The sequence below is a fragment of the Cibotium barometz genome, chromosome 18, assembly GCF_041138505.1.
Source record: "Cibotium barometz isolate CiBa-2024 chromosome 18, ASM4113850v1, whole genome shotgun sequence".
Classification (NCBI taxonomy): domain Eukaryota; kingdom Viridiplantae; phylum Streptophyta; class Polypodiopsida; order Cyatheales; family Cibotiaceae; genus Cibotium; species Cibotium barometz.
Window position 1 is genome coordinate 6,779,077 of NC_141063.1, and position 72,089 is coordinate 6,851,165.

General features: G+C 38.6%; 1 protein-coding gene across 2 annotated transcripts; it reads right to left on the minus strand.

The window, feature by feature from the left end:
* Positions 1–7,426: 7,426 nt before the first annotated feature.
* Positions 7,427–15,533, minus strand: LOC147628859 (kinesin-like protein KIN-14N). Of its 2 annotated transcripts, XM_086812019.1 has the most exons (17): positions 15,109–15,533; positions 14,504–14,788; positions 13,710–13,854; positions 13,488–13,597; positions 13,179–13,298; positions 12,889–13,092; positions 12,592–12,801; positions 12,430–12,504; positions 11,821–11,967; positions 11,550–11,697; positions 11,320–11,429; positions 11,020–11,181; positions 10,752–10,945; positions 10,560–10,641; positions 8,388–8,492; positions 8,148–8,252; positions 7,427–8,054 (listed from the first exon to the last, which is right to left on the minus strand). In XM_086812019.1, the coding sequence occupies exons 1-17, from the start codon at positions 15,154–15,156 to the stop codon at positions 7,890–7,892; spliced, it is 2,415 nt and encodes an 804-aa protein (XP_086668145.1). In that variant the 5' UTR covers positions 15,157–15,533; the 3' UTR covers positions 7,427–7,889. The 2 variants fall into 2 exon arrangements, with proteins under 2 accessions (XP_086668145.1, XP_086668146.1); XM_086812020.1 differs by lacking the exons at positions 7,427–8,054; positions 8,148–8,252; positions 10,560–10,641 and having other exon boundaries at positions 15,109–15,531.
* Positions 15,534–72,089: the final 56,556 nt, after the last annotated feature.

The window sequence follows — 72,089 nt, forward strand, 5'->3', positions numbered from 1 at the left end:
AAAAAGCAAAAAGACCCCAAAATATCATTAATCTTGATGTGTAACACACAATGTAAAATAACCCCCATAATCTGCAGTGTTGTGGGTTTTTCGAAATCAAAGGGCTACCAATCCGTATTCAGAATAGCACAACATCAAAATAATTTGTCGGGGACGAATAATCTGCAGTGTTGTGGGTTTTTCGAAATCAGAGGGCTACCAATCCGTATTCAGAATAGCACAACATCAAAATAGTTTATCGACGAATATTCATAAGCATTTATAGAGGCAAAAATGAAATAGCTTCTGTCAAAATGCATCATATGCAATTTTCAGGGTCAGATAATCGCAAAAATTAGAGAGATATGCATGTAAGTTTTTTAAAATAAATATTCGATTAGGGAAAAGCCCAAGCGTCTTCGAGTTAAAATGACTCAAGTATCTATAGCATGCAAATGCCATAATGGAGTTATAATCAAAACAAATTCCATCATAATAGATAATTAGATAATGTCATAACGGAGTAACACCATATTAGATAATTTTGAAAAAAAATCACATTCCCATTTGCAAAATGGGATCATGGTGAACTTGTCCAAAAAAAATTTAAAACCCCCTCATATGATATATCATTGGAAAGATCTTGAAGAGTAGAATCTAAATCTATGACCTCCGACAAATTGGAGTTGGTATGTTTAAAATATGTCCAAAACTATATGGAGTAATTGATTCCCAAAATATGAGATTTTTTCCAAATTACCTAATATTGACTGGGATTTGGAAAGATCACTATCCCAAAGAGTGCAAAGACTACCATAGGTAGTGTAAGGTCCCTCCCAAGCCATGTATGTATGTGTCTCTTTTAATATAGATTTCAATAAGGAAAGAGAGTGTAATTAGAGAAGAGTGAGACAACAAGGCTAGAAACATTAGGAAAGTGTTAGAATAAAAATATTAGCTCCAAAAATCCTAAAAAAAAATAAGAACATAAGAATAGTTCTATTAAGAGATAAGTATCCCCAAAAATAGAATTTCGAGTTTAGGTGATAAGAGGTCATATTTAGAGTATTTTTACACATTTAGAGTCCATGCATACTAAAAATGTGAAAAAACAATGCTTTCTAAAGATGGCGTGTTTGTGGCTATATACAGACGTTTTTGCCTATTCTGCCCATGCTAACTCACAGACCAGATGCCTTTCCGTTCTTTTGATTGGTTATACAACCATATTCTGAGTTTTTTTCAGAGAGTTATGGCCGAAACAATTTGCTGTTTCTGTCAGGGTCTCTACACAGAAAAAACTGTGAGAAGGCAGCAAGTAGCCTCAAGGTAATCCTAGAGTTTGATATGTATATATCCCTTCATTCTTATCTAATATCTTAGAAAGGAAGCTTAGATTGCTATGGTCTTGTGAAGGAAGAGACCCAAAACTCTATAGCTTTTCTTCTAGAGAAAGAATAGTATGTCGTAGTCCTATAAGAGAAGGCTATTTTGCCATAGACCTTAGAAATTGAGAAGAGTCACAGTACGAGCAAGAAGAGATAAAACTTGGGGATGATTGGATGATTTCAATCGTGAGACAAAGTATTAGAAGACTCTATTCTCATATGTCAAGTTCTAAAGCTCTTGTTAAATGAGCAAAGGCAACGATAAACGATAAATTTCTATAAGGTATATACATATTTTGTTTTTCAATTATATATCATTCTTAAGGGGTTGAGGTATGGCCCCGGCTTCTCTATTAATTGTTCATAGTGATCTATTTGATTGATTTACTATTTAAAGTTTGTATTCTTTTAAACAACAGCATATGCCTTAATAAAGAATGTCTTATCGCAATCTCAAGTTGAAATGCTAAAATCTGTGTGAGAAAAGGATTGTTTTCTTAAGAAGATAACATGCATTGGATTCTAGTCTTATGGTTTAGTGAGTAAATGGATTGTTATCTTGGTTAAATTAAGGTACAGGTACAACTCTCCCTGCCTTGACGCTGCCCCGTTCTTGTGCTTGTATAGCCGGATGGCGGAGACGTTAGTAAGGCTCGGAGTTGGCCCATGGTATCCCTTATACCATTGGGAGAATGAGGTTTGCCGATTGAGGCGAGTGATTGTAATGCTGCCTAGTTCTGAGGGCCCAGGCTAGTGCGGTGAATTAGCCCACCCTAGTGCGCAGACATCCCTCTGAGGGGCGGGAGGATCGAGTGATGGAGCCTGAGAGGGCGACAGGCCGGTTTGAGTCCTCGCCCCAACGGCCGACGATGAGGTGTATGGTCCCGTAGGGTTTTGCCCAGCATGTGGAGACTGGAAGGCCGAATTCTAGATCATCGGCGGTATAAAGGAAAAGAATAAGAGAGCCGGTTTGGCTTGTATGAAATTGATTCCTGTTTAAATTTTGTTTTTATAAATCTTGTCTTTGGCATGATTGTATTGTGTAAAAAGGCTGTCTTAACAAACCTTGTGAAAAGGGCTTTAATTAAGGAACATGTTTATTTATGTCAAACAGTGTGGTAGGATTAATTAGAAAACAAATTGATGCGTGAGTAGGGTGGAAAGTGGGAGGATGGAATGCCCCAATGGCACCATCCTACGGACGGGTGGACCCGATTAGTCGGGTAGCTTTCCAACAGATTAAGTGAAAGCCCTACACTAGATAAATAGGTTCTTAGGCAACTCTATTCTAGAAGACTAGGCCAGCAGGCTGTGCCTTGCATGGATGAGAAAAAAAAAGCGTTGCCTCTAGAAATCAAGTCTTGTACTTGCTCAAATTTATGATAAATTACCCTATGGGGGATTTGACTTTTAGAAGATCACGCTTCCCCTCTGGGATAGGACTAGGTCTTACCTATGAATCGTATCCTTGAATCTCTACATAGTCAAGGTGTCGATAAATAGAAAATTTTCTCCAAGCTAAGACTTAGTGGACTATCTTAAGTGTTTCCCCTATTTATAGAAGGTGGAACCTTACAGGTAGTAACGAAAGCAAGACTCAAACCCAAAGCACCAAGTTACCTGAGAAGAGGAACTCCAAGCAGAAGCCAACACTATTGACATGTTTTGAAAAACCAATAATACATAGTAGGCTAAGTAAGTATGTGAACTCACATGCAAGGTGGCAATTTTATACCCGTCGTGGAGCCAAGGAAGCCAGCTAATATTGTCGTACGCGTTCAAGGAGGATCCTTTTGGCGATTTCTGTGCAAAGCTCCGCCATCAAATCTTGCCAGGCAATACCCAGAGTGGTAATGGCCATAACATGGGTACCGCCAAAAGAGGTCAAATAATAAGTTGTTTACATGTTAAAGCCCTAAGGAATGTGTGTGTGTGTGTGTGTGCGCGCGCGCGCGCACATGCATGCTTACATTTATGTGTGTGTATTTGAAGTGAATCAAATGTATCCCATGCATTTTCATATGACCCACATCTCACAACATTAACTGGATATATGTAGTGTACCAACATCTCACATCATCCATTGAATATACTCTCTTCATTATATAAAGGCATTGAGACATATTTGCTTTTGCAATATCACATTAAGTAGTGAAAATCCAAATATATTCAATAAAGTAGTAAAAATTCAAATACATAGGCGTTTAACTCTATCAAATTAACTAAGTTGGTTAAGATAAGAACTACTTAGAATGTGTGTGTGTGTGTGTGTGTGTGTGTGTGTGTGTGTGTGTGTAATATATATCTATCGATACTTTCTATTATACACAAGTTTTTGGGAGCGGAGGGGAAACGTGATGGATGGGAGAGGGCCAAGTGATGGGGTACAGAAAAGAGAGAAGAGGGTGTGATGGGAGAGGGGAGGAGCAATGTGTTGGGGCAGGGAGGGGAGTTAATATAATATAGAAATAAACATAATAATATAATATAAATATATAATTAAGAATAAAATTATATATATAGTAAATATATGACTATATAATATAATAATGATATATAAATCAATATACATATAGTAAATATATAATAATATTATATTAATACTATTATATATATAAACACATTTGCACACACATACGGATGTATACATGTAATCACACACATGCATGTGGAGAGAGAGAGTGTGTCTTAGAGAGAGAGAGAGAGGCTGAGTTTCTATGTGAGAGTATGTATGCGAGAAGGGTGTGAGAAGACAGAGAGTGCATATGCATGTGTATGTGTGTGAGAGAGGGTTGTGTCTATGCACATGATAAAGACAAAGAGATAATGGGCATGAGAGAGACACACACATAGGTGTATCTATGTGAGAGAGTAGCACATAGACACATGCACACACACGTACATATACTCATAGGTATACACGCGTGCACACAAATGTATACAAACAGACACACACACATACACACCCACTCACACACGCTTGCACACACATACACGTGCATATATATGAATGCACATATGCATACAAGCAAAAACTTCATTTCGCGGAAACAAGTGGGTCACCTACTGTTATCCTCAATAATGTCATCTAATCAAGCCGTGTTAGCCATGATATAAAAAAGTGCAGATATTATCCTAAAAATGTCACCTTACCTTCTTTGAAGCCGTGTTGTTTGACGTTACCCTTAGCGTAGCGGCAAGATTTATAGGTGCACTTGTCTCCTTATAGAATAGGGATCACAAGCCACGTGTGCGGGCACCAAAATGCATTTTGGATTTATTAGTTTTTTTTTTCAGAAGCTGCACTAATGTTCCAACTTCCACTCCATTCTACATATCTTTTTGCATGCTTTCTTCGTCGCTTTTGTCGTATGTGGCTTGTCATTGCTGGTGCATGGTCAAAGGCAGGCCTTAAATTTGACGCCCATTTGGGCGTCCAAGGCCATTTGAAGCGTCATATGAAGCCTCAAAAAGAGCAGTCAGACTTCACGAGGAAGCCCAAATATATGTATAAGGCTTCAAAGGACACCCATATAAATGACGTAGGCTTCACAGGGTATATATATATATATATATATATATATATATATATATATATATATATATGATGGTTTCTTTTCTTCCCCGTTTTTTTGTGCTCTCAGTGGCTTCTCGCAGGCAGGAGGCTTCGCTTCTACGTGCATGCATCGTCTGTCTGGCATGTGGGTTGTGTGTGCCTTCTTTTTTCGGCTCTCAAAAGCGGTAGCTCATTTATAAATATACTAGTCCACTCATCGTTCGTATGCATGGTGCCCAAAAGGTCTGCTCTCCGCCCGCAATATCACCTCGTGTATCCGCTTCCCTTTTCTGTCACGAAGAAGAACCCACAGCTACTACTAATAAAGCTGCGAATTCTATGCTGGGAAGAATACTCACACCTCCGTAAGGCCCTACATGCGTCTATGGGTGGTGAAAAGGATGGCAGGTTATACTTCTTTTTCTTCCCACCTCCTGAAGGCCCTGGGTGGTGAAAAGGATGGCAGGTTATACTTCTTTTTAACTGGGCTTCTTGCTTTCTCTGTATCAAATACTCGGCCGCTTTTTTTGTTAATCTGTATGTCCTGGTGGTGAAAAGGATGGCAAGATCACAAGGTTATATTTCTTTTTTAACTGGGCTTCTTGTTTTCTCTGTATCAAATACTCGGCTTCTTGTTTTCTCTGTATCAAATACTCGGCCGCTTTTTTCGTTAATATGTTTTTCCTTATTTTCCCTTGTAACTGGCAGTGAACTTTGCGGCACTCGACTTTTATAAAAGCTCTGCAGATTTATTTACTGATTATATCAAATCGCTGATATAATCACTTGTCTATTTATTAATGTTTATGCTCTATAGATATATTTATTTACAAAATTAAAGTTGAGTTTCTGAAACTATGAACTTCTTATGTCTATTTATTTATGCGCTGAGTTTCTGAGACTCTGAACGCGAAAGCTAAGAAACAACGATTAGATCCCTCTTTGAGCAATTGCCCCAAATTCGCAAAAAAAAACAAGCTTATTGAGGCCTTGATCACGATAGGCATCGAGAATGGCGACATCGATGTTTCGAACTAGGATCCTCTTGAATGCATGGAGTGCGCCAAAGGAACCAAAGGAATGTTCAAACCACCTTCACTTCCAAATGGTGGCTTCAGCGGTGGCACCATCTTTGATAAGTATCGGTAAGCCCATAAAAAAATATATCCAATGGTATTTCTTGGAGGATTAGTCATGTGTAGAGGACTGCGTCAAGTGCATATGCACACTTTTGAAGGCATGCTAGGGTACTCCATTAAAGATCTTTACAAAAGTCATTTCAAATTCTTCTCTCACATTATATGCTTTGTATTGCCAATCAATCTGTTCGAAAGAGCCTATATTTTCTGGAAAATTACATTCCAAACAAACTGGGTGCAACGCCGAATGTTATAAAGTGGAAAATACTATCAGGCTGCATCACGGATAACACCCAAAACAGGGAATGCCATGGACAAGAAAAGAGCTTCAGCCATTTGGAAGGTTATGAAAATTCCGCACTTAATGCATTGATATAGAGACAATCGTCTACATGGACATAGCAGGAAGGAGATACTTTTATGGAGACTACAGAGAAGATAACAATCCAATAAATAATCATGAAAATTGAAGAACATGAGGTAGGAAGCAGTCATCAAAATCCAATTGTAGTGGATGTAGAGGAACGTAACGAAAAAGAATTCATAATACTTGCATAAATACGTGGGCCTCCCAAGAGAAGATGCTTGTTTTGTCTAGATTGATAGTTTGTTGTGTGGCTTTTCATGTACAAATGACACTGTGTTTGTGTACCGTCCACCACTGGCTTCTCACTATAAATCCAAGTCGGGATGTATATATTTATGGATATACATATATATAAATATACTTGCTCTTGTAAATAAAGTACCCGATTTCTCCTTATTCACACTCATGTTTCCTCATTGTGAGAAGAAAATCGCGTTTGTTCTTTCTAAACTATATTGCATTTGCTAATCCTAAACCTTTAATGTATAACTCCACATCCAAAAATATACACACCAAAGAAAAATATGCACACCAAACAAAATTGTGAAGATGATTATAATGCTTGGTGATGTCCCTCGAGCAGCAAAATGCGTACCCTTCCCTTTGTGGGCAATTGATTTCTCATTTTTTTTAAAAGAAAGAACAAAAATAGGCGATAAGATGCGAAGATATCACAAGCAAATTAATTAAAAGGATCATCCCCTAAATGATGAGAAAGAACCTCTAAATTTGAAGGCAAGTCATGAAGGAATGAATAGCAAGAGAGAGGAGAGAACATTTACAGCTGGTGATACCATGTGCTAGTCTTTGGTGGACAACTGTGTTCTGGGATGCATGAAATCAAACCTTCCTTTTGTTTAGGACCATACAGTTGAAGTAGTTGCCTAACTAGATCAATGAGAGTCATCTCAAGATGTATTATCCACGGGAATAGCACTAATGCAAGAGACTATGGGTGGTTCAAAACCAAAAAGATCATGGTCGAGTAACACGGCAATGATTTCAAAATATGCGATTAGGCCAACTTGAGGCACTAAGGAAGATGTTGGAAGATTTATGATGCTTACAAATGGTTACAACGCAAGCTCAACAAACACCAGAAAGGTTAAAATCAAGGATGCAGGAACTCAATCAAATCCTGGCTTTAGGTGGGTGATTAAGGAGATAATTAACACAGGTTTATAAAAGCATGCATTATTCAGAATCTATGTGCATAACCAATGACAACCTTGATGTTTGACCACCAGCTCCCAATGAGATCTAGGATGCTAATCTGTGGCCTTCGCATTTTAAGAGTTGTTTGTTTGTATAGATGCGTCTACAGCATGCAGCAACCCGGGGTCCTTGTAAAGGACTGATCATGGTTTGCAGGACATCTCTCTAGAACAGTTCATATGTCTGAACCGTTCAAATAGTCAATATTGTTCTCTTATCAGTAGATCAAATGGGTAAAATTGTTCTCAACAGTAGCTCAAATGGGTGTGCGTATTGCGCCGCGGCACTCCGATCTCACAGGCGTTCACCTTGGCTGCAAATCTTAGCGAGCACAGAGACTCACTTGCAGACTTGGCATCCGGGGATATATTAACAAACATAAGGGTCTTCGAGTCCCCACCAAGACATGGCTGCAAAAAACCATATTCAGAAAACAAAAGCATGTGAGCCAGCAACGCTTTCTTTGACCCAATTGTTGAGCAGTAAGTTGAGCAGACACATACTTGCAGAAGGTATGTCAGTTTCGAATTGCGGTAGGGGATGTGTTGCTCCCTGTTTGCAATGGCTAAGATGACATCCCCCAAGCTTGCAAGGCTCTTATTGATGGCCTGTGAAACGAAAAGGGTAGCGTTTCAGGTACACGTCTTGGAACATCCAACTTATCTGGCTATCCCAGCAGAGATGGTGCAGCTTTTCCGCCAGGCAGATGTTGTGAGTATAATTATATCCAAGTATAACTATACCTGGGTTTCTTTAAGACGATCCCCACTCGATCCACTGCGGGAGAGCCTCTCACTTCCGGCTAAGTCAATCAGATTGAGAACCCCATGCACCTGTTGGTCTATGCTCTGCAATGCAATCACATCAAACCACGGAATGTCTCACAGGGCGCTTATAACCCCTCAATTGACCAAACCAAAAGGGTTGTAAAACGGAAAGGGCATTGGAATCACCAAAAAAACAAAAAAAAGCATATATCATAGAACACGTCCACAGGCCATACCAGCAACATGCTTTGCAAACGTACATTACATAATTACATACATATAAATGTACATATATGCGTATATATATGTATGTGTGTGTATATGTATATATACACACACATATATATATATACATATATGTATGTATATGTAATATACACATATACACACACATACATATATATGTGTGGATAGTATTCTATCATCTTTCGTTCTTATCTATTTAAACTTACACATTTTCACTTTATTACTATTTTTGACCCATCAAATTGGGAGTTAAAAAAATGTCTCCAACCTCTAACCAAATTGAGCTTTACTTCTATAAAAGTACATATACTTGTCTATAATAGTTGTTTGTATGAAAAACATAATAAAGATGCAGAACTGTTTTGCTATATGGAAGCCCCAAAACAATTATTTTTGATGGAGCAGAAAAAACAAAATCTATGGGTAGACAAGGTAGACAACCTCCAATTCTAACATGTTCCTCACAAACGAGGATTATTGCATAACTCCAGATAATAAGTACTATGTACAAAGTACAGGCTGAGGGCTCTCTTCCAAGGTTAATTTTATTGATTAATCTAATCCATCAATTAGGCTTCGTAATAAAGATTTTTATCACATGCTTGAAGAATCCAAGAGTTTTTTGACACGACTCCTCTTTTTTTTCTTCAAGTTTAAGATATAAACATGGTTATAAAAGCTTAATCAACAAAAAGGTTTTGATGAGTGGAAACCCAAAGAGGAGAAGTGGTCGCATTAGGAACAAGAAAGGTCTCTCCAACTTTTGACAAAAACTGAACGGAATATCATTTTTGTGAAGATGTGGATAATGTAATAGGGAAGGAAGAGAGACCTCAGGAAAGGCAAGTTGAAGCTTGAGTAATGAACAACTATTCCTTTCTCGCGCCCCAAAAACATCATATCATAGTGTTGGAACTTGATATAGTTATTTGACCCGGATGAGAGGAAACACTCGTGTCCAATTCTATTGGGCGGGGAGGTATTCATTGAGCTATCCCAATGTTTTTCTTGGGGGATGTGTGTGTGTATATTATATATATATATTCATATGTTTACATACATACATATACGCGCGCGCACACACATATATATATATATTCATATGTTTACATACATACATATACACACACATATATATATATATTGCGTAACTCAAGATAATAATTACTGTGTATATAGACATATAAATGGATATACATATGAATATACATATAGATATAAATATATACATAGATACATATAGATATACGTACATACATAGGTATAAATATATACATAGATACATATAGATATACATACATACATACGAACACACACACATATATATATATATATTCATACATACATACACCACTATGTATATGTATATATGTATACATAGTGGTGTATGTATGTATGAATATATATATATATACATAGTGGTGTATGTATATGCATATATATACACGTATACACACACACCACTATGTACATGTACATATATATGTATACACACACCCCTATGTACATGTATATGTGTGTGTGTGTGTTTGTATACACACACATATATATATGATATGATATGTATGTATGTATGAGAGTTATAGTATTCTCGGGTCATAGACACACACGACTATGTACATGTATACATGTACATTTTATACGTATTCACACCCTTATGTATATATATATGTGTGTGTGTGTAAACGTATACACACATATGTGTATATCCATATGTGTGTGTGTTTGTATACACACATGTATATGATATGACATGTATGTATGTATGTATGAGAGTTTTAGTGTTCTTCCGGCATACAGGTCGAGATTTGATGATATGTATGTATGAGAGTTGTAGCGTTCTCTCTGGGGGCATACAGGTCGAGATAGCTTAAAATCTTGTAAGTTCCAGATTTCACGAACCTCATTTAAACCCGAAATGCGCAGAGTGAATACACAGTGACTGCGAGACGAGTGCTCGTTCATGGCGGTTTTGCCTACTGCCCTGCCATGGCCGCAGCTCTTCTAGATCAGAATTACATGCTAACACAAGAAGCTAATGAGCCCATGAGAGGGAAGCTTCTCAAACAGGTGAGTGATATGAAATTATGTTACCTGCTTTGTGAAGCTCGATGCAACAGAGAAGAAACCTCTTTCCATTTTGTTACTTCCACCAAAGTGAGATCAGACACACTGGTGTTCCCATTCTGATCATGCTTCACGGCATACTGTTTCGCAGGCATGTCAATCTTGTTGTTGGGGGCCAAAAGATCCCGAATGGTTTCGTTGTATATCTCTAGCATGGATGCCTGCATTGCTTTCGTCTGTGTTAATGCCTGGAGCTTGAGATGCAATAGTAGTGTTACAAAACATGCCAACAAACCTGCATTTGAAAGCTCCACCCTTGAGAGTTTAGTGTTTGACTGGCTTTAAAGATCTGTTCCAAGGACCTTGGAATCACTCCTTTCTGGTCCAGGTCATCAGGATTACCCAGCATGGTATGTGTTTTGCCAGATCCCGTCTGCCCGTATGCAAAAATGCAGACCTGCACACAACTGCTATGATTTTAATAGCCTCCCTCTCTCTCTCTCTCGCCTCACCACATTTCCCTCCCCCGATTCCTCCATATCAATGAGCTCCTGTTCCACTACATGGTACACAGCTTTGAGATCAAAACACAAACCTTGTATCCATCAAGGGCACTTTGAATGAGTTGAGAAATCTCCACAAAGATATCCTCCTGCCCAGCTTCCGGCCCAAAGACTTTATCAAAGGTGAATGCATGTTTCTGACCTGGGAAGCCAATAAAATAATGTGAGGATGTCAATACAGCCACTGGGTACGATTCCTCACTCTCAGCATTACTTTTGTCAAAACTTCAATCAGAATAGAGGATTGGAAACAGTTGTGCACCTTGAGCCTGAACAAGTTCAATACCACGTCCGAGGAGCTCGGTCGAGGTCGGGTATTGCAGAACAAGAGGCTCTTCTGCAGTATAGCTCTCATCATCTGGCAGCAAAGGACGCACTCTGCAAAAGACTCTAATATTGCCTTTCAACTCCTGCGATTCCCATAGAATGAAGCGACTTACAGAGTATTCCTTACATAAGAAAACTGTGAAATGAATTAAAACCGAACCCAACATATATCTCACATAGCAAAGAGCTAGGAATGTATTCCAGACCAGAATCGTGTTGTGCAGTTTCCTCCTAAGCAGTTCACCCTCGCGGACTCTGAGCTCAGCCTCAGAGAGTCTTCGCTGCAACTCTTCAATTGCAATCTTCTTCTCTACTCCCTCACTTCTATGTTGCACCACTGTATTTTCTGCCATCTGTGTTTACAAATCATCAAAAACATGTGGAGAAGTGTGCATCTGCATATGCCTGTGTGTGCGCGCATGCAAGAGCTGCAAAGCGCACCCACAGCATGCAAGAATGCCTGCTTGGCTGTAGGTGTGTGTGCATGCACATATGTTCTTGCATGTGCGCCTGCTTGTGAGCATGTGTCTATGCCTGTTTGCACATGCATGAGCATGTGCGCCTGTGCACTATAACGATGAGCTACTACTGAGGAAACCACAAAGCTAGCATGCGGTTACACTGTCAACCAAATAGTACCCTACCTGCAGTTTGTGATTAGCTTACTCCAGGTGAGCGTGCATTCAGGCTCGTGTGTATGCCTGCCTGTTTGGATGTGCATGAGCGCGTGTGCACACGTGCTATGACGATGAGCTACTGTTGAGGAAACCGCAAAGCTAGCATGTGGTTACACTGTCAACCAAATAGTATCCTACCTGCAACTTGTGATTAGCTACCTCCAGCTGACAATGAAGGCTCATGATCTCCTCCGCTTGAGAAGCGAAATTCTCCTGCAGGCAACATCAAAATCTGATAAGGAAGTGTGATTGGATTGCCAATACAGCAAACCATAAGCATACTGTCTGAAGAATGGGAACCTCCAAAGTTGTAGCTTTTCTGCTTATCATCTCCAAGTCCATAGCTGACTTTCCGGTGCACTCCTTGTACCTAGCATTCTCCATTGCGAACATTTCCAACTGTGCTGCCTGCCGCTTCGTATCATCTAATGCTTGTTGAAGTTCAGCTTGAAGCTTCTCTTTCTCGTCCATGAGCAGCTTCCTCTGGTTGGCACCTTCCTGAACAGAGGCCTGTAAGAAAAGCGCTTTCCACATCAACATTCAGATCACTTAACATAACGAGAGAATGGATGATTCTAGCAGTAACATTTGGATTACCTTGGCCTGATTAAGCTGCTCTTGGAGTGCTATAGAATGACCCCTCAGACTGCTCAGGGTCTCCATCATGACTGACTTCTCCTTCTGTATCTTGGACATGGTCTCAGCAGCAGCCGCGGCATCCGTTTGCAGCTTGCTGTTGTACATCTGCAAGCTGGTGTTATACTCTTGCAGTCTTCTATTGATGTCTTGCAAGGAAACTACCTGCAATCTAACAGTTTAGACCTCTCTACCAAAGGGGAAGCTTCTCCATCGTGAGGAACACTTGAATGCATATGTATCTGTATGACCTGTTGGTTTGCACTTTCAAAGTCCTTCCGGTAACTCTCCAACTCTTCCGTCAGGCGCTCGATCTCCTTGTTTGCTGTCTGCAGGGTTTCCGCATCCTTCTTGCGGTCTGCTAGAAGAGACTGTGAGAAAAAAAAAATGTTAAGCTAAGCTTCTCATCATGAGCAACAATCTATTGGGCACCACCCATGGCCACCTGTTGCTCTTGATGCCATGCAAACCAGGGGCTGCCTTATCAAAGGACCATTATTCTTCCAAATATGAACATCAAACAAGCATTAAAAGATGTGATTAAGCTCAGGTAATTCCACCTCTTTCTGAGCTTCCGCATGGTGAAGCTTGTCCTCCAATGCTCCACACATGATTTTGAGCTCTGACACGCCCCTCTCAAGCTCATCCTGTTTACTCCTTAGCAGATCTTCTGATGGTTTCCACAGCAACCAGCTAACCCATCAGAATTAAGCATGATTGACTGTATGCTCAAAACCAAGTGCATTCAAGTTAGAATGATATTGGACCATGACGGCTATGACCTGTACAGTTGTGATTTCTTCTCTCGTCGAGAAGTTGATTCTGAAGATGCTCCTTCTGTGAGATGTAGGAGGCTTCTGACTCTTGCAGCCCACGGATGCAGGTTCGAAGTCTCCTGATGTAATCCATCATCTGCTCAGACTTCCCCTGATGGGTAACCACCACCTTAGTTCAATAAATTCCTAGGACATGTTTAACATGTTGCCATATAAGAGGGTAGGTACAACATGTCAGAATGGCTTTCAGATGATGGCATTCTACATGTATGGGTGTGTTTACATGGGTACTATCATACATTGGGGTTTTCCACACAAAAGGGTAAGTAAAACATGTCGATATGAAATGGCTTTCAGACAATGACATCCACATGTATGAACGTGGAGTAGTTTTGCAGGTAGAACATGTTGGAATGGCTTTAGATGATAATAATGTACATGGGGTATTACCACACATGGGATATTTTTACGTTAAGAGGGTAGGTGCAATGTGTTGGAATCGATTTCAGAAGACGGCACAACGGCACACTACATGTATGGGTGTTGGGTGTGTTTACATGCATTTCCGCACATGGAGGAAGGGGGAAGAGATCTGTTACTACACTTTGAGCCAGTCCCTTAACATACTATGTGGCTAGAACATTTGAACTTCACCCACGCGCAAGGGGCATTGTGGTGAGGGGAATGGAGTTCAAAACCCTCAACAACTCACATCCGCAAGTGCATTATAGCTATATGCATAGCACACATGCGGCCGCCCGTGTGTACGAGCCACAAAGAATCGAGTTTGAAGTGCTCACCTTAAAATCGAATTTGTTTTTCCCTTTCATCTTCATGTTGAGCAAAGTTTCTATATCTTCTTTAGTCATGGCCACTGGGGTACCACCATCATCACAAGCCCTTGGCCCTGGGCGGCACGGTGTGGCAGATGGGTCTCTCTCTCCATTCTGGACACCTTCCTGCCTGAGATTGACAGCCAAGAAAGCTTGGCGGACACGCACCCTCGGCTCAGACATCACTCGGACCCCGAATATGTCTCTGCCGATTTTCCTCTTCTTGTCCATCGGGGCTTCTCGATTTTCCTTCTGAAACAGTATTTTGTTTGTCAGAGACAAAAAATTGGGCTGAAATGGGATGATTTCCAGGCAGATCTTGAGAAGGCCATAAAACAGTTTGGTGGAGCAAATGACAAAGAAAATGCAGGAACTGAAAGAGCATTGTGCCACTTAATCCTCATTCAACTCAAACAGTAGTGATTGAGGAGAAAATCTCTAGAAAAAATTAATGAGGACAAATCCCTGAATGAAAACCCTGCTGTGTGTAGAAGTCACTAAAATGTGTATGATAAGTCACAAGAGCGCAGCAATGTGGAGAAAATATCAACGCCGCATTCTAGATATCTTACATTGAAAGGGCTTTTTCTCGCACTTCCGGGCAGCCTGGATTGCATCATCGCGGATATGAGGGAGCTTCTCCTGCTGCGAGAGACAGAGAAGAGAGGGAGATCAGAAAACTCTTAAGACTTCAACAGTCTGTTGGGGGGTCTCTGTCTACGCGTAGGCAGGACCCCTTTGTACATATGTCTTCAAAGTGAAGTTTCCCATGTCTCTGTGACTGCAGTTTTGGTGGGTTACGGCGAGGGTTAGGGTTAGGGCTTCTGTAAAGGAATCCTTTAGGAAGTAGTAGTAGTGGTAGTAGTAAATTGAGCCTCTCCTCTGTGTGTGAGGGTGTATGGCTATGGACACCCACTGTGTTAGAGAGCCTCTTTTCGGGTTTTGCGTGTTCAAGCCCTTTTTTCAAAAAAGCCCATTTCTCAAACGGTCACCTTACTTGAGAAAAGGAGAATTTCAAGCCCTTTTCCACCTTTTTATTTGTGCCCCACCCACAAGCATAATGGGTTCCCACCTCTGGGCGTTGGTTAGGTAGTCTCTCTCCCCCCACCCACTAACAAGAGAACACCTTATGCAAGGCATTGTTGTGTCTTATGTCAATATAAATTTTTAATTATAAATTAACCAACTGTTCTTCAAAAGGTAACTCATTGCATGAGGTTAATGCAAATGTATATGAGTTAGGTGCCTATGTGTTATGGCTCGTTTCGGTCACTTCTAGAAACACGTTCACAAGAGCGTATCTTTGCGAGCTATAACCATTGTGAAAATCTTTCCAATGGCCGAGCTCGAACACACCGCTTTAAGCGCTCCCACACCTTCGTGTGGGTAGCACTTTCCGTCATCATCTTTTGCGAGCATTGTCACACCATCACATTGGACTACATGTCCTCGTCCATCCTCTCACCTCAAATCATTTATACACCCTCACTAGCATGCATTAAAGAAGGTGATTATTAGCAAGAGGAGAGCAAGATTCTATTACACAACGGGAGAGTATATTGTATTATGAGATAAAGTTTATATATACGGTCATAAGAATTCACACATAGTTAAACTGTGGCCGACTGAGTTTTTATCTTGTAGCCATCACATAGTCACCAAACACAAGGGGACAACAACACGGCTAGGAAGGCTACCAAGCGAGCAACGAGGAGGGCCCGTCATCAAAGAAGGGAGCACATATCAATAGGCCCGAAGTGCGCAAACGGTGCAGAGAGGATTTCACATAGCCTAGCGTGGCGTGACACAACCACAAGGCGACGACCAACCATCAACCACAAGGCGATGACCATCATCAAAGGAGGAGAGGAGGGCGTTCAACAAGCTCGGGTATCAGCCGCCCACCACTGCAATGCAAACGGCGCACACCAGCAAAACATACAGCCGACCGTTAAAGGCGCAAACAGCGAACCACCTCTCTCTTTAAAAACCACCTTCTAAACCCGCCTATTGTGCAAAAGCGATTTTGTTGATTTATCCACCTCTTTACAATTAGCTTCCATGGATGCAATGTACTAGCCTTGGAGCATCTAAAACCACCCTTCAATCCTCAAATTGTTTCAGTTTGCTCTCCCTCATCATCGGTCGACGGCAATGGGCGGCTCCCTTCAACGTTATGTTTTCTTTATTCTACAGGCTTATAATCCAAGCTCGTATTATTAAGCCTTTGAATACTCAAACCCTTGTAGCAAGTAGACTTTTTTTATCAACACAAGTGGACCCTTCTTCGTGTTATCAACGCTTGACAGAGGGCCTTTTTTTTCACACACCTAATATACCTTACGGAGATCCTTATATCTTCCAGATCGTGATCTCCGCAACACCAATCAAGTCATCAATTTTAATGTGGCTAATTCTAAGCCAAATGATCTAAATTCAAAGCCCAAGCTTAGCCACAATAGCATGCATGTACCACATGCTGATTCGCAGCACAAATATCCCATCTTTTGTTATAAATGCCATAAATCAGGCTATAAACAGTCTCATTGCCCTTTGAAGCTTCCAAAGGACACTCCTTCATCAAAAAAAACTCCACTATATTGAAGAGGATAGCACTATTGATGATCTCAATTAGGCTCCAGATTGGACTGAAGACGCTCTTCAATCCGAGGTGAACAACATAGAATCTATTAATCCAGGTATGCCTCACTCTCTACATACTTTATTGTGAATGAAAGGTCATATAAATGGTTCTGAAGTATGTGTTTTACACGATGATGGTAGTTCACATGACTTCATCTCTTAAGACTTGTTAAGAAACTCCAACTTGAAACTTCTCCTTCTACTTATAAAGTTAAACGAAATTTTCTTATTACACCTCTACACTCCACAGATGTCATTCTTGGTATGCCATTTCGACACCAACATAATCCACAGATTGATTATCATACACACACTATGTCTTTCAATTTCAATAATCAATCTCTCTCTTTCTCTAGTCACTCTTCTCTTGAAATGTTTCCACTCATCTCTCACACATAATCACGTCGTGCATTAAGGAAATGCAAAAAATCATACATGATTTATGTTAATGAAGTGGAAAAGAAAGAATCTTCTCACTCTCCACAACAAAAAAAAATTCTTGCTTCTTTTAACGATTGTTTTGCCGATGACTATCCTCCCCATCTACCCCCTTCTCATGGTGACTTAGACCATAAGGTAAAACTTCTTCTAGGCATTCAACTGCCTCACAAAGCACCATATAGACATGGCCCTTTGCACTAAAAAGAAGTGCAATGTCAAGTAGTTGAATTGCTTGACAAAGGTCTCATTCGCCCTAGTAGCTCCCCGTTTGGTGCGCCTGTCTTGCTTATGCAGAAAAAGAATATAAAAACTTTAGAATGTGCATAGACTATAGAGCACTAAATAAAGTACCACTACCCAATCCTTAGAATTGATAACCTATTAGATAAATTGAAAGGTGCAAGTGTATTTAGTAAAATTGACTTAAAGTCTGGGTATCATCAAATCCGTATGGATCCTGCTGATATCTTCAAGACTGCTTTCCATACACAATCAGAACATTATGAATTCATTGGCATGCCCTTCGATCTCACTAATGCTCCTGCCACATTTGCACACATAATGAACAAACTTTTTATAGATTATCAAAACTTTGTGATTGTTTTCTTTAATGATATTCTTGTTTACAGTCACTCTGAAGAAGAACACAAGGATCACTTAAGCGTTGTCTTTGATTTGTTATGGAAAAATCAATTAATTATATGCTAATCCTGACAAATGTTCTTTTTTTCAAACTGAGATGGAATATCTAGGTCATATTGTATTGGCTGATGGTATTCGAGTAGACCCTAAGAAAGTCCATACCATTCCCGAACTGGCCTCCAAAATGCCCATGAAGGTAGATCTTTTCTTGGTCTAGCAGGTTTTTACCACAAGTTCATAAAGAATTTCTCGCTCATTGCTCTCCCATTGACTTTCTTGCTTCGCAAGAAGACAATTTTTAGATGGCGTGACAATCAGTAGAAGTCCTTCAAAACTTTGAGGTACTTATTGACCCATGCACCTGCCCTACAACTATCTGACTTTGACCATCCTTTTTTTGTTGTCAGATGCTAGTGGATCTGGCATAGGTGCAATCCTCATGCAAGATGACCATCCCATAGCTTATGAGAGCCGCAAGCTCAAACCCAATGAAGCCAAGTAAAATACCTATGACAAGGAACTTTTGGTTGTTGTCCATGCCCTCAAAATATGGAAGTATTATCTCATGGGATCTAAAGTACTAATAAAAAAGATGGATCAACAAGCTATCAAGGACTTGTTGACCCAATCTTTAATATCGGATCGCCACATCCAATGGGCTTCTTTTATCCAAAATTTTCACCCTATAATCCAATATCAACCAGGTCGCGTCGTTAATGTAGTTGCAGATGCTTTAAGTCACAGACCTCTTGATGATAATCAAAGTTCTGTTTGCAATTCTAATTCATTTGATGAGCTTAAACATGCTTATTTGAATAATGTGTGTTATTCAAGTGCAATCTTTTGATGCCATGATTGAATCATGGCATCGAAAGATTAAATCATATGCTGATGATCGTGATTTTTCCCCTACATGGAATGCCATACATGTTAACAATTCTTTGTAACTAAATGATTACTCTTATGCAAATGGATTTTGGTTCTTTCAAAAGAGACTTTGCATCACTGCACCATTTAGAGAACTAGCCATAACTGAGATGCATGCTCCTGCATATATGGGACATAGAGGAATTTGATCCACATTAGCTGCATGTAAAGAATATTTCTTTTGGCTTGACATGAAACATGGCATTGCAAAATTTATGTTTGAATGTATTGTTTGTCAAATAATTAAACACCATCATGGTAAATCTTTTGGTCTTTTAATGCCCCTACCTATTCCCAAAGGTCCATGGTGGGAAAAGATTTCAATGGACTTTATTACTAGTTTGCCGACTACTTCCTCTCATAATGACATGATATGGACCATAGTTGATAGATTTAGCAAGGAAGCATGCTTTCTTGCAAGAAGACCATGTCTACAAAGCTATTCATTAAGACTATCTTTCCTCACCATGGCTTTCCCAAAGTCATTCTCTGTGATACCGAGATGGTCGCTTGAAATCATTTTTCAGTTGCTTTATTTAAGAACTTAGGTTTTAAAATGGACTTTACATCTGCTTTCCATCCAAAAAGCAAGGGCTAGACTGAAGCTACCAACAACACTATTATGGATCTTCTTAGATCCTACACTATTGTGACTGACTGTCTAATTGGGATTAACATTTTCCTCTACTTCAATTTTCTTATAACAATACCCCCCATTCAGCTACTAGTTGACCTCCCTTTGAAATTGTCTATGGCAAGAAATTTCTAATTCTTATCTCTACCATAACTACTAGTGATGTTCCATCCTTGACACTTTAGCTCATGACCATGCTACTATTCTAGCTGAAGTCACTGAATCTATTAAGCGAGCACAATTGAAATACACCGCTCAAGCCAACAAGAAACGACAACCAATGAAATTCAAAGAAAATGATATAGTTTAGCTTCTCATAGAGAAAAGATGCTTAAAGAATATTACCAAGCATCCTAAGATCAAGTTGGATCCTAGATTCTATAGACTGTTCACAATCATCCAACAAATAAATGAAAATGCATTCCGCTTGGGCATTCCCACTCACTAAAGATTCATAACTCATTCCACTTTAGTTTATTGAGACCCTTTAAAGGCCCCACTCCTGTTAACCCTATTATTGATGACCCTCCTCTCCTTGAGGATGACTCTAAAGTTTTAGTTCCTGAAAGTATTATTGACCACCATGACCAAACAACCACCCGTACTGGCACTGTGTATCATCGTTACTTGGTGAAGTATAAGAATCATTTTATTGAGGAATCACATTGGATTTCTAAAACATCGTTTGCCCCGCACTACCGACACTTGATTCTAGCATACCACTCACATTCACATTGGTTCTTTTATGTACACCGATTCGCTGACTGAGGCAGTGTCATAGTTCCTCCCCACATGTTTTGGTGCCGATTTGCCGACTGAGGCAGCACATTCATTTAATGCCGATTCACCGACTGAGGCAGAATGTTAGTTTAGTGCCGATTCACCGACTGAGGCAGCACGTTGATTTAGTGCTGATTCGCCCGCAACTAAGGCAGTACATTAGCATGAGATTGGCCACCCTTTCTTTTGTTTATTTCACACAACTGAGGACAATTTCTTTTTTAACACCGTGGTATGTTATGGAAATGTGAATTGAGGAATTAATTGTGAAATTATTTGATATTTTATGTGATATTTATGGTACACTCATTTGTCGCACGGTCGTGACTCACTACGTACGAGAGCATGGAGAAGTGGTCACAACGTGATGGGGGCGGATAAGCAAGATTTAATGTGACTTGTGTTTTTGGTGAGTAGATCAGTGCATGGAGTAGTGTGGGTACGATGGATTTTGGCCGGTGTGCGGCCGTCGGGTTTTGGTGTGCATCGATGGTCACCCGCCCGTAGTTTCATTTATTAATTGCTACAATTTCAATGTAAATATCCAAGCTTGGGGACCAAGTTACTTTTTGATGTTAATGGCCCAAAGTGGAATGTATCAAGCTATTTTTGAGCACTTGCTTTTTGCTAATAAATAAATACATACATGAGGAAGCATGCTCACTCATGCATGGGGGGAGATTGAACCCACTCTTAGTTGTGCATAGTTTGCTTTTTATGTCTTCTTTTCCATTTATCAAGCTTATGATATGGCTATGATAGTTTTTAAATAGCATGTCGTCGATGTAGCGTTGGTTTTAGAAGAGATGCTTGTCGAGGGTCTCCTCTTTGCTGCTTGATAAAGACTCCGCGTAGTTTGCTTCCTCGTTCTTTAGCATGCATTCCTTTTTTTGTGCCCAAGTTTGTTGAAGTGTTTGAGTTTGCACGTGCATTTGAAGTGTCCTTTCCTTCCGCAGTGGTAACATTCTTTTGTGCCCTTGTTGGTGTAGAGTGGTTGTTCCCTTGTGGTACCTTGTGTTCCATTCTTTACCCGCTTCTCTTCTTCAAGTAGGGATAAAATATAACCCTCAAATGTTGGTTTAGGTAAATTATTTAGAGCGGTCACTACTAATGTACCATATTCCTCATGCATACTTTTTAGAAGTATGGCAAGTGCATCCTCTTCACCTATCTTTACATCAATGCCCTCTAAAACTGGGTCATGATGCTTTTCATTTTGCTTATGAATTATGCTAGTGACTCATGAAATTCCATCTCTAAGCTATAAAATTCTATTTTCAAATGGATTTCTTGTTTTTTGGACTTAGAACCAAATATTAAATTTAACTCATCTCATGCTTGTTTTGCCATGGTTTTGGAATCAATGTGATGAATGAGGTTGGTGCCTAAGTGCAATCCAATTAATGTCAGTGCATGTTCATCTTTTTCAATCTAATCCTCAATTGGATTAGTAGGTGCATTCTCCTCAATTAATTTCCATAGCTTTTTGTACATGAGAAGGTTCTTCATTTGTGTGGCCCAAGTGTGAAACCCTTCCCCCAGAGAACTTCTCAACATTTATGATAGTGCCATTCTGAGTGTCTAATTGCTTACAAATGTACAATGCAGTGGACTTTTAAGTGCAAACACATGTAATGATTTGATTTGAATGCATGTGAGTGTTTTCAATGCCAAATTCAATCCCCTCTTATGAGTTAGAACATCAAGGTTTTCTCAGAACAGGTAATTAAATGCTAATTACCATGATTATATATATAGTGATTAGCAAGGCTAATTTTTGAAGGATTAAATTGAGCTTAGAGAAAGAAATTTTGATGGGGATTTTTGCATAGCCCACTTGCCCTTGATGTGAGAGGAAGTGGCACACTCAAGATCTCTAGCTCAAATCAGCACTAGAACCCCAAATAAATCAGTTCCTTTTTTGATGAATATGACTTAATCGGTGGATCAAATGGCTCAAGGTTTGAGCTGTGAGTAGCTCAACCTATGCCTAAGCTTGCCCTAAGAGGGCTTAGGTTGATTGTGGAGCTATGCAGAGAATGGAGAAAAAGTTTAATCGCTTGCAAAATGGCAATTTTTAGCTAGCAACATGCGAATCTGACAAAACTCTCCAATGAAGTAAGGCGCTTAGGTGTGGGAGAGATCCTCCTAAAGTTTGAGAGCCAATGGTGGCCTGTAGAGCCTGGCAAATTTGACCCACAAAGGGGCTGAGAGGATAAGATTAGAATTATTTGGTTGATTAGTGACTTAAACACACCAATGAGCTAAGGTAAACTAAATAGAGTGATTAGAAGAAGCTCGCAATACTCACGGTCATGAACGTTATTAGGTTTTTTATAGCAACTAAACTTCTGAGTATCGTGCTTTTGAGTTGCTTTCATGATTCTTTTGGTCATCGTGGAGGAGTGCTAAGAATTATATTGACCCCTTTGAAGTAACTTTTTTTGGGCATTTTTAAGTTGATTTCATGATTCTTTTGGTCATTCTAGACTGCTAAGCATTATTTTTGACCCCTTTGAGAGGTGGCCTTTTTGGGCGTAAAAAAGTTTTCCACAGCATGACTATCTAAAGAAAGTCACGCGTGACATTCTCACATGGTTGCTCATGATTTGTTCCAAGGTATATAGGTCATGTGGGCGAACATTCTCACATGTTTTCTTATGATTTTTTGCAAGGTATAGGTAACTTCTTTTCCTGCTCTTTCCTTGAATCTTTGGTTCCCCTCTAACTCTCGGTCCCTAGTACCCACTTCCTTAATGTTGAAACTATGAATCAAGCTCTCCTACTACTAGCAAAAAATTTACCTAATAAAGCCTAATTGTATATTAATTAAACATGATTAAGATGATTAATCTAAGTGGATGTAATCTAAGTTTACTCATGAGATGATAAGTATGTGCAATAGACTCAAGCACAATTAGGCTACAAGATTAAGACTTGTACTCATAAAGAAGCTTGAGATGTATGCAAGTGATATGATTTCATTGCTTGAAATGGCCCCCTTTTATATGAGGAGGTACACCCTTGGGCTTGTAGATCATTGTGGGATAAATCCCTTTGCTCATGTGGCTACATGCTATGCCTTACACTTTTCTTGGCTACTCATTCTCACTCTCTACCTCTTCCTTGTGCTCTTTGGCACCACATTTCTCAACACCCCCCCTTGGTGGCAAAGCTTTGGGCTACTCAATGTGGTTGGATGCGAGGTTTACAGTATATCATCACCCCCCCTTATTTTTAACTTGGTTGGGTAACTCAGAGGCTCTTTGGGTTGGTTACTCTCTAGCTCAGAGGTTACTTTAAGACATGGTTGGGTGTGAGTTACAACAATCATAATCCCCTCTGGGTGCTCAACTAGCTACTCTCAAGTGGTCAGGTAGATATATGAAACAACAAGATGAAATGATAAGATAGTGACCTCTCTTTTACAACAGATGGCTAGGGTAGTGGTGGCAGCTTCTTTGTTGCTCATGTTGATGTCGATGTCGTGGTAGCCTCTTGGTTGCTATGACCTTGACTCCACTTCTTGTTCTTCTTGTTGATGATGTTTCCTTCTTCACTTTTTGGATTGTTTCTTGGCTCTTGGTCTTTGCTCTCTTTGGCTTGACTCTTGGCTCTTTGACAACTTCTTTGGTATGGACGTCATTCTTCTTGTGCCACTTGATACTTGGTTCTTAATTGCTTTATGTGTCTTTGATGCATTTAGTGTGGATGCCATACTGTGTGCTATGGTAATCTCATACACTTATGCTTTGTACATGCTTAGGATTGAGCTTTGTGCAGTCATGCTTTGCTTTGTGTTGTGCTTGATTTGCCCAAGGATATGTGACCCTTCCCCAATGAACAAGGAGTGGACATACATCGTTTTGTCCAATGTGAGAAGAGAGAAGGGATAGATCGCCATGTTATTGCCAATGAGAGGAAGGATAGATTGCCATGCTACTAGTGATGAATGAGATTGTTGGCCTAGTGGAGAAAGAGAAGCAAAAACGGCGGCGAGCTTTCCCTTGTTGTGCTCTTTGGTGCATGTGGGGTAGCCTACTTTTGTACATCAAATCCATAACTTTGCAACTCCACCCCTACCAATTGGAGTAGATCATACTTGCCTTTCCTTCATCATTTTAGGTATTTTTCTATACTCCCACAAGCTTCCCCATTTCCGCTTATACTTGTGTCCATTTCCGCCATAACTTGGACTCTATTTACATCAATCATTTGCAAAAATGCATGGCTGACTTTGACCTCTCAGCTCACTTCCATTATTCACAAATCTTTTGGTTCTAATTTCCCACCACACAATACACACTCCACCTCTAGAAAATTAGCCCCAAAATAGCTGGTATGACGATGAATGCAAAGCTACATGCATCCACATTTTATGGGAACAGCAATAGGGATAGATTTGTACACGTGAGATACAGAGGTCCTCCCGATGAGAGAAAAGTTGTGCATAGTCGAACAACCATCCTTCTTAGTAGAATGGGACTGATGGTAGTTTGACATGCAACCGAATAAGAGCAGCACAAAGATGGGTGGTTTCAAGTACACAACTGCAACCCATCAACACACATGCCTATGAGTTCATCTTCGAGAGAATGTCTAGCACGGACAAACCACAGAGAGAAGATGGATGTAAATTACTTTGCATCCATCCTCTAAAATCCCCTCTACCTTCTACCTTCTCAGTTGGTCAGATGAGTCTGTCCCACCCTGCCCCTATTTGGAAATAATCCGCAGGTCACATTAGCACCATCCTGCTAGGTGCAGCCCTAACTCCAGAAGAAGACGAAGCTCTGTGGAAGAAGAAACCCAATTCTGAGCAAAAGAAGAAGGAAATGAGTGGTTCAAAAGCTTCTCTCTAGATGGTGCTTTCAACCACATGCGTAGCTGATGCAAAATTCTTGGGAAAATTATTATGTGTGCAGTACTCTTGCTATCCTCTTCACCAACATATGCCCCCCTATCTCCTTATCTCCAAAACCTCCATGAGTAACACCACCAACCACACCAAGAAACCCAGTGGCTCATCCCAAGCACTGCTTGGCAAAGCTACAAGCCACCCCCATCTTGACGAGATGACCAAGCAAGCCACTGACACACCAACCGTGATGGTGATAACAAGGTGAACCCACCATCGACAAGAAGAACCGAGAAGAACACCACATTTGTGTGCCACCGAATTTCCATGACAAGTGATGATCAACACCATGCCGATGTCCATGCCTTTGCGACAAACCAGCAAGTGTAGGTCACCCTCCTTTTTGGCTCCCCATTGAGTGGCTAGAGCTCTCCACAATGGAGGGTAGAACTGGGATATATCAACTCTAAAATGCGGCCCACAACCACGAACCTTCTAAAACCTCTTTGAAAGTATCCACCTTTAAGGTGGCTTCAATATATATAAAAAAGGTGCCCTAGTTGGGGAAAACTTTACCAACAATTTTGGCCATTACCAGTGGTAGCAGAGAACACCAAGACCAAAATGGTAACAACCAACACATGTATCTAAGATGTGACCCAGTATGGTGCAATGTAGATAATCAAAATTATATAAGCACTAAAGTTGAGGCCAAGGATTCAATTGCATATGATGTCTATATACCAATGTTATACAAATCATGATTCATCATAGTGCTTTAATCACTAGATCCATGAAAGGCTACTATCGCCTCCACAAAGGTAACCTTTAGTGCTACTTGCACCTAGTCATGCAATAACAAAAGTACCCAATACTTCTCAAGGTGTACAGACATGAATAACCTAGTGCAAAGTCCACCACTATAATGTTTCTATAAAGCCTGATCTCATCATTATTCCATACAAAGGATCATGCTAGAAGTGTAGATTTGAGCATGCCTTGATTACCCAAACAAATTGACTGTGGCTTTAGTAGAAAAAGTCACTAATAAAAAAATTTGAACATGGGTGTATAAAATGGATTCGGAAACACGGTTACATTGAACTAACTCAAAAGGCTTGAAGCTAAATTAAGAACCATAGAAAGAAAAGCTTCCCCTAATCCATAAACAAAGACCCAAACCTTCACTTTGAAGCAACCTACCTAGAATATGACTTCTAAACTCCAATACATGAAAGCATGTGGGACCTCGACTATCATCTTCAACTTCTCTAACAACCCTAAATTTACAATGAAGGTGACAACTTCTCCTCGAAGAGGAACCTCTTTTGCCTCGTCAGTGATGCCAAAGGTTCTCCACATCCCAATGGTTGTCGCTTTAATCTCTAACATGTTTTTGTCTCCAAGGTCTACCACCTTCTCTGTTGTGAGCTTCTTAAAGACCTCCTACAATTTGGACCTTGTTGTCTATGCCTCCAAAAGGGTATCCGATCTTGGTTCTTTTTATTCAAGGTGCATGAAGGATGAAAGAGATTTAATTAAGATGCTTGTAAACATCAAATTATTAGCGGGATTGGTGGATGAACCCATGATAAGGGTGTAGAGTACTTGAGAGGGAGAGACGAAAGAGTTTGAAGGAGAGAGGGTAAGAGGGAGAGAAGCCGGCGGTTATGTTTGAGAGGGGAGTGGAAAGCGTTTAAGGGAGAGAGGGTGGTGATTATGTTTGAGAGAGGAGAGGGGAGTGGAGGGTTTGAGATCATGAAAGGGGTGCAAGAGGGTGAGAGGGGAGAGAAGGGTTTTAGATAGTGAGAGGGGGTGATTAGAAGGGGGGTAAGAATAGCCTGTGAGAGGGTGAGAGGGAATTGGCGAGATTTCTAGGGGCCGTTTATTAGGGGGGACATTTGAGGTTGAGAGAGTGGGGGGGAGAGAGCGAGTGAGGAAGAGAGCTATCCTGCATTTAAATGGCACCTGCCATGGTGGTAGGCACCATGTGTTGCATGTGTAACACACGCGTGCTCAATACACGTCGCGTAGCACCACGTGTGTTACATGCGCAACAAACGTGGCAGTGCCATGTGTATTGCCAATACACATGGCATGGGCATGGCGTTGCTACGTGTATTGCCTACACACGGGCAGGTCACATGCTAACGTCAAGTCAATGGGCCTCTCCATGTTGAAGCATACATCTCCCCCCACCTTCCCTCCGCCGTCTCTCTCTTTCTCACACGTGCACACACACACACACACATTTCCCCCCCTCCCCCCCTCTCTCTCTCTCTCACACACACACACACATTGATAGATGTGATTTCCCCCCCTTCCCCCCCCTCCCCTCCCTCCCTCTCTCTCTCTCTCTCTCACACACACACACACATGGATAGATGTGTATGGGTGTGTGTACACGAAGGTATATATGTGTATACACCCACACCACAGTACCCGGAAATATATTCACTTATGAAAATCCAGATGGACTCTCCATTGAAGATCAGCAAGATCAACCAACAGATCCATATAAAAGTTCCATGGACTCATCCGTTGAGGACCAACAACAAGGACAATCAACCAGATCCATGCCCGAGTTCAGAAAACAACTCTAACACCTTGTTCCATTTGCTTCCTCGATGCACGCGTGGGTATCTTCGGCGACTTAGAGCCCAAGCACCGTATAGTCAGCACCCTCTAGGCTCCTTCAGAGGTCACCTAGCGCTTCACTCATAGGCCACTTCCTTGGTCCCTCATCCACTGTACCAGAAGCTCACCATTTAAATAAACGAACCGAGGCTGGTCAAGACCTCGGTCGACCTTGCTACGCATCCTCCGTTGACTCTCTGTCAGCTGTTGCAACTTTATCAATTAGGTCTCTACGACCTCCTTCACAAGATGGTCAAAATGCTTTCCCAGCATTCTTGAGATAAAACAATCATTTAAAAAGAGGTCATAAATACAGTTTCAAATACGAACTCTCATCTTTCCACATTGTTCCACATCCTTTCTCGTGATTCCTCATTCTTCTACATCAATTCACATTGCTTATTCCATATCCAATCATATGTATTCCCATCGTCTTTATCCATCCTCATCCAATCACATCATATTACATCTCATCACATCTATCCACATCTATCTTCATCACATCTCATCCATTCACATCTACCCATATCCACATCACATCCATTCACATCACATCTCATCCATTCACATCTACCCCTATTAACATCACATCTTATCCATTCACATCTATACATATCCACATCACATCCGTTTTCAGATCACATCTCGTCCATTCACATCTACCCTGATTCACATCACATCTTATTACATCCGTTCACATCACATCTCATCTCTCATCACATCAAACTCACATCCGTTCACATCACATCTCATCCATTCACGTCACATCCGTTCACATCACATCTCATCCATTCATTCTCATCACATCAAACTCACATCCATTTACATCTCATCATATCATATTCACATCGCATCACATCCATTTAGATATCATCACATCACATTCACATCCATTCACATCTCATCTCATCCATTCACATCCATTACACCCATTTACATCCATCACATTCATTGCATCCACATCACATCACATATATTCCATCCACATTACATCACATCCACATCTCATTCTCATCCATTCACATCATATCACATCCTTTCACGTATCATCACATCTCAATCTCATCTCATCACATTTACATCCACATCCATTTACATCACATCACATCCTATCCACATCTCTTCACATCCACATCCACATCCATTCACATCACATCACATCCCACCCACATCTCATCACATCCACATCCACATCCATTTACATCACATCATATCCCATCCACATCTCATCACATTCACATCCACATCTATTTACATCACATCACATCCCATCCACATCTCATCACATCCACTCACATCCTATCACATCCACTCACATCCTATCACATCGCATTCACATCTTATCACATCCATTCACATCTTATCACATCCACTCACATCCTATCACATCTCATTCACATCTTATCACATCCATTCATATTTTATCACATTTAGTAACATTTTCTACTTCGATAAATACCGATGATGGGACTTTTTCTAAATTTCTGCCAATTGCTTGGCCTAGTTAAAGGTACTTTTTCTCAACGAATATTTTCATATTCTTTCTCAAATTTCTCAAGTGAAATATATTCAATATTCTTCTTTTGAGTAAAAGATTCATAGGATTTACAAAAATCAATTCTACCCATATTTTCCAATAAAATTATTAATGCTCAAAATTCCACTTTTGATAAATACTCATAATTTGAATTATGCTAAAAATTCCTCTTTTACCATTTAATTTCTTGGATCTCTTATATCATGGGAATTTCTCTTTTTGCATAAAATAAATTTATCAAAAATTCTTCTTTTACCATTTAATTACTTGGATCTCAATTATCATGGAAATTCCTCTTTTTGCATTTAAATGATTGAATTCCAAATGTCATGGGAATAAAATAAATTTATCTAAAATTCCTCTTTTCTTTAATAAAAATATCCATTATTTCAAATATGCCAAGAATTCCACTTTTACCATTTAAATGATTGAATTCCAAATGTCATGGGAATTCCTCTTTTATCATTTAAAAATTTATCATGCATAAAATAAATTTATCTAAAATTTCTCTTAAAATTAAATAAAATTATCCATTATTTTAATATACCAATATTTATCTTTTTCCATTTAATTACATGGATCTCCACATTATCATGGGAATTCCTCTTTTTGCATAAAAATAAAATTACTAAAAATTTCTCTTTTTTTTAATTAATTATTTATACATAAATACTAAAATTTTATTTTCCATGAATATGATGAAAATCATTCTTTTAGTATAGGATGTCCAATCCTAGAATATGGTAGGAAGTTCTCTTTTAGCATTATGCATAAAAATAAGATATGTATTATTTTCTAAAAATTTTACCATAGCTTCACTACTAATACTGATAATTTTTAATTTTTCTAAAAAAGAATAAGACATTGCAATTATTATAGAAGATCTATTCATAAACTTAAATCCAATTTATGGAATTAAAACATAAATTTAGCCATAATCATAATCTTAATTATGATTAATCTACTAGATTAGGCTATTTCTTCTATTTCTCTTTTCCCAAAATGATAGGATTTGTCTCCCTCTCCTTACAAAGGTGTCAAAATGCATCATTATTTTAAAATATCTCATTTTTTTAGTAATATCTCATAGTTTTTAACTAATAAACCTTGTACTCAATCAACTCTTCATCTTATGTGAGAATTTTCTCATTTTTGGGTATTTTCTTTTATTCTTTTGGATTTATCTCATCCCCACACTTGGATTAATCCAATTGGCCCATTGGAACCTTAATTGGACCATAATCTAAAAATTTCTGAAAATGTAGACCCTTAGGCTAAGGTCCCTTATACACATTTTCAATTAATTCCAAATGCACATTGGAAAGTTCATTTTGAATTTCTGTTTCAGGGGAATCCATTTTAGACACTAGGATGATTTTTATATCTAAAGATATCTCAATTTTGGATTATCTCTCTCTAGATATTTTCTCTCTCTAGGCCAAAATAGGATAAAACAAGATGTTTCTTCTATTTCAAAGAGGGGAATAATTACAAGAACAGAAGGGGAGGTTCTTACACCTTTACACCTCAAAAGCTGGAGGGAAGAATCTTACAATTCCGGTGTTACAATAGAGTGAGGACGTGATAGACGAGTTAGTGCACCCACATCAAGAAGTTGCAATTTACAGATTGAAAGTAAGAACTAATGACACATGATTAGGTAATCTCTTGACTTGAATATATTTGGCACTGCCTGACGAGGGAATAGCCTAGGGCTTAGCTCTGTTCATCTGCCCATCCCAAGCAATTGGGACCCAATATTGCCCTAGTGCTGATTAGGAGGTCATACTCCAAAAAACACATGGTTTTAGAGCTTTGGATGTGTTTAGTTTTATTGATTTTGGTTTTTTTAAAAAAACTTATTACATTCGGGCATTCTATTTCATAGCTTAGAAGGACAAAACTTTGATTTCTTAGTGACTTAAAATTGTGATTAGGAGTATAATCCAATCAAAAACCTAAGCATTACACTCCATTTGGTGTGGAGTAGAATAGGGTATGTGATTTTGTTTATGCATTTCATAATTTTCAATGCATAGTTGGAATTGGTAGCTTAGAAGCATGCAAAATCAACCAAAATAAACAAAGAACACTTAGTTACTTGCATAACCACCATCAACTAAGATTAGGATCCTTAATAAGTGCTCCCATCAAACAAGTCCAAAAAATCTCAAAAAACTCCAAAAACTCGGCCAAATGAGCTCTAAGGTTAGGAGACACGACTCCACACTTGAAAGAAAAAAGATGTGAGTTAAACATATGAGTTAACACACGTGAGCTTGGACACATGAGTTGTGAGTTTGGAGACATGAGCTTGGACACATGAATTGTGAGTTTGGAGACGTGCGCCATGAGCTTGGACATGTGAGTTGTGAGTCTGGAGACCTGAGTTGTAAGCCTCGACACATGAGTTGTGAGTCTAGAGATATGAGCCTCGACACATGAGTTGTGAGTCTAGAGATATGAGCCTCGACATGCGAGTTGTGAGTCTAGAGATGTGAGTCAACACACATGAGTTAACTAGACCAAGTCTAGAGATAGATATACCTAATATTATACAAAACCAATTATTACTACCTTAAATACTTGACATACCTATTTATATCCTTTAAGGATTTTCTTGTCATGCGAGTTGTGAGTCTAGAGATAGATATACCTAATATTATACAAAACCAATTATTACTACCTTAAATACTTGACATACCTATTTATATCCTTTAAGGATTTTCTTGTCATACAATTTATACTAGCTATAATTTCCAAGGAAAATTATTATCCTTTGAAGGGAATAATTATTGCCCAATATTTTCTCACCAACCTTGTCACAGACCTACTGTATAGAATTTTGTACCCCAAGGATGCCAATTTTATAAAATTAAAGTACATGAGTCTAGTTCGCACACAAACGACGTGAGCCTAGCTCACACAAAACATGTGTGATACAAAAAAAGCATGAGCTTAGTTCATACAAAAAAAGCGTGAGTCTACTAGCTACACAAAAAAGGTGTCAGCTTAGTTCATACAAAAAAGGCATGCACCTAGTTCATACAAAAAAGGCATGAGCCTAGAAGTAGGTATACCTACTACCAACCAATTATTACTATCTTAAAGATTTGTAAAGGGACATACCTACTCATGTTCTTTAAGATTTTTCTCGTCTTACAATCTGTACCAACTATAATTTCTAAGGAAAATTCTTATCCTTTATAATTATTGGGATATTAAAGTATAATTTTTGCCCAATAATTACACACCAACCTTGTCATAGTCATATTGTATAAGATTTCATACCCCAAGTAGGTCTATTTTATAAAAATAAAGTATGTGAGCTTAGTTCAATTAAAAAGGCTAGGAACCTCAAAGTTTACCCCCTCAAGAACTGGTCAACCCATGCCAGATGCCTCAATTTTTAAACCATTTGGTGTCAATCTTGAGTTGGGTTGACTACAGCCAAGTAGCCCCCAACCGTTGCTATAACAATTGGGACATGTTTCTTTTGGTGTATCATTACAGGGACAAGTGTATCTCAAAACACACAACAATAAGCACACATAGTGCAAGCATGAATCCCACCTTCTCAGGAGCTCATTATAGAAGTGTCTTCTTCTCTGTTCAGAGACGATGAATATGGAACACAAGGAAGGGTAAAGAGCTAATGTTTAGGACTACCTTAAACCAAAGGGATCCACAAGATTTGCAATGGTATTCACATAACATGTCCTTAGGCACAACAAGCAACCTACAGCCTTAAAGCCACATCGGTATATGACAAGTGTCATTGCAAGTCATGTAACCCAACCCCATGGTGGGGTAAGAAATCCTAAACCATGAAATAGAGGGTTTTTTATAACCACTCCCTTACATTCCATGTTTCATTGCTACATGAATATACAAAATACATGCTTAGGATGGAAAACATAAGGGAGTGGTTACACAAAACCCTCTATTTTTTTCACGTGTCCTTAGCCACCACAACAAGAAGCGTGCAACCTCAAAGCCACACTATTGTAGGACAAGTGCCAGTGAAAACCGTACAACCAACCCCATGGGGCAAGAAATCCCAAACCTCAAATAGAGGGTTTTATGTAACCACTCCCTTATGTTCCATCACGGGAGAAAAAAGGAAGTTTAACAAATGGGCACAGATACAAGCCCCAATTCCAAATGCAATCGCATCTTCTTGCATCGCATCCCTCATCACTTCTTCGAATTCTAATTGACATTTACGCATTGAGGTGGGAGCTTAGGCCCTTCTTTGTTTTTCTTTTCTTTTTATTTGCTCTGTGATCGATGTAAACCCCGCTAGGTGGTCTCATCCAATCACATGCACTAATCAAATCTACAAGAAAAACAAAACATAAATACTTCATGGTCAAACTTGCACTTTCATGAAAATGGCCAAAAACCTGCACTCTCATGAAAATAGACCTCACGGATTTCCGTCTCGCGAAAATCCATCTCACGGATGTAAACCTCATGGAAATCCATCTCACAAAAATCCATCTCCTCACAGATTTCCATCTCACGAAAATAACTCCCATGGATTTCCATGTCACCGAAATCCATCTCACGAATTTCCTTCTCATGAAAATAACTCACGGATTTCCATCTCACGGGAATCCATCTCACAGATTTCCATCTCACGGAAATCCATCTCACGAAAACAACTCTCACGGATCTAAACCTCACGGATTTCCTTCTCATGGAAATCCATCTCACAGATTTCCTTCTCATGGAAATCCGTCTCACGCTATTAACTCTCACGGAACTTAAACCTCACGGATTTCCTTCTCATGGAAATTAATCTCACGGGTTTTCCCCGGTTCACGGGATTACCCCTCACGACCTACACTTTTGCGATTTGGGCACTTGCACTTTCACATTACATAATTTGACCTCTTCAATATTGCAACTAACACGCCTTGTTTATTGCACACACCACTAACACCGTTCTCATCACAATTAATCTTCTTGCCATTTACAACAACAAGGAGTAGTACATGCCCCACCAGTCTATAGGCTGACCTTTTTCCCATGTACAGATGTCGACCTCAGACCCAGAAGCCATAGAGACCCTTGCAGTAACACATGCCAGTGCTATGGGCTCCCCAGTGAGCCAAAAGAAAAGGCCAACATGGGGACCAAAGATGAACTACCTGGGTCCATACGCACAGGCCTTCCATGGTGCCATCATCAACAAGGAGATCCACTCGGCACATGGAAAGGTGGCATTACAGTATTATATCCCGGAGTGCCTCCATATTCTGGAAGAGGCAGAAGTAAAGGACAAGCTGGAGAAGGTGGGCCTCGACACAGGATGGCACAAGTTCTCCAAGAATATCGACACAAAGCTTTGTGCGGGATACGTAAAGAAATATGACAAAGCCACCAAGCGGGTACAATAACAAAATCCGATGGCACCACAAAGCAAGTCCTGATCGTTGAAGATCTAATTTGTGAAGCTGTGTAGCTCCCATCACTAGTCAAGATACACGCCCATGCCTTAGACAATTCCTCTGGATGTTATGTTGAAGAAGAGCTCCTACAACTCTAATGGAGCTGAATATGAGAACATCAGAGATGAAGCCACAGAGAAGGCACGCAGAGCGATGTCTTTAATCATGCAAGTGAAGCTAGTGGACCGATACAACAGGGTACTGCTGAATAGAATAGCAAAGGTCCATGAGACGAAAAGGAGGAGGACTGGGCATGCTATATACACTGGGAGATGGAAAATTATCTCAAAGCCCATCAATCAAAGATATGCAACCCATATCTCATGACACAAGTCCTGAATCATGTGGCTCAAAGGACCCTTCCAGAACCAGAACCTGGCTAGAAGTCAACAATACTCACCAGCACTTAAACTTATGTGAGTCTTCTTTATATCACCCTTTTGGTATCCTAAAACTATACCATAATATCTACAAACATTTAGAATCCATGTTATCCAATGTCCTCTACACTTTTGATAAATCACATATCAAATATTCTAGCATAAGTTCTGAGGACATCACTGAGCTCCAAGATTTTATGAAACTCTACAAGCCTAGCCACCCAACCCCCACTCAAGTCATGGTCAGGAAGAGACACCAACGTCATCATCCAACCCTACTTACCCAATGTATTCTAATGTAGCTAGTAAACTACTTAATCCATATCCTAATGCACCGCCTACTAACAAGCAGACTACATTTTCTCTACTCTCCCTTCTCAACATATAGAATTTTTGTAAGATTCTTCCCTCCATCTTTTGAGGTGTACAGGAGTAAGAACCTCCCCTTCTGATCTTATAATTATTCCCCTCTTTGAAATAAAAGAAAGATCCTATTTTATCCTGTTTTGGCCTGGAGAGAGAAAATGTCTAGAGGGAGGTAGTCCAGAATTGAGATATTTTTGGATACAAAAATCCTCCTAGTGTCTAAAATGGTTTCCCGTGAAATAGATATTCAAAAAGAACTTTCCAATGTGCAATTGGAATTTATTGAAAATATGTATAAAGGACCTTAGCCTAAGGATCTAGATTTTCAAAAAAAATTGGATTATGGTCCAATTAAGGTTCCTATGGGCCAATTGGATCAATCCAAGTGTGGGGAGGAGATAAATCCAATTTATAAAAGGAAAATACCCAAAAACAAGTAAATGCCCACATAAGATGAAGAGTTGACTGAGTACAAGGTTTGATAGTAAAAAACTATGAATATTAATTAAAAAATGAGATATTTTGGGTATAATGATACATTTTTGACACCTTGGTAAGGAGAAGGGGGCATTTCAAGGAGGCACCTATTTCACATGTGTGGAGGAGTTTTAAACTCAAAAATAATAAGATATTTTTATCTCTCCTCTCTCTTGGATTAAACCAAATCAAAAGGGAGCCAAACGAGGTCCAAATCTTGTCCAAATTCAGCCAAATTGAACCTCGAAAATTCTAAAAACTAGTTGGACTTGGTTAGAGGCCCCCCTCACCGATAAATAGATCCTTAGCCCTTTGTAAAAATATATGTGAACTATACCATGCCAGTATTGTACTGAAATAATGATATTTTCTATTATCCTCTAAAAATCCTCTATAATTTGGAGAGATTGGAGCTTCTCTCTCTCTTCAACCTTCTTTGGAGTCTTCATCAACATACTAAACCAATTGATTGGTTGGGGGCCTCTCCAATGACTAAAGAATCAAGAAAAACAAGAGGTAAAGAGTGATTTTATGGTCTTTTTCTTAATCTCTAAATGTTTCTCACTTCTCAACCCCTCTCAAGCTTGAGAAGTATTCAATTGAATGGCTCTTTAATGCAATTGAAGCTCTCTAATGAACTTTAGTGATTAAACACATAAAGTTTTCATTTATGCTTAAAATAAAATGTTTTTTTAAAGCATATCTCTCTCTCCCCCAAAGAATGGTCATTCCTATGACCTATTCCATATTCAATTAATGCTTCTCATGGAGAAATTTTTTATTCACAAATCAAACTCTAGGCTTGTGAAGCTAGAGGTTTATGAAAATTATTTTTATACTTATATGCTTGAAAAATATGGTAATATTATGGGATAAATCCATAAATTGGATTTAATGCTAAAATATAGTTATACTGCCATAATTATTTTACTGTCTTATTCTTTTCATAAAAATTAAAAATTGCCAGTAATAGCAGCGTAGCTATGGCAAAATTTTTAAGAAATTGATGCATAATTCATTCTTATGCATAACGTGAAAAGAGGACTTCCTATCATATTCTAGGATTGAATATCCTAGGTTAAAAGAATGGTTTTTGTCACATTCAATGGAAATCTAATTTTTAAGTTTATGTGTTATTAAATAATTCAGAAATGAGAAAATTATGGTAGTTATATTTAATGGTAAAAGAGGAATTCCTATGACATTTGGAATTCAATCATTTAGATGGGAAAAGAGAAATTCCTAGCATATTGAAATTATTAGATATTTTATTTAAATTCAAAGATGAATTTTTGATAAATTTATTTTATTTATGAGAAATATTTAAATGGTAAAAGAGGAATTCCTATGACATTTGGAATTCAATCATTTAGATGGGAAAAGAGAAATTCCTAGCTTATTGGAATTATTGGATATTTTATTTAAATTCAAGGATGAATTTTAGATAAAGTTATTTTATCTATGAGAAATATTTAAATGGTACAAGAGGAATTCCTATGACATTTGGAATTCAATCATTTATATGGGAAAAGAGAAATTCCTAGCATATTGAATTAATGGATATTTTATTTTTGATGAATTTATTTTATGAAAAATATTTGATGATAAAAGAGGAATTCCCATGATATTGGAATGCAAATAATCAAATGCAAAAAGGGGAATTCCCAGGATAATTGAGGTCCAAGAAATTAAATGGGAAAAAGAGAAATTCTTAGTATAATTTGATTTATGAGTATTTATCAAAAGTGAAAATATGGGTAGAATTGATTTCTGTAAATCCCATGAGTTCTTCTATTCCAAAAGAGGAATATTGAATTTAATTCATTTAAGAAATTGAGAAAGAATATGAAAATAGTCGTCGAGAAAAAGAACCTTTATCTAGGCCAAGCAATTGGTAAAAATTTAGGAAAAGCCCCATTATCGGTATCAAAGTAGTGAAAACTACTAAATGGGAATAGGATATGGAACAGATGTGATAAGATGTAAATGGGATGTAATAGAATGTGGAATGGATATGATAAGATGTAAATGGGATGCGATAAGATGTGAATGGATGTGATAAGATAAAAATAGGATGTGATAAGATGTGATGTAATGAGAATGGATGTAGATAAGAATGATGAGATGAGAATGAGATGAGAGGATATGTGAAAGGGTGAGATGGGATAGGATTCTTATTATTGACAGTAGTGACTTGATTTAGCCCTCGATAATCTATGCAGAGGCGGAGAGTTTCGTCCTTCTTTTTTTGGAAAAGAACAGGTGCCCCCCAAGGAGAGCTACTGGGGTGTACGAATCCTTGCTCAATGAGTTGGGAAAGTTGCTCTTTAAGTTCAATTGCTTCAGGAAGGGACATTTTATAGGGCGTTTTTGAGACGGGTTGAGCTCCAAGGATCACCTCGATTTCATGATCGACTTCTCAAGGAGGCGGTAGCCCTATAAGCTTGTCAGGGAAGATGTCAGAGAATTCTTGGAGCCAAGAGGGTTCTGTCTCCTTACTAGGTTCAATGGCTTTGTTGAGCTTGACTAAGAAAACTTGCTGACCCTTACATGCTCCCTTGAGAAGATTTTTTGCCTTGACTACCCTAGATTTAGGTTTTCCTGTTATCCCCTGAACGGATATTACTTGGCCATGCTCATTTTCAAAAGTGATACTCCCCTGGTTACAACAATGAATGCTAGCTTTATTTGCAATTAACCAATCCATCCCAAGGATTCCATCATAAATTCCTAATGGCAAGACTCTAAAGTGGCCATGAGTTCACTCATTACCCAGCTCAAAATCAAGGTGTCCTACAGAGTGGCGAGATACTACTTCTTTCCCACTGGCTAACTCTAAAGTCATTCTTCTAGCTGTTTTTTGACCCAAGTTTAATTTTTGCAAACACCTAGGAGAAAGAAATGAATGGGTACTGCCACAATCAATCAAAAGTTGAAATGGCTTACCGTGATGAGTGGCTGGGGTTTGGATTACACCAAATTGTTTATTCGGACCTTGGTGTTCTACTGCCGCATGGATAGTGGCGTGCTCTTCTTCAGCCATTTCCAAGGTCGGTTCTTCACTTATAATATAGGCGGTCCTAGCAACTACTCCTCCACGGCCTCTGCCATGCCCACCGCCTCTTGCACCTTGGTGGATAGGGGTTCCACGGTCTTGATTTCCTCTGCCACCTTGGGGAAATGATGTTGCTATCTTGGGATAGTTGGCCCTAAAGTGTCCCGGCTCATTGCACTTAAAACACAAAGGGCCTTCTCTGGAAGAAGCAGCATACGAGCGGGGGACAAAAGAGTTGCTTTGTCGCCCTCTGTTGTAGTAGGGAAAATTCTGTTGGGGTTTCTTGTAGGGTTGATCTTTAGGATTTGCCTCAGGGTAAGATCTCTTTTGAGACTTAGGTTTGTCAGTCCTCATTTCTTTCACAAGGGGCTTTGCTCATATGAGAGCATCCTGTAATGTGCTTGGCCTCATTGCTTCAAGGCAAGAATCTACGAGCCACTTGTTGGGAAGTAGTCATAGGTAGGGCATACTTCCAAAGAGTGATAAATTTGGAATAGTAGTCCTCAAGAGTTAAGCTGCACTGCCTAAGACTAAAAAACTCATTCATCTTTATGGATTCATGGGATGGGGGAAGATATCTTTCCTTCACGGCCTACTTGATGTCTTCCCATGTTTGAGAATGCTCGGTGACTCCCTTGTCACGGCACCACTGTTTCCACTAGAGTTTAGCATCTCCAATGAGGTAAAATTGTAATAAAGTAGGAACTTTATTCAATAGGGTTAATAATGGGACAAGTCCATGTATAAAAGAGGGGACTTGGACCATGGTTGTAACTTTTGATGATCATTTTTAGAAATGGAAATTTATGTTTCTTGGAGCTCATGGCTTCTCTCTTGGCTTGTGGAAGGTTATTTCCATTCTCTTGGTGAGAGACTAAACACACTTAGGCATCATGTTTACATGGTGATTACTCATATTTTTCATGCATTACACCCCTTCATTCCAATTGGTATCACGGAGGATGGTGAGTTTCCGTTTGATCCGGGAGGTGGAGTTAAGGAAAGCCTTGTGGACGGAGACATGCCTACAAATGCAGAAATTTCAGCTTGCATATGCTCTATCTCACAAGAGTTGTTGGTGGGTTGCAAGAACCCAAGCACACTAAGGTTGGTGGGGACCATCAATGGGAGGGTTGCACATATTCTTGTGGATTCCGGGAGCACTCATAGCTTTATCAACTCTAAATCCATCAACTCTCTCAAACTCAACACAAAGAAGACACCTACAACGTTCCAAGTGCAAGTGGCAAATGGGGAAAGTGAGAAGACTAGCTTGGTTTGCCCTTCTACAAAAGTGGTTTTATCCTCTTCATACACTTGGGAAGGTGATTTGGTGGTTTTGGATATGGGTCCCATCGACATTATCATGGGGTGTGATTGGTTGGCTTCACTTGGTGACATTCACATGAACCTTCAACAAGGTTTCATGAGCTTTCTACATCATGGGCAACAAGTGGTACTTGCTGCAAATGCACCTAAGAAGCTCTCTTTGATCACTCCAAGGCACTCAAGAAAGAGATTAAGGCTTTTGGCACTATCTATGTGTTACATGTTACCCAAGAGGGGATGGAAGGCAGTGGTGGACAGCACATAGATGAGGAAATGGCAACTCTTCTTAAGGAGTATGAAGATATTTTGCAAGTGCCAAAGAGTCTACCACCTAAGAGGGAGATTGACCATGCCATAGTACTTGAACCGAATGCAAAGGTTGTCAACAAGCCTCCTTACTGTTTGTCTAAGGTAGAAAGAGAGGAAGTGGCTAAGCAAGTGCAAGATTTGCTTGCTATGGGTCTTATTCAACCTTCACAATCTCCATTTGCATCTCCCGTTCTCTTGGTGAAGAAGAAGGATGGATCCTTTCGCATGTGCATTGATTATCGTGACTTGAACAAGGTCACAATCAAGAATAGGTATCCCATACCTCGCATTGATGATCTTCTTGATGAGCTCAAAGGGGCAAAGTTCTTCACCAAGATTGATTTGAGATCGGGATATCATCAAATAAGGATGAAGGAAGGTGATGAAGAGAAGACAGCATTTAAGACGGAAAGGGGATTGTTTCACTTCATGGTGATGCCCTTTGGTCTTACAAATGCTCCGGCCACTTTTCAAGCATTGATGAATCGGATATTGGCTCCCCTTCTTTTCAAGTTTGTGCTAGTGTTCTTCGATGACATCTTGATCTATAGCAAGAGCAAAGGGGAACATCTATGTCATGTGAAGCAACAAGTGTTTGAAGTGTTGAGGAAGCACAAGCTTTATGCAAAGGAGAGCAAATGCACATTCATGGTCAATGAAGTGGAATATCTTGGACACTTGGTGGGTGATGGGGCTTCATGTTTATGAGCAAGAGATGCTAGCCATACTTCATGCCATCAAGAAGTGGCATCACTATCTTTATGGTGCTCATTTCAAGGTGAGAAGTGATCATAGGGTGCTGAAATTTTTCCTCTCCCAACCAAATCTTTCTCCAAAGCAAAAGAGATAGCTGGCCACACTTCAAGGATATGATTTTGAGATATCCTACACACCCGGGAAGGACAATGTAGTGGCGGATGCATTGTCTAGAATGTGGGCATGCGCTCATTGTCTAGAATGTGGGCATGCGCTACAACTTCAATCATGGAGGTATATAGTGAATGGATCAAGGGGATTCAAGAGGAATACCTCATCAATGAAGGTGCTGCCCATATTTATACCAAATTACAGCAAGGTGATGGTGGAGAGTTTCCTCATTACAAGCTTCACAATGGTCTCTTGTGGTACAAGGATAAGGTGTATTTGGTTCCTACCTCATTCTACATACCAAAGGTGCTTCATGAGATGCATTCTTCACCACTTTCGGGCCATCTTGGTGTACTCAAAACCTATGATAAAGTGAGCAAGAGTTTTTATTGGAAAGGTATATGGGGAGATGTGAAGAAGTTTGTGATGGAATGTGCTTCTTGTCAAAAGAATAAGGATAGCCATCAACTCCCAAGTGGTTTACTTCATCCATTACCTATTACGGATGGTAAATGGACTCACATTTCTATGGACTTCATCACGGGTCTACCAAAGACAAAGCATGGATGGGATCAAATATTTGTGGTGGTTGATAGGCTTACAAAATCAGCCCATTTCATTGCTTCAAAGACCACTTATGGAGCATCTCATGCTGCCAAGCAATTTTTGGAACATATATTCAAGATACATGGCTTGCCACTCAACATAGTTTGTGATCGAGATACCAAGTTCATGGGGACTTTTTGGAGGTCATTATATGAGAGCTTGGGTACTCAAATCACTCCATCTACGGCCTATCACCCTCAAACGGATGGGCAAATGGAGTGCACAAACAAATGGCTTAAGGTGTACTTGAGGCACTATTGTCATGATATGCAAACATCTTGGGATGAGTGGCTTTATCTTGCTGAATTTTGCCATAATTCAAGCAAGCATTTGAGTATTGGCATGTCACCATTTGAGGCTCTCTATGGATATCAAGTACATGTGCCATCGATAGCCTTCCACGAAGACAAAGTGGTCAATCCATTGGCAAAAGAAGAGTTGGAAAGAATGAGACAACTTCTTCAACTTTGCAAGGACAATATGAAGAAGGCTCAAGATGTCATGAAGGCTAATGCGGATGTTCATAAAAGGAATGTGGAGTTTCAAGAGGATGATTATGTGCTATTGAAGCTTCCCAAGAGTCGGCATAACACTCTCAAAGGTGTAACCAACTCAAAATTGGCTCATAGGTATTATGGACCATACTTGATTATCAAGAGGGTTGGTGATTTGGCCTACAAGTTGGATTTGCCTTCTTCGACAAGGATCCATAATGTGTTTCATGTATCTAACCTTAAGAGGTTTATGGGATCTTTGCCTCAAGAGATGGAAGAGCTTCCACCCATGAATGAAGAAGGTGAGATCATTTATGAGCCGGAGAGGGTTATTGGCAAGAGGACAAGAGAGTTGAGGAATCGGAATATTGATGAATACCTTGTCAAATGGAAGCAATTACCCATGGATGAGGCTACTTGGCAATCATTGGAGTATGTCCAACAACATGGCTTACTTGTGGATGACTTTCCGTGACCAAGTGGTATGGTTTACTTGAGCAAATTGGGTAATATGAGGAGAAGTATACATGCTGTAATTTCTGGACAGCTTTGGGAAGGTCTACTATTGGGCCTATTTTTCTACTCCAACAAGCTTCATGGCGTATCCTAATGAAAGATTATGATGTGGGCTACATATGGCTGAGTGTACATATCATTTTCAGCCCAATATATGGAGTCTAAATGAAGGATTTTCAAGGGTCTTCATCGACTAGAAGGACTGTCATAACAGTCCCACTCATACACTTTGGGCTTGAAGCTTTGTGGACTTGTATACATCCGGATTTTCATTGTATATGTGCTTTGGATGTACTTGAGAACTCTTAACCACTTCCCATTGATTACATTAGAGTCTCATACTTTGAGATTGTACATGTTATTGATTTTGAGGACAAAATCTTTGGGAAGGGATGGTTTGTAATAAAGTCGGAACTTTATTCAATAGGGTTAATAATGGGACAAGTCCATGTATAAAAGAGGGGACTTGGACCATGGTTGTAACTTTTGATGATCATTTTTAGAAATGGAAATTTATGTTTCTTGGAGCTCATGGCTTCTCTCTTGGCTTGTGGAAGGCTATTTCCATTCTCTTGGTGAGAGACTAAACACACTTAGGCATCATGTTTACATGGTGATTACTCATATTTTTCATGCATTACATCCCTTCATTCCAGAAACCGTGCAAGCATAGACTGATTTGCTACTCCAGGGCGGTGGTAGAGAAATAATCATCCATCGCTTCAATCTAGACTTCAACATCCTTCTCAATCTTTGAACCTTCTCCTTTAAAGGAGGGAGGTTGCATTTGCTTGAGCAGGAGCTTCTTCTCTTGAATATCAGTGTAAAGCACATTGGGAAGTGGAGGGTGATCGTACTGGTCATCATTGTAAAAACAATTTTAAGATTACAAGATTCATACTTGCACAACGCTTATTTTGGAGAGTAAAACATTGAAATCATTTTATTTCCAAATACTTACAAGGATATGAGACTAATATAATTAGTCTTATTTGCCATCAAGGGAAATTCCTAAGCTTGACTATGACATAAGGGTAGAGCGGTCCACATAGGTGAAATATGGGGGTTCCGCTATAGTTTTTAAGACTCTAAAAACTGATGGTAAGGGTGGTAGACTCTGGATTGGGATAGATCCCAACACAGCTACTCTATCAGCAGGTAAGACCTGCATCAATTGGTCATACACCCAGCGATCCTGAGGTATGCAAATCCCATCTTAGTCACAGAGGTGTCAGCCCTGGGGGTATCGATGAACCAAAATAAATGGATCATCTTCAACTTTTCAATCCAACGAATCCGCTTTAGGTTGGTGGTAAGGTTCCCAATTCAATCTGCTCGGATGAAGAAATATCTCGGCCCACGACTCCAGAAATCTCTACCCCATCCTCTTTTAATACGAGAAATGAGGGAGGGACATCTTCTCTAGTATCTGCACCATGGTGTCAAGGAACTCGAAATTTGAGGAGTTACTAGCAGTCTCGAAGATGCATTGGAAAACTAGAAACTTCGAGTAGGCATCTTCCTCTTCCTACAATCAATAAAAAAAAAAATTAAACTTGTTTTTTTAGTAGGATGTTTTTATTAACTAGCATTATGTTAGGTAAAACATTAATTGTTGCAAAACAATCCTTAAATGGCAAATCCTAGGAGCTAAGATCGGCTCTGATACCAATTGTAAGGTTCCCCCCTTCTAAAATAGGGGAAACACCTAAGATAGTCCACTAAGTCTTAACCTAGAGAAAATTTCCTATTTATCGACACCCCTTTTCACAAGGTTTGTTAAAACAGTCTTTTTCCACAATACAATAATGCCAAAGACAAGATTTATAAAAGACTACAGCTCATGAATCCTCTCTTAAGGCTAAAACCTCTTGCTAAAGTCCACGCAAATGGGGGGGGAATTGTGAGATATCCTTAACACAAAAACGTTTTGCTAAAGGGGAGAAGGGCTGTTGTAAGTCTCTTCACACGCGGGGGGTGGGGGGGTGGGGGGGAGAAGAGTTAAGGACACTGTCTCCTAGGCAAGAGGGGGATAGAGGAAAATTGCCTTATCTGAAAAGTGACAAATGAGGGGGTGTGGAGAGGGGTGGCTGTACTACAGCAAGTACACTGCACAGGGACAGACGGTGGTACGAACGGCGGCACAGTAGAGCATAAGCTACGCAAAAATGCCTGTTGCCCATGGAGCACCTCGGGGGTTTATATAACTATGGGGTACAGGTATGGGCACTGTGCAAAGCAAGGATGAAAGGACGGTGTACCAGCAAAGGCTGTAGATCAGTGGCCTGCATGACTCAGGGGAAAAGGTACGGTGTCAGTTAACAGGGAAAGGAGTGGTACGCATGTACCTTATCTGGTCAGGGGAAACATGGGTGTCCACGTGTAGCAGTACGTGTGGACCACACAGTGGGCGGCCGTCCTTTGGTTCCTGTGCGACCATCGTACGGGCACCCTGGTAAGTGTGTACGGTCCAAATTTGGGGCGGGGTCCCCAAATTTGGGACCTTGGCCTCGATTTGCGTGCCGAACCGCCCGGGGGCGAAATTTTTTTTTTGTCTGAGATGTTATCCTAGTTGTTGGGGTGCAGACCGTTCGTCAATCGGACGCCCAGCCATGCATTTATTAAGGTTTAAAGGTCGTCGCTTTTTAACTAAAAATGATTAAAATTTACGTATAAGCTTGATCCGATGTCCGTTTTGGATGTTATAAAATTCTATATTAGGGTAAAATCACACACAAATTTCAAATTTGGGCTCAGAATTTGAATATTCTAATTAGAAATGACTCATTTAATAAAATTATTGATTTTTATACCATAAAAACTCATAAATTTATCTATTACATGGATATTTTTTTATTAGTGAAGATGGATATATTACAAGATCTGTTGGTTGATCTTGTTGATCTTCAACAGAGATTCTATTTTGATTTTTATAAGTGAATAAGTTACCGGGTACTATAAGCTAAGAACTATTGAAAAGGCCCCTAAGTGGACAGGTGGTGAGCGTTCTGGTTGCCAATGATGCCGATGATTGAAAATTAGAATTTAACTCGAGATTTTGGAGGATTATGATCAATGATTCTTTGGTCTCATTAAAAGATTATTTTAAAGATAACTGAATCTATGAAACAAGCAATTTCATATTGGGTTTGTAAGTGGTGTGACTAGCTTGAAATTTGCATGAAAATCCAGCTAGGGGACCTGGGAACTCTTTTCCCTGGTACCCGAGACATAACCTAACCAAATTCCTAAATGGATCCCATCACTACAGTGGTTGGGCGGTCAGCTAACCCATGGGACTAGATGGGGCTAGGCTGGACCGATGGATCCCTAAAATGAGACTCAATTCTGTTATGGTACATTAGATGAAGTAAATCTGAGATAGAAATTGTTCTATGGTGGAAAAGAATCAACGGCTGTGCCGCTCAATGAGGAAAAAAGCATTGGTCTCTATGATCCAAGTGCAAGTATTTTCCTTGATCTGACCTCGGAACTTATGGGTTCGGTCCGATCAGTTGAGTGAGTTAAGGCTCTTGACTACGTCAGAGTAAAAATATCTTGGAGGATTCGCCCGTGCTTTTCGGGCAGGGAAAGTTTTTTCGGGTTTGGTTTTGGATATCGAGGGACTAGTCTCTTGTCCGGATATCCATGGGCAAGGCCCCGAGTGAGAGGCCCTGCCCCGTGCAAGAAGTACTACTTCCACTGCTAGCATCCCCGAATTTGTTGCGCGGAGGGGGTAGGGATCTTTCAGCTGGTATCAGAGCAAATTGGCTATAGTGGATCAACCAAGAAGCCAAAAATGTCAAAAATTTATGAAGTAGCAGTAAAAGGTTAGAGTTGTGTGATGAAATTCAAACAAATTAATATTCAGAATGAAATTCATAAATTGGTAATTGGGTCTTCAGATGGAAGTACCGCAATTGTATGGAATCCCTAACTTGCTTGAGGCCTAAACATGATGGTATTTACCTTATAATTCCAAGGATCGTGACTACCCGTATATACCGAGGGTATAACTGCAGCTCTTTACTGGCAGTATATATGAGTAAATCTAAGACCTTAAATTTATAAGAAAAAATGCTATCCAGATGATGAATTCGAATGTGGTTGATATGATTCTAAAATTTTGGTTGAGAATTGATGAGTTGATTTGGATTCTCATTGAAAAATGATGATTCCTGAATTTTGGTTGAAAAGCGATAAGTTGAGCAAAACCACAATGAGGATGAATCCGACGAATCACAGTGATGATGATAATAACTGGAATGATGATTATGACTTCAGCAAATCACTATGAGATTAGTGAATTGTGCTGACAGATTGCTGCTATTAACACTTGACCCAGTGAATCAAGTAAAGGGATGACAAATTAAAAACCTGCATAACTGAAATTCCCGTAGAGAAATGTTCAGATGGAATTTTCAATGGACCATTATTGTATTAAAGATATGATCTGAATGAATTGTTATCTGATAATGAGTTCTATATAAGGGATCTTTATCCTAGGATTCTGTTGGGTTAACCAGACTATAAGGAACCCCAGAATCAGTTGGATCTTAAGAGAAAGAGTTGTCCCCCCCAGCTGCGAGATGAGGACATCTCGCGTTTTTTAAGTGGGGTAGGATGTAAGATTCCTCCCTCTAGCTTTTGAGGTATACAAGGAGTAAGTACCTCCCCTTCTGATCTTATAATTATTTCCCTCTCTAAATAAAAGAAAGATCATGTTTTATCCTGTTTTGGCCTAGAGAGAGAAAATGTCTAGAGGGAGGTAGTCCAGAATTGAGATATTTTTGGATACAAAAATCCTCCTAGTGTCTAAAATGGTTTCCCCCAAAATAGAAATTCAAAAAGAACTTTCCAATGTGCAATTGGAATTAATTGAAAATATGTATAAAGGACCTTAGCCTAAGGGTCTAGATTTTCAAAAAAATTTGGATTATGGTCCAATTAAGGTTCCTATGGGCCAATTGGATCAATCCAAGTGTGGGGAGGAGATAAACTCAATTTATAAAAGAAAAATACCCAAAAATGAGTAAATGCCCTCATAAGATGGAGAGTTGACTGAGTATAAGGTCTATTAGTAAAAAACTATGAATATTACTAAAAAAAATGAGATATTTTGGGTATAATGATACATTTTTGACACCTTGGTAAGGAGAAGGGGGCACTTCAAGGAGAGGCCTATTTCACATGTGTGGAGGAGTTTTAAACTCAAAAATAATAAGATATTTTTATCTCTTCTATCTCTTAGATCAAACCAAATCAAAAGGGAGACAAATCTTGTCCAAATTCAGCCAAACCTGAAAATTTCTAGAAACTAGTTCGACTTGGTTAGAGGCCTCCCTCACCTATAAATAACTAGTTCGACTTGGTTAGAGGCCTCCCTCACCTATAAATAACTAGTTCGACTTGGTTAGAGGCCTCCCTCACCTATAAATAGATCCTTAGCCCTTTGTAAAAATATATGTGAACTATACCATGCCAGTATTATACTGAAATAATGATATTTTCTATTATCCTCTAAAAATCCTCTACAATTTGGAGAGATTGGAGCTTCTCTCTCTCTTCAACCTTCTTTGGAGTCTTCATCAACATACTAAACCAATTGATTGATTGGGGGCCTCTCTAATGACTAAAGAATCAAGCAAAACAAGAGGTAAAGAGTGATTTTATGGTCTTCTTCTTAATCTCTAAATGTTTTTCACTTCTCAACCCCTCAAGCTTGAGAAGTATTCAATTGAATGGCTCTTTAATGCAATTGAAGCTCGCTAATGAATTTTAGTGATTAAACACATAAAGTTTTCATTTATGCTTAAATTAAAATGTTTTTTTTAAGCATATCTCTCTCTCCCCCAAAGAATGAAGCTAGAGCTTTAAGAAAATGGTTTTTATACTTATATGTTTGAAAAATATGGTAATTTTATGGGATAAATCCATAAATTGGATTTAATGCTAAAAGATAGTTATACTATCATAATTATTTTACTATGTCTTATTCTTTTCATAAAAATTAAAAATTGCCAAAAATTGTTACGGAGCTATGGTAAAATTTTGAAGAAATTGATGCATAATTCATTCTTATGCATAACGTGAAAAGAGGACTTCCTACATATTCTAGGATTGAATATCCTAGGTTAAAAGAATGGTTTTTGTCACATTCAATGGAAATCTAATTTTTAAGTTTATGTGTGATTAAATAATTAAGAAATGAGAAAATTATGGTAATTATATTTAATGGTAAAGAGGAATTCCTATGAAATTTAGAATTCAATCATCTATATGGGAAAAGAGATTTTTTTAGCATATTGGAGTTATTGGATATTTTATTTAAATTCAAAGATGAACTTTAGATAAATTTATTTTATCTATGAAAAATATTTAAATGGTAAAAGTGGAATTCCTATGACATTTGGAATTCAATCATTTAGATGGAAAAAGAGAAATTCCTAGCATATTGAAATTATTGGATATTTTATTTAAATTCAAAGATGAATTTTAGATAAATGTATTTTATCTATGAGAAGTATTTAAATGGTAAAAGAGGAATTCCTATGACATTTGGAATTCAATCATTTAGATGGGAAAAGAGAAATTCCTAGCATATTGGAATTATTGGATATTTTATTTAAATTCAAAGATGAATTTTAGATAAATGTATTTTATCTATGAGAAGTATTTAAATGGTAAAAGAGGAATTCCTATGACATTTGGAATTCAATCATTTAGGTGGGAAAAGAGAAATTCCTAGCATATTGAAATTATTGGATATTTTATGTAAATTCAAAGATGAATTTTAGATAAATTTATTTTATCTATGAGAAATATTTAAATGGTAAAAGAGGAATTCCTATGAAATTTGGAATTCAATCATTTAGATGGGAAAAGAGAAATTTCTGGCATATTGAATTATTGGATATTTTATTTTTGATGAATTTTTTTATGAAAAATATTTGATGATAAAAGAGGAATTCCCATGATATTGGAATGCAAATAATCAAATGCAAAAAGAGGAATTCCCATGATAATTGAGGTCCAAGAAATTAAATGGAAAAAAGAGAAATTCTTAGTATAATTTGATTTATGATTATTTATCAAAAGTGAAAATATGGGTAGAATTGATTTCTATAAATCCCATGAATTCTTCTATTCCAAAATAGGAATATTGAATTTAATTCATTTGAGAATTTGAGAAAGAATATGGAAATAGTCATCGAGAAAAAGAACCTTTATCTAGGCCAAGCAATTGGTAAAAATTTAGAAAAAGTCCCATTATCGGTATCAAAGTAGTAAAAACTACTAAATGGGAATAGGATGTGGAACGGATGTGATAAGATGTAAATGGGATGTGATAGAATGTGGAATAGATATGATAAGATGTAAATGGGATGTGATAAGATGTAAATGGGATGCGATAGGATGTGAATGGATGTGATAAGATGTAAATAGGATGTGATAAGATGTGATGTAATGAGAATGGATGTGGATGAGAATGATGAGATGAGAATGAGATGAGAGAATATGTGAAAGGGTGAGCTGGGAAGTACATGGATGTGGATGTGGATGTGGATGTGTATGTGAAAGAATGGATGTGGATGTGTATGTGAAAGAATGGATGTGGATGTTAATGTGAAAGAATGGATGTGAATGTGTATGTGAAAGAATGTGATGTGATATAAAGGGACGTGGATGTGTATGTGAAAGAATGGATGTGGATGTGTATGTGAAAGAATGTGATGTGATGTAAAGGGATGTGGATGTGTATGTGAAAGAATGGATGTGGATGTGTATGTGAAAGAATGTGATGTGGATGTAAAGGAATGGATGTGGATGTGTATGTGAAAGAATGGGTGTGCATGTGTATGTGAAAGAATGGATGTGGATGAATGAGATGAGATGTGTATGAATGAGACATGATGTGGATGTGATGTGATGTAATGTGGATAGAATGTATGTGATGAGAATGAATGTGATGGATATGAATGAATGTGATATGATGGATGTAAATGAATGTGATGGATGTGAATAGATGTAATGTGGAGAGAATGTATGTGATGAGAATGAATGTGATGGATATGAATGAATGTGATATGATGGATATGAATAGTTGTGATATGATGTGATGTGAATCGAGATGCAAATGAATGAGATGTGATGTCATGTGAATCAGGATGTGAATGAATAATATGGGATGTGAATGGATGAGATGTGATGTCATTTGAATCAGGATGTGAATGAATAATATGGGATGTGAATGGATGAGATGTGATGTGATGTGCTGTGAATCGGGATGTGAATGAATGAGATGTGATGTGAAATGGATGTGATGAGATGTGATGTAAATTGGGATAGATGTGAATGGATGATATGTGATGTAAATTGGGATAGATGTGAATGGATGATATGTGATGTGATGTAAATTGGGATAGATGTGAATGGATGATATGTGATGTGAACGAATGTGATGTGATGTGATGTGAAATGGGATAGATGTAAATGAGTATGATGTGATGAGATGCGGATATGGGGGATGAGATCTGATGAGGATAAATGAGGAAAGATGTGATGAGATGGAAAAATTATGTGATTGGATGGGAATACATATGAAATGGATGTGGATTAAGTAATGTGGATTGATGTGGAACAATGTGGAAAGACGGGAGTTTGTTATAGAAACTGTATTTATGACATGTTTTTAAATGTTTATTCTATGTCAATAATGCTGGGGAAGCATTTTGACCGTCTTGTGAATGAGGTCGTGGAGACCTAACTGATAAAGTTGCAACAGTTAATGGAGAGTCAACGGAGGACGTCTCGCGTAGCAAGGTCGGCGAAGGTCTTGACCAACCTCGGTTCGATTTAAATGGTGAGCTTCCGGTACGGTGGATGGGGGACCAAGGAAGCGGCCTATGAGTGAAGCCCTAGGTGACGTGCGAAGGATCCTAGAGGGTGTTGACCATACGGTGGATGGGGGACCAAGGAAGCGGCCTATGAGTGAAGCCCTAGGTGACGTGCGAAGGATCCTAGAGGGTGTTGACCATACGGTGCTCGGGCTCTGGGTCGCCGAAGATACCCACACGTGTGTCGGGGAAGATATTGGAGCAAGGAGTAAGAGTTGTTTTCTGAAACCGGGAATGGATCTGGTTGATTGACCTTGCTGGTCCTCAACGGATGAGTCCATGGCTCTTTTATATGGATCTATTGGTTGAGCTTGTTGATCTTCAATGGATATTCCATTTTCATTTTTATAAGTGAATAAATTGCCGGTACTATGAGCTAGGAACTATTGAAAAGGCCCCTAAGTGGACAGGTGGTGAGCGTTCTGGTTGCCAATGATGCCATAAGCACACCGATGAAGGAATGATTGAAAATTAGAATTCAACTGGATATTTTGGAGGATTATGATCAGTGATTCTATGGTTTCATTTAAAGATTGTTTTAAAGATAGCTGAATCTATGAAACAAGCAATTTCATATTGGGTGTGTAAGTGGTGTGACCAGCTTGAAGCTTGCATGAAAATCCGGTTAGGGGACCTGGGAACTCTTTTCCCTGGTATCCGAGACAAAACCTAACCAAATTCCTAAATGGATCCCATCACTATAGTGGTTGGGTGGTTGGCTAACCCACGGGACTAGATGGTGTTAGGCTGGGGACTGATGGATCCCTAAAATGAGACTCAATTCTATTATGGTACGTTAGATGAAGTAAATCCCGAATAGAAATTTTTCTATGGAAAAGAATCAACGGCTGTGCCTCTCAATGAGGAAAAAAGTGTTGGTCTCTATGATCCAAGTGCAAGTCTTTTCCTTGATCTGACCTCGGAACTTACGGGTTCGGTCCGATCAGTTGAGTTAGTTAAGGCTCTTGACTACGTTAGAGTAAGAATATCCTGGAGGATTTGCCTGTGCTTTTCGGGCGGGGGGAGTTTTTCCCGAGGGACTAGTCTCTTGTTCGGATATCCGTGTGGGCGAGGCCCCGAGTGAGAGGCCTTGTCCTGCGCAAGAAGTGCTACTTCTGCTGTGCTAGCACCCCCCGAATTCGTTGCGCGGAGGGGGTAGGGATCTTTAAATTTCCCACTAACCCTCTCGCCCCCAAGGAGATACCGGCACACCTAACCCGTCTCCCCCACAGCAAACACAGGACGTACGACACACTCTCCCCCAAGAAAATATTGAAGCTTTTACTGATGATACTATTTTGGAGTCATTGTCTGGTGCAGAGTATGAAGGCTTCATACGAGCTCGCAATCCACTACTAAAACCAAAGCTAATGTTCAAGGTGTTATAATGAAAATAACACCATTTGAGCCAACTTGAAGGATTCTACTAGAGGCCTACTCGGATGTCACATCAATAAATCAACATTATGTACCGTACCCTCTACGAGCACCTCGCCCAGATTTATAAGAACTACTACCTTTGGCTAGAGAGGGAACCTTGTGGTCTAACATGGCACGGCAGGACCGTAAACAATCTGCAATTGACTAACTTGCTGGAAATCAGAGTGGTAACATTCATGATCAATTATTGCTTCCACAGGTGGAGGAAAGCTCACCCACCACACACAAGGGGGCTATACAACAATCATCACAGATGATGCACACCCCAAGTTGGAAGATTTTGGAATACAGCCAGACTAGAGGAAGAAATTCTTAACAATTCCATAATACAGCATGTATATATGTGTGCGCCACCAACTCAATGAATTGATCCCTTGCACACGCCACTAAAGAGGAGATGGACACCTCTGGAATTTCAAGAGGCCAAGCAACGAGATTCACATGTCTGTTATTATAACTTCCCAATCTTCATGCCAGCTACATTTACAGGCATAAAGGAACAAAGAAACAGATGCTGACTTGGATATAGACATGATGCCGTATTTCAAACCCAGCAATAGTGGCCAATGTTAGATTCTTAAAATTTCTTGTAGTCCTGATCGATCAACCCAAGGAACCATATGATGCGTATGAAGCTGAGCAACTTCAATTTAACATGAATCAAGGTCCATCTGACAGAGGCATGATGTTATACTATCATCACCTAAGGTGTCTTCCTACCTAACATGCATGTCACATTCAAGGACATGGTGGACATAGGGTTTTGGAGATCACACTCAGCATTCCGAAGAACCCTCAAAAAGCTTCAATTGTGGAAACTTTTACCATCATGAGTTCGGTGACCAGGTTTTTCAACTTCGGTAATAAATTCTGAGGATAGAACCTACATCAAGTAGGGGAGATGGTAATCCCATTTTGGATTAACAAGTATGCTCCTCCAATTCAGGACATTAGTAAGTGTCATGTAAAGACACTATAAAAGTTGTATATTATGAGATATTGGCCACCCAAGTCCTTAGTTAAGTAAGTTTTTGGACGCCCAAGTGTGAATAAGGGCCAAATGTATATAAACATTTTCTCATAATGAAAGGACACAATTCCCCTTTGTGCTATTGAGAGCTCTTCTTTGTGTCTTAAGAGAGATTAAGAGAGAGCATCCTAGCACTTGTGCCTCTTCTATACTTGTATGTTGCATGCTTTTGTGGGAGAGTAAGAGAGAGTGATTGCCTTATGCGATGGTACGAGTGACTCTACGGTGACAATGTGGAGGTGGAGCTTGGAGGTTTGGAGCTTAACAAATGAGCTTGGAGGCCTCAAGGGACTCAAGTTCAAAGCATTGGTAAGTACCCTACGATAGTTGTGTTCTATTTCTCTTCCTTTATGTGAATGCATTGAGTTTCCTCTTGGAGGTGTGGTAGCCCATAACATACGTCTTGGCCATCGAGGGAGGGTGTTGAAATTTCATGGCCTAGCTATCTACATACCACATGCATAGTGCCAGGGATAGTGAGATCATACATAAATAATAGAAGACTAGGGCCATTGTCATCCCTTCTCTACTAATTTTTATGGCTTGGAAGGGAATAGAGTGGTGGAGGTTAAACGTGCAGTGACGTGAACACTACTAGATGGGTGACCTCTCAAGAAGTGACCCCCAACAATTATAGATGTTGTGCTAGCTCATTGATCTCCCATTATTAGATATGGTTGTGTGGTGGGAGACTATAATGAGATGGGGTAAGATTTCTCTATGGGCAAGAAGAATGATGTCTATGCAAGATACATGGGTTCTTCTTGTCCATAAAGGACTACACAAAGATTGGGAGAAAGCTGATCTGGGAAGCAAACATTGTTATGCTATACTTCCTAAGTGATGAGCATGTAGACTAGAGGAGGGATTCCACCATGAAATAGATTGAGCGAGGAGCATATCAAGTATGGCATGACTTTCATCACTCACAATGGTAGGGAGCCTAGCAGATATTATGTGTGGTTGTTTCTTTTATGTTCTCTATTTGGTGAGCATCAAAACATGCCTCTATCTTTCTCTACACTTGATATTCTTGGTGCATTATAGTAAAAAATTATGTGGTGTTGTCTTGTAGATCCTTGCCTTACTTGGATGGAGTGCTACATTAGAGTGCTAGACCTTGAGGTGGTTAGGCAAGTTCTTATGCATGACAAGCTTCCTTCTGGATATGCCACATGCATTGGAGAGCATTTGATAAGTAAAAACCCTAACTATCAAACATTGGTTTATCGAAAATACATTTTGGATGATTGAAGTGTCTGGGATTACTTTTGCTATTATTTGGCTTTGGTCTTGAAAGATCCCTGCCCCCTCCGCGCAACGGATTCAGGGTGCTAGCAGCGGAATTAGCATTCCTTGCACGGTGCAGGGTCCTCTCACTCGGGGCCTCACCCACGGATATCCGAACAGGAGACTAATCCCTCGGTTCTTCCAAAACCAAACCCGGAAAAACTTCCCTTGCTTGGAAAGCACAAGCGATTCCTCCAGGATATGTTTACTCTAACGTAGTCAAGGTTATTTACTGACCAAACTGATCCGACCGAACCTAAAGTCACTTGGTCAGATCAAGGAAAAAACTTGCACTTGGATCATAGAGATCAACACTTTTTTTCCCATCGAGAGACACAGCCGTTGATCCTTTTTTTCCATAGAACAATTACTATCCGAGATTTACTTCATCTAGCGTACTACAACAAAATTGAGTCTCATTTTACGGATCCATCAGTCCAGCCTAACCCCATCTAGTCCCATGGGTTATGTTAAGATTTCGTGGTGCTCATGCTAGATCAACTATGTGGAGGAGAGACCCACAAAATACAAGAAAATATCTTGCTTATTAAGTTGCTCAAATACAACTAGGCTTCTTGCTCCATTCAAATTGCCTTCTAGCTCCACCTTTAAATAGGTGAGCTAGTGGACCATAGGTCCATTCACACACACACCCTTCTCTTCCCCTTCTACATAACCTTAGTCTCTTAATACCCCCCCTCAATACCAACTATGAAAGAAAATTGGAATAGGTGGTATTGGACATAGGTTGCATTTATAACATTAGGCGTATAACATTAGGCGTACAAGGTTAGGAATATAGGTGTGGTTACATTGATATTTAAAACAATTTCTCAGTGGAGTTAGAGGCTGATACAAAGTTAGCCTCTGACTCTTTGTGAGGACATTTAGAAGTGATATGTCCCGTTTGTTTACACTTGTTACATTTCATTTTGTTGGGATATTTGATCCAACAATTATTTGCCAAATGACCCACCTTTTTGCAATGGGCACATCTTGCTTTGATCACTTGATGTGACAAAGCTTGCTCGATATTCGATGAAGTGGTTGCATTTGAAGATTCAACTCCTGCCTTTGGCCTCTTTTCTTCATCAAGACAAGATTGAATGACTCCTTCAAGGGTGGGATTAGGTATGTTCTTCAAGGTGGTGACTAAGGTGGGGTACACCTTCTTGACTGCTTTTAGCAAAACAGCCACTGCATCATCTTCATCCATTCTCGCATTCACTGATGCAAGTTGAACCATAAGGCCCTTCAAGTGAGAGATGAAGGCTCCAATGTCGTCTCCCTCTTTGAGTTCCAAGCTGAAAAATTAAATTTTAAGTGAGATCTTAGAATTCTTACCATGAGCTCCATAGAGCTTATCAAGCTCATCCCATTTCTCCTTTGCAGTTGGAAGCTGGTCCACATGGTGGTGAATGAGAGCCTCATCATGAAGCATGATGATGGCTTGTGCCCTCTCATCATCTTCAATATCTTCAGCCTTAGTTTGATCAATAACCTTAGTGCCGGAGATGAATGGCCAAAAACCTTTGGACATCATCTTGTATTTGACAAGGACTTGCCAAGTGTGGAAGCCCTCTCCTGAGAACTTCTTAATTTGGGTGTTGTCCTTTGACATTGGGTATTGAAGGAGGTTACTAGAGAGTAATGTACTGATTTATGAAGAAGAAAAAAACCAAAAAATTTATGATATTTTGGCTTAAGTAGACAGAGAAAGGCTTATGAGAGTGCAACAACCCTTAATCAAGCCAAGGATATTGCAAAATAGGAGATTAAGATGGTAAATTTTATGGTTTAGCACTTAGGGTTTGTGCCCAACCATTAATTTTGATGGAGATTAACTTCATTAGTGTTAAAGAACACTTTGTTTGGTGATTAAGATCACCATTAGTGTTTAAAAACATGATTAGTGCTTAAGAGCACATTTCTAGCATCTAATGACACTTGCATTGGTGATTAGATTCACCAGTAGTGTTTAGGAACACTCTTAGTGTTTAGAAACACTTTGAAATGACTCTCCTCTGTTGGATTAGTAGCCTTATTAGTGTTAATCAACACTATTAGTGCTTATAAGCACACGTTGAAAAGCTTTGTGCACTTGAAGATGTTGATGAGGGAGCTTGATGAAAATGAGGCTCATGATTACCTCATGGTGTATGCCCACCACTTCAAGCTCACAATAGGATCTGCAACAAGCCCTCACAAGAGCACTTAGGTGATTAGAGCAAAGAGGAGAGGATTAGAGCAAGAAAAAACTTGATTTTGAAGCTTTAATAGAAGCTTCAATGGCTTTCAAGGAGAGCAGCCTGGTTTTTTTACTGTAGTAGACGCGTCGATGCACCATTAGTGTTGAAATTCAAGCTGTAGACTCCTGAGACTATGGGCTTCAAAAGCCCTAAGCCACATTGCCTATGATTAGCTGCAGACATCAAATGGATGTACGACAGGCGGCAATGCTGCGAGACAGAGAAAGGGCAATTCGGCAGATTGATTGTACGAATATGTGCGCCCGGGTGTCCTCTTCACTTTCTTAGTTGAGAGCTCCCCAAGATTTTGCCTCCACGAGTTGCTAGAGCTCCTTCACTGGTAGGAGGCTCAGCTCCACAAAAGAAAAAAGTGATAAATTTGACCTATTCTACACCACAAAAAGGCCTAATCAACCAAAGCTCTAGATACCATGATAAGATTTTGTGGTGCTCATGCTAGATCAACTATGTGGAGGAGAGAGACTCACAAAATACAAGAAAATATCTTGCTTATTAAGTTACTCAAATACAACTAGGCTTCTTGCTCCATTCAAATTGCCTTCTAGCTCCACCTTTAAATAGGTGAGCTAGTGGACCATAGGTCCATTCACACACACACCCTTCTCTTCCCCTTCTACATAACCTTAGTCTCTTCATAGGTTAGCCAACCGCCCAACCACTGTAGTGATGGGATCCAATCAAGAATTTGGTTAGGCTTTGTCCTGGGTACCAGGGAAAAGAGTTCCCAGGCCCCCTAGCCGGATGTTCATACAAACTTAAAGCTAGCCACACCACTTACACACAATATGAAATTGCTTTCTTCACAGATTCAGCTATCTTTAAAACAATCATTTAATGAAGCCATAGTGTCACTGATCACAATCCTCCAAAATATCCGCTTGAATCTTAATTTCAAGTCATTCCTTCATTGGAGTATCTATGGCATCATTGGCAACCAGAACACTCACCACCTGTCCACTCAGGGGCCTTTTCGATAGTTCCTAGCTCATAGTACCCAGCAATATATTTACTAATAAAAATTTAAGATGGAATCTCCGTTGAAGATCAGCAAGATCAACCAACAGATCCATATAAAAAAGCCATGGACTCATTCGTTGAGGAACCAGCAAGGTCAATCAACCAGATCCATGTACGGTTTCAGAAAACAACTTACTCCTTGTTCCAATATCTTCCACGACGCATGTGTGGGTATCGTCGACGCCCAGAGCCCGAGTACCATATGGTCAGCACCCTCTAGGATCCTTCGCAAGTCACCTAGCGCTTCACTCATAGGTTGCTTCCTTGGTCCCTCATCCACCGTACCCGGAAGCTCACCATTTAAATCGAACCGAGGCTGGTCAAGAGACCTCAGCTGACCTTGCTACGCGAGACGTCCTCCGTTGACTCTCCGTCAGCTGTTACAACTTTATCAGTTAGGTCTCCACGACCTTATTCACAAGACGGTCAAAATGCTTCCCCAGCATTCTTGACATAAAACAATCATTTACAAACAGGTCACAAATACAGTTTCTATAATGAACTCTCGTCTTTCCACATTGTTCCACATCAATCCATATTACTTAATCCACGTCCAATTCATATGTGTACCCATTCTCATCCAATCACATCATTTTTCATCTCATCACATCAGATTCATTCACATCACATATCATCCATTCACATCCCATATCATTCATTCACATACATGACATCACATCTCATTCATTCTCATCCCGATTCACATCACATTACATCTCATCCATTCACTCACATCATCGACATCACATCCTTTCATTTACACATCCTCATTCATTCTCATCCCGATTCACATCACATTACATCTCATCCATTCACTCACATCGACATCACATCCTTTCATTTACACATCCTCATTCATTCTTCCACATTTACATCCACATTCGTACTTCCACATACACATCCATATCCACTCTTCCACGTACACATTCACATCCACATCCATTCTTCACATACACATCCGCATTCATACATCCACATACACATCCATATCCATATCCACATCCATACATCCGCATCCACATCCTCATCCATACATCCACATCCATACATCTACATCCATATCCACATACACATCCACATCCATACATCCACATCCATATCCACATACACATCCACATCCATACATCCACATCCATATCCACATCCACATCCATACATCCATATCCATATCCACATCCATACATCCACATCCATACATCCATATCCATATCCACATCCATACATCTACATCTATATCCATATCCACATCCATACATCTACATCCATACATCTACATCCATATCCATATCCACATCCACATCCACATCCATACATCCACATCCACATCCACATCCACATCCACATCCACATCCACATCCACATCCACATCCATACATCCACATCCACATCCACATCCACATCCACATCCATATCCATATCCACATCCATACATCCACAGCCATATCCATATCCACATCCACATCCACATCCACATCCATACATCCTCATCCATACATCTACATCCACATCCACATACACATACACATCCACATCCATATCCACATCCATACATCCACATCCATATCCACATCCACATCCACATCCATACATTCACATCCATACATCCACATCCACATCCATACATCCATACATCCATATCCACATACACATCCACATCCATGTCCACATCCATACATCCACATCCATATCCAGATTCATACATCTACATCTATACATCTACATCCATACCCATACCCCCATTTATTCATTCTCATACACATGCATACCCTTTCTTTCACATATACATCCGCATTCACATCCAATCACATCCAATACTCATCTTATCGCATCCGTTCTCATCCTATCACATCCCATACACATCTTATCGTATCCCATTTACATATTATCACATCCCATACACATCTTATCATATCCATTCACATGCTATTCCCATTTAATAGCTTTTTTCTAGATTGATACCGATAATAGGACTTTTTCTAAATTTTTGCCAATTGCTTGGCCTAATTAAAGATTCTTTTTCTGACAACTATTTCCATATTCCTTCTCAATTCCTCAATTGAATTATATTCAATATTCTTCTTTTGAATAAAAGAATTCATGGGATTTGTAGAAATCAATTCTACCCATATTTCCACTTTTGGTTAATAATCATAAATCGAATTATACTAAAAAATCCTCTTCTTCCCATTTAATTTCTTGGATCCCAATTACCATGGGAATTCCTCTTTTTGCATTTAATTATTTACATTCCAATGTCATGGGAATTCCTCTTTTCCCATCAATTATTTCTCATAAAATAAATTTATCTAAATTAAAATATCCATTATTTCGATATGATAGAAATTTCTCTTTGCCCATCTAAATGATGGAATTCCAAATGTCATAAGAATTCCTCTTTTGACATTTAAATATTTCTCATAGATAAATAAATTTATCTAAAAATATATATTTGAATTTAAATAAATTATCCCATAATTCCAATATACTAGGAATTTATCTTTTCCCATCCAAATGATGGAATTCCAAATGTAATAGGAATTCCTCTTTTAACATTTAATTATTTCTCATAGATAAATAAATTTATCTAAAAATTCATCTTTAGATTTAAATGAATTATCCAATAATTCCAATGTGATAGGAATTTCTCTTTTCCCATCCAATTGATGGAATTCCAAATGTAATAGGAATTCCTCTTTTATCATTTAAACTTATCTATGCAAAAAGATAAATTTAACTAAATTTTCTCTTGAAAATTAAATAAAAATCTTCATTAATTCCTTTGCACTAGGAATTATACTTTCCTTATTTAAATATTTGAATTTCAATATGGTGGGAATTCCTCTATCATCATAAAAATTTATCTATACAAAAAGATAAATTTAACTAAAATCTTTCTTTAATTTTTACATGAAATATACATTATATTAGTATTCCAATTTTTTCTCTTAATTCTTTGGAATACATGGATTTCCATTATCATGGGGATTACTCTTTTAACATAAAAATAAATTACTAGAATTTCTCTTTTTCTTAATTTATTAATTAAGTATAAACATAAAAATCAATTTCTCCATGATTTCAATGAGAATCATTCAATTAATCTAGGATGATAATTCCTAGAATATGGTAGGAAGTCCTCTTTTCATATTATGAATGAAAATGTTTTATGTGTTTATTTTACATAAATTTTACCATAGCTGTGCTGCTATTACTGATAATTCTCAATTTAATTGAAAGAATGAAGTTTAATATTATTGATATGATTAGAATGACCACTAATTGGATCATTATCCAATTATGGATTGATTCATAATTTCTCTATGAAATAAATATCATAAAAGCATTAAAAAGCCATTATTTTGGCCTCCAATTAGACAAGCATAGAAATTACTATTGGATTAGAGAAATGCTTCATGAGAAGATTCCTTTGGATTGAGAATAGGTCATAGGAATGACCTTTCTTTGGGGGAGGAGAGAGAAATGCTTAAAAACCATTAAAAATAAGCATAAATGGAAATTTATGTGTTTCTTTATTACAATTCATAAGAGAACTTCAATAGTAATCAAAAGCCATTCAAATTAAAGCTTCTCAAGCTTGAGAGGGGTTAAGAAGAGAAGCATTTGGAGTTTTAATAAGAAAAAGACAATAATCCACACTTTACCTTCTAATTTAAAGCTTCTCAAGCTTGAGAGGGGTTAAGAAGAGAAGCATTTGGAGTTTTAATAAGAAAAAGACAATAATCCACACTTTACCTTCTAATTTACTTGATTCTTTGATCACAGTAGAGGCCCCCAACCAATCAATTGGTTTGGTATGTTGTAGGAGTCACCAAGGAAGATTTAAGAGAGAGAGAGAGAGAGAGAGAGAGAGAGAGAGAGAGAGAGAGAGAGAGAGAGAGAGAGAGAGAGAGAGAGAGAGAAGCTCCAATCTCTTCAAATTTGTAGAGGTTTTTAGAGGATAATAGAAAATATCATTATTTCAGCATAATACTGGCCTAGTATAGTTCTCATATTTTTTTACAAAGGGCTAAGGATCTATTTATAGGTGAGGGAGGCCTCTAACCAAGTCCAACTAATTTCAAGAATTTTCCAGGTTCAGTTTGTTTGAATTTGGATAAGATTTGGACCTAGTTTGGTTCCCTTTTGATTTGGTTTGATCCAAGAGAGAGGAGAGATAAAAATATCACAATATTTTTGAGTTTAAAACTCCACCACACATGTGAAATAGGTGCCTCCTTGAAGGGCCCCCTTTTCTTTACACGTGTCAAAAATGAATCATTATACCCAAAATATCTCATTTTTTTTTAGTAATACTCATAGTTTTTTACTAAAAAACCTTGCACTCAATCAACTCTTCATCTTATGTGGGCATTTACTCATTTTTGGGTATTTTTCTTTTATAAATTGGATTTATCTCCTCCCCAAACATGGATTGATCTTATTGGCCCATAGGAACCTTAATTGGACCATAATCCAAAAATTTCTAAAAGTCTAGACCCTTAGGCTAAGGTCCTTTATACCTATTTCCAATTAATTCCAATTGCACATTGGAAAGTTTTTTTTGAATTTTTGTTTCAGGGGAACCCATTTTAGACACTAGGAGGATTTTTATATCCAAAAATATCTCAACTTTGGACTACCTCCCTCTAGACATTTTCTCTCTCTAGGTCAAAATAGGATAAAATAGAATCTTTCTTTTATTTCAGAGAGGGGAATAATTATAAGATCAGAAGGGGAGGTTCTTACACCTGTACACCTCAAAAGCTAGGGGGGAGGAGTCTTACAGGTCTCACTAGCAACAACAAGCACTGCAATGCATTGTAGATGAACATATTGAAGCTGGTATTCATGAATACATGAGACACTGAGACATTGTTGTGTTTACTCTATATAGTTATGTGCTTTGTTAGTTGATTTTTGTGAAGCATTGTGGAGGGAAGTCCACCTTGTTTGTTATAGATAGTCAGCATCTATTTGGTAGGCATCAAATCATACCATTGTGAATGATTTCTGGACACATTATATACCAGATGTCCATAGAACTACTATGACATCATTTTATTTCCTGTATCCTTGAGTTATTATGTGTGCCAGGAGGTCTTATGTTGGAGATAGGCTATGGGAAAATCCCCTCATGAGAGGTTGTCAAGCCTTTGGAAGGCCTCGTTTCTCCTTCGACTCAGGTACCTCTATAATGGATGCATTGGTTGTCCCTCTTTTGTAGGCTTTAGCTAGTAAAAGTGAAAATGTAACACACACCACCCGATTTGCAAGATTAAGGTTCCAAGCGAAATGTGGTGTGAATTGCCTTCCATAAGATGCAAATTATCCCGCAAATGAGTGAAGCTAGAGTATGGGAGCACTTCCCCATTAAACAATACAAAGTTTTCTAGCACTATCTTAGAAAACAAATTTATGGTGTTTCATGAGTATTGAAAGCTAAAGGACAACCCTCAAGTTTTGTAGTTGAGATGACACTTTTAACTCTTTGATTTCAAATGCCGAATACTTTAAGAAAACTTGCTCTACACACTACAAAATTTGAAACAGCATAAATTGGAGTGGAAGAGATGGAGGTTCTCACACAAGGCCTTAAGAAAATATGTTGTTGTATTCTCTTCATGGCTGAAGAAATTTTGTCACTCTTGTTGAATTGTTTGAAACCTCGAATTTCTTAAATACTTCCTAGCATAACAATATTCCCGACATGTTGTGCAAATGGATATCCTTGATAATAACCATTCTTTCCTTGCACCCCACAAGTTTCATTCCTCTAGTGCCAAGGGCTCTGCTCATTGTGATCATTGTGTTGTTTGGTTGTGCCTGATCCGGATCAGGCACATAAAAAGAAACCCTTCTAGACCTTGAAATTTGGTCAACAGTTATCAGGCACATAAAAAGAAACCCTTCTAGAGCTTGAAATTTGGTCAACAGCTTCAAAATCCATGCCCAAGGAGGTTGATTGAGAAAATGAAGAAGAAAAAGGTTAAGATTAGCGTGGACTGCTGACTAGGAGCTCCATTTTTCAAAAGTGCTTTAGCAAAAATGGCAAGGTTAGACCTTGTGAAAAGGGAGGTAACCTATTTTTTGAGAAATATCATTTAAAAAGTATTAAAATCTTATTTTTAAAAATTTAAACATGAATTATAAAAAATAAATGTAAAAAATGAGGGATTTAAAAGGGAGATGGGTGGTCCATTATCCACACTCATCATAAGTGGAGTTTAGAGCTCTTGAGTACTGGTTTGCTAGTTTTGTGCTACCATCCATATTTCAGGCAATTTTGTGTAGATTTTTTCTTTTAAGGTTAGCTTCGCATTTCCTTTTCTTAGCAACTGGTTGCATTGGTACAATTAATTATTTTAAAAATTAAATGTTTGCTTTAGTTTGCTAAAATTAACCTTTTGCAAAGGATTAAGCATGAAAATTGTTATAGGCACAACTGGATTCTAGTTACAATGCATTTGAAAAACTGACTATTTCTTAAATTAAAAGATTTTCATCTTTTAACAATTTTTTTAAAACTAAAAACATGAAGAAAATGTACAGTTTATAAATTTGATGTTTTTAAAGCAGAAAACACTTGTTGAAATGGGTTTAAGCAAAATTTTGGTTTTAAAGTTAGTTTTTTTAAAAAAATTAGACGTGTAAGTCTCTAGTTTGGGGTATAGAATCCTTTCACCAAGTTAAAGACTCAGATTTAGAGACTCACAATTTAGAGACTTATATTTTTTAAAAAAAGTTTGCTTCTGACGTCATTGAGTGTGTTGAGTAATTTTGGAATTATCAAATCTAAGATTAGGATTCTAGAATCTAGGATTAGGATTCTGAAATCTAGATATGGGATTTCAGATTCTAAATTTTGGTTACTAGTTTCCAAGTTCTAGTTTTTTCGCTCAAATTTTACATCAAGGACTCTTATGTTTTGAAGCATTGGGAGTTTTGGGGATTCTGAAATCCCGCTTGCATGTCCAAGTATGTAGATTGAGAGACAAATAAGATTCCAAAATCCCATTGAGAGGTCACTAGGCTTCAAGCAACAAAATTTGTGATGAGGAGATATTTGGAGTTTTTGGATTTTGGAATCCCATTTTAGTTTGCTAGTTAGTGTAATGTGATTTGGATTCCAGAATCTAAGTTGTAGGAGACCCTAGATTATAGAATCCTAAAAGCACACAAAATCTTGAAAAAGCACCCAAAAATCTTGAGGAGGAAGAAGAAAAGCAAGGATTTAATTTCCTCTTTAGGTTTCTTTTTCATTTCCGTGCACGTGCAATTTTTCAGGTTGTGTGTTTCTTTGAGAACATCACATGATGATATTCAGTCTATTATGCGGATTATGTTTCACCATGCTGATGTGTCATTTTGATCCTGATGTTCTGGATGCACCTGATCCAGATGGTCTTGCTTTGCTGGATTCTTTTCCTCTATGGATCGATGATTCATATATTCACGTGGGTGTTCATCTTGACTGTAGGGCACATTTCAGGATATTCATATCTTTTTGGATGTTTGTCTTCATTCACCATTGGCCTTGATTTTTGGAGTGTGGGTATTCTTCATTTGGTGTTTGTCTCCGGAGTTTTTGGATGTGGTTCATATGGATGGTCGTGTCCATGATGTAGATGGTGATGTTAATTAGTACTCATGATGATCATTCTATATGATGTTGTGTCTGATGTTGATTATGTTAATGGTGCTTGGCTTGTACAGTAAAGAGCACCTATTCAGATTCAAATCGGTTGTTACCTCCTCCATTAGCCACCACTAATTAGATCCTCACACTATAGGTGGCTACGGCACTCAAATGAGTGATTCCGCATGTGTGGCCCTATACGATCCACATGCCCTAACCTTGCTTGTGCCGCACGTGCATTGAACATCCATCGAATCTGTGTCTCCCCTAGACAATATTAGCCAATCAGATCACCCATTAACTGGTTGGATGACATCATCAGCACCACCTCCCTCCTCCTCTAATCAACTCTCCATGTCTGTTTCGATGTAGTACATCAATAAAACCTATTGGGATTAGTCCCAACTGAGTTAGTGTAGTGGTCAAAGCTTGTGACTTGTAACCTCTAGGTTATGAGTTCAAGTCTCACTAGGCTCTCTCATGTTATAAAGGGACACCTATGCTCGCTTGATGTGTTTGGTTGCTCGGGCTCTTGCCCCTTGAACACTCGAGTGACTCCTCCTCCTCGGGTGGTGGATCACCTGAGATAGGAGGATCCATACGAGACCCCTCCACTGTTCCAGTGCTCGACTCATCGCGGTGGTCATGGGGGATGCCTAATTCGTGGCTCTTGCCCGATGGTACGTGGCCCTTGCCCGACCATGATAATTGGCTAATTGTTGTAAGGGGAAATCGGCTCCACCCACTTGAGTGGGCCTCGGCGGGTGTGTACGAAAAAAAAAAACCTATTGGGATTAGATCATGTAAATCTTTTTTTAAAATCCCTAGGAGGATGTAGGGGAAAACGTGATGTTGCATTTACCCCCACAGCCTGCTAGGGATTTTTTAAATGCTTTGATTGCAGTACTAAGTGTGTAAGACTTTGCTATGGAAACCCTAAACACACATGATTCAATGCTTTGATTGCATTGCTAAGTGTGTAAGCCTTTGCTATGGAAACCCTAAACACACATGATTCAATGTAATCAAAGCATAAGAAAGCATATGCACCTGGCTCCCCTCACCCATGGTGCCTTTCTCCACTCCTCCCCTCAACTTCTCCAACTCAACATCCTTACGCTTAGCTTCACCCTCTTGACATTAAGGTCAAAGCAAACCTTCAAACATTAAGGTCCAAGCAAACCTTCAAACATTAAGAACCAAGCAATTGTAAGCTTGCACAACTTGCAAATCTTTTAAAAAAGCTATCGCATTTGCCTCCTATAGCCTTCTTTTAATACTTTGATTGCAGTGCCAAGGGTGTAATCTTGCACTATGTAAGCTTGCCTTTGCACCCTTTTGCCATGCACAAGGCAATACACGCTAGGGAAAACTTTAAACACATAAAAAAACCCTAAATGCTTTCCATTGCCATGATGAGAAAAAAGGGAGGAAAAGAGCTACCTACCTTTGCATTACAGTGCTAGAAGCTTGAGGGGAAGAATCTGTTGACCAAGCTTGACGAGCTTAGGAGGCTCTATTGCAAGGAGACCCAAAAAGGAAGCAATGTTGAGTTACCCTTATAAAATTTCCTTTAAATGAAATGAAACAAAATGAAAATTATAAATGTAATGCAATAAGTAAATTTTAAATGCATTAACTCAACTGACCATTTAGGCAGCATCAAGAGTATTCTTAGGCGGCTATAAATAACTTTACGTCAAGCCATGACTTTCTGCAGTGAAAACTAGTATGCCTTTAGTTCTTAGCTATCAAATATTAAAAGAAGATTATGAGATATTATAATAACATGATAATTTAATTTTAGCAACAAAATTAGATTATATTCTCAATCAAGATTTTTTATTATTAATTCACTTGAATTTAGTTAGTAAATATAATGCCAACATGAAATATAAGATGGAATATCTAGTTGATTAACTTATTGCTTATGAAAGACATACATGGATAGATATTTATTTATCTATAAATGCTTATAAATTATAATAAACACCGTACTAGCCTATATACTAACCGATTATAAATAGTACAAGATTTTTAGTAAAATAAGCATAGTTTAAAAACATTTATTTCTCTTAATTAAACAATTTCAGGCTCAAGAATCAACTTTTGTGTGGCATTGTTTGCATTTTTCCTTGCCTTCCTTGTGATTCTTAGGATGCCTTCTACTGTAGTTATCAAATACGGGAGGAACAAGTGTTTGCCAATTAGATATGACAGAGTTATGTGAGGTTACATTCAGAGATTTAAAAGAAGATTTAAAGTTACTGATTTTGATATGGTTTTTCAAGGCAGGGAGGATATTGTAATTGTGATGCCTATAGTTGCTCTTGGAGATGGTGAAGATGGTTAGAAGAGAGATTGCATCAAATACTCACAGTAATTGCAACATCAAAAATGGGAATTAGGAGCCAAACAACAATAGATGTAGATGTAAATGAGGTAAGTATTATTTCATTCCTACAACTATTTGTATAGTTCTCTTCGTGTGGCATTGGTTTCAGCTAAGTCAATGGAGAGTCTCGGAACTGCCTATGTGTAAGATTCCTCCCCCCCAGCTTTTGAGATGTAAAGCTGTAAGAACCTTCCCTTCAGTATCTGTAATCGTCCCCTAATTATGAATGCAAGAAAATATTATTTTCCCTTGTGATTTTGGCCTAGAGAGAGAAAATGTTCTAGAGAAAGGTAATGCAAAACTGAGATATTTTTTGATACAAAAATTCTCCTAATATCCAAGATGAATTCCCCTGAAACAGAAGTTCAAAAAGAATTTTTCAATGTGCATTAGAAATTAACTGAATATGTGTATTGGAGACCTTAGCCTAAGGGTCCACATTTTCAAAAATTTTTGATTAAGGTCCAAATAAGGTTCTAAAGGGCCAATAGGATTAATCCAAGTGTTGGGATGAGAAAAATACAAAGAATAAAAGAAAATATCCCAAAAATGAGTAAATGTTCACATAAGATAAAGAGTTGACCCCAAGGACTTGGTTTACTAGTAAAAAAATGGGATATTTTGGTAAAATTATGAATTTTTGACACCTTAGTAAGGAGGGAGAGGCCCCATGAATTAGGCACCTTTTTTTCATCATTTCCTTGCATTTTTAATTCAAAAAAATCAAGATATTTCAACTCTCATCTCTCCTCCTACAAACTGGATCATAAAGTGAGCTGAACTGGTCCCCAAAACTTGTCCAAAATGGATCAAACTGAAGCTGGAAGCCTCTAGATCCCAGTTGGACTTGGTTAGTGGCCTCCCTCACCTATAAATAGACCCTCATTCCTTTGTATTTTCATCTTTGAGTAATTACATGCTAGTATTATCTTCATTTTTAATGTAATTTCTATTATCCCTCTATTTTGCCTCTTCTTTGGGAAGCTTGGAGCTTCACAATTCTCCATCCTCTCTTGGAGATTACCCTCCCCATCTTGCTAGCCAAAGCTTTCTTTGTGGGCTTCACTTCTCTCCAAAAGAATTAAGCCAAAATCAAAGGTACGCCTTAATTTAATGGTTTTTTCTATTCTTCTCAATGACTTTCTTCTTCTCAACCCCTCTAATGCTTGAGAAGCTTTAATTGAATGGTTTTTTCTTGAAATTAAGCTTTCTAAAGATTCATAATGTTTAATAAGATTAATACTAATTTTTATTCCTAAATAAAGTATTTTTATTAAGTAAATCTCTCTTTTTGGAAAGATTAATCATCTTTATGGTTAGATCCTTGTCAAAAGGATGTTTCTTAATGATAAACTCATTATCTTAAAAAAAACTTTAGGCTTGACAAGCTAGAGAAAAAGATTAGATATTTTTATGATTTTAATCTAGTTAAAAATGATGGTTAAATTCTTTAAGCTTGTTTATGATTTAGAAAAATGTTATTAACTTGTTTTAAAGTTGAAAGAGTGTTATGCTAACATATTATAAGAATTCTCATATAGAAATGATGAATGGATGATTTAAATCAAGAGGATTAATCATAATTATGCTTATAATTATGTTTATAATTTTACTATTTATGCATAATAAAATTTTAGCTTAAAAGAGGAGTTCCTATCATATTTCAATTGTGAATATTTAATTAAGTTTAGAAAATTGAACATTCTCAGAAATTGCAACGAAGCTATGGCAAAATTTTTCAAAAAAAAGATAAATCTTATTTTTATGTGTAAAATTAATAAAGTAAAAAGAGGAGTTCCCATCATATTCTAGGCATAGATATGTTTATGCTAAAAGAGGAGTTTTGTCTTGAGGGATTGAGGGTTCTACTCTTGTTTGGATCAAGAGTGGCCACCAATTCTTTTGGAGAGAATTTAGTCAAAATTAATTGAATTATCAAGTGAACTTAATGTATTTGGCTCTCGAAAGGAGTAGAGTAACAGTGCATAAACACTATTAATCTTTTACAAAGGGAGAGGCTTCTATCTATAGGAAAAAATGAGCCTCTAACCAAGTAAACTGATTCTAGAATTTTCCAGATCAGTTTGGTCAAATTTTGACCATTTTTGGGGGGTCACTTTAGCTTACTTTTTGGATCTAGTTGAAACAGGAGAGAGGAGAGATGAAAATATCTCATTATTTATGAGTTTACAAAGGGGGAGGCTTCTATTTATAGGAAAAAATGAGCCTCTAACCAAGCAAACTGATTCTAGAATTTTCCAGATCAGTTTGGTCAAATTTTGACCATTTTTGGGTCAGTTTAGCTTACTTTTTGGATCTAGTTGAAACAGGAGAGAGGAGAGATGAAAACTCCTCCACAAATGTGAAATAGGTGCCTCCTTCATGAGGGGAGATCCCCACATTGAGGTGTCAAAGAGGCATCATTTCCTCTAAATATCTCTTCTTTTTTAACTAATAAACCTTGTCCTTAGTCAACTCTTCATCTTATGTGAGCATTTACTCATTTTTAGAGGATTTTCTTTTATTCTTCAATTTATCTCCTCCCTACATTTGGATTAATCTTATTGGTCCATAGGAACCTTAATTGGAGCATAATTCAAAAAATTTTGAAAATCTGGACCCTT

Excerpts from the sequence above, each read along its gene's own strand:
- LOC147628859 (XM_086812019.1), bottom strand. The coding sequence starts at position 15,156 with ATGATGCAATCCAGGCTGCCCGGAAGTGCGAGAAAAAGCCCTTTCAAT. Across the intron at positions 11,182-11,319 it reads GTGCCCTTGATGGATACAAG|GTCTGCATTTTTGCATACGG; the intron begins GTTTGTGTTTTG and ends AGTTGTGTGCAG. Across the intron at positions 8,493-10,559 it reads GCATTTCGGGTTTAAATGAG|AGCATAGACCAACAGGTGCA; the intron begins GTTCGTGAAATC and ends ATTGCATTGCAG.